This window comes from Rhipicephalus sanguineus, chromosome 2 (assembly GCF_013339695.2).
Source record: "Rhipicephalus sanguineus isolate Rsan-2018 chromosome 2, BIME_Rsan_1.4, whole genome shotgun sequence".
NCBI classification, from domain to species: Eukaryota; Metazoa; Arthropoda; class Arachnida; order Ixodida; family Ixodidae; genus Rhipicephalus; species Rhipicephalus sanguineus.
The window spans coordinates 116,609,771-116,681,859 of NC_051177.1; the positions used below are offsets into that span (position 1 = coordinate 116,609,771).

General features: G+C 46.9%; 3 protein-coding genes across 3 annotated transcripts; all 3 read left to right on the plus strand.

The window, feature by feature from the left end:
- The first annotated feature begins 14,177 nt into the window (after window positions 1–14,177).
- LOC125757364 (ubiquitin-activating enzyme E1 Y-like) lies at window positions 14,178–21,026 on the plus strand. Its single transcript, XM_049412904.1, has 4 exons — window positions 14,178–14,369; window positions 18,815–18,879; window positions 20,707–20,758; window positions 20,910–21,026. The coding sequence occupies exons 1-4, from the start codon at window positions 14,178–14,180 to the stop codon at window positions 21,024–21,026; spliced, it is 426 nt and encodes a 141-aa protein (XP_049268861.1).
- A 2,030-nt stretch (window positions 21,027–23,056) lies between these two features.
- LOC119381818 (ubiquitin-like modifier-activating enzyme 1) lies at window positions 23,057–24,532 on the plus strand. The gene is made up of 2 exons (XM_037649574.1): window positions 23,057–23,194; window positions 24,255–24,532. The coding sequence occupies exons 1-2, from the start codon at window positions 23,098–23,100 to the stop codon at window positions 24,530–24,532; spliced, it is 375 nt and encodes a 124-aa protein (XP_037505502.1). The 5' UTR covers window positions 23,057–23,097.
- Window positions 24,533–31,492: 6,960 nt separating this feature from the next.
- On the plus strand, window positions 31,493–50,606 carry LOC119381819 (catechol O-methyltransferase domain-containing protein 1). Its single transcript, XM_037649575.1, has 6 exons — window positions 31,493–31,612; window positions 33,823–33,928; window positions 34,728–34,846; window positions 40,100–40,154; window positions 45,546–45,679; window positions 50,437–50,606. The coding sequence occupies exons 1-6, from the start codon at window positions 31,493–31,495 to the stop codon at window positions 50,587–50,589; spliced, it is 687 nt and encodes a 228-aa protein (XP_037505503.1). The 3' UTR covers window positions 50,590–50,606.
- Window positions 50,607–72,089: the final 21,483 nt, after the last annotated feature.

The window sequence follows — 72,089 nt, forward strand, 5'->3', positions numbered from 1 at the left end:
TAGAAAGCGAGATATTTCAATAGCATAATACTCCGTTGGAGTACACGTTCACTGTTAACTACATCAAAGGAACAGAGAACGTTTGGAGCGGACTACATGAGTCGCATCTAGATATGAGCGATAGTTTCGTTTTATTGCACATTATGAGTTGTACTTAAAGACTGCAAGTGAGAAAAAAAATACTGACATGTGAATGTAGTTCTCGGTTCGGCTGTCACCTTGAACTGTACATTGGACGGTGAGACTTATCGTACACTTACTTAGCTGAAGTTTTGTTATAGGGCACAAAACTTTTAAAAGGGGGACTTGTGTGATGGGAGAAGTGCGTGAATATTGTAAGTGCGCGAATATTGTGTGTGGTGTGACGGAGCCGACTTGGACAGAGCGACACGGGAAGAAGCGCAGCGGCAAGACTTGCGCGAAGACGAAGATGACAATGGGTTGTGCCACGAGGCCACGAGTGAAAAAGAATTGGCGGGCTGAATGACGTTGCGGAAGGTGGGCACGAGAAGCGGGCGCGTGGGGTGCGAGGGAGCTGGAACGGCAGTGTTCGATCGAGCGGAAGGAACGTGGAGGCTGGTCGTCAGCGTCACGGTCGGGTGTAGTCCCGAGTGCCTGGCAGAGCTCAAGGGTCGGAGTGGCCTGCTTCACTCGGCCTCAACTTCGACGGCGAGTCCATGGAGCGAGCCGGGAGCTACCGCAGCCACCAGTAACACCGTCGGGTGTAGGCCCGAGTGTTTGGTTGCGGTCCCTTATCCACATGTTCGTGTAGAAGACTGCGTGACTTGGGCGTCCACGGTCTTCGTTCCACGCCATACCCGTCTAGGCATCCACGTGAGCGGTGCCCTGCTCTTCACCGAACTCCGACGACAACGGCAGTCCCGCGCTGACATATCTTCCACGTCGACGAATCCCGCGTTGGCGCATAGAACTCACCGGTGAGACTGTTTCGATCACGCTAGGACTAAACTTGTTCATATGTCTTCTTTGGTTTCATAGGTTGTAAAGTGTCGTCTTACTATTAGTGTTCGATGTTGTGTTTGTTATGTTCGTGAGTTCCTCCATAAAGCGGAAAAAAAACGGAAAACAGCCTCGCCTTTTTCTGGAGAACGTTACTGTCTTCGACGCAACGTACTCTTGTCTCTTGTTCATTCTCGAAAATCCCATCACAGAGAGAGAGAGATGTTTCTTTCTCTCGCATCGTCATTCTTTACTTGCTTGTCGTTGCAAGCACGGGCGTAGCCAGGGGTGGTGAGGGTATTGAAACCCCCCCCCCGTAGTTTTTCAATTTTGCATGTGCATATATACACGCACACATACAAACGCACGCACAAACCTGCAAAAAGGATGGTCGAACCCCCTCCCTCCCCGAAAAATTTTCTGGCTACGCTTCTGGTTCCAAGCGTTTTGCGTACTGTGTACTGCACTCCTAACGATGTTCAACGCAACCCATTGTGTGTGAGTGATGAGCTGCAGCGAAACATGCAAAGCTGGTGGCGCTCATTAAGTCCCATCCGCTTTGAAGTGAATCAAAGTTGGTGTAGTTTCTCCCGTACACTTTTCTCGCGATGCCTGTTTCTTCCTACTGAATCGAAAAATTCTGAGCTACGCAGTCATTAGGGCTACACATTCCTTTTTCGTTTAAACAAAATCTTCGTTCGACATCGGAAGTGTACTCATTATGACGCTGTTTAATAGTTGTACATATGTCGGAATTTTAGGCTAAAGTAGAGCCCGCCACAGCAATGCATAGTTAAATATGTGTGTGCATTGCATACGAGCAAGCACTCGGGTTCTGCAAGAAATATGAACGAGAAGAAAACACAAAGAACAAGTAAAACCGGGAGAAGCAATCAATATGCGCATTCGTTAAAGTTTATGTGACAGTCGAGTAACAGCACTACCATGCGTAAAACACATGAATGTAATTTTTCCAGTGGTACTTTCATCAAACGCATAATACACAGAAATTAGATAACATGTACTCATCAAATCGAGTTATTTAGATAACCGGTCAGTAAAAAAATCGGGTCAGGTTGCCAAGGTTCATCTGTGTTTAGCGCTGCACAACCATGGTTCAAGTATTCTTTTTTGAAGCGCACTAATCCGACAGCACAATCGAATACATCAATCTAATGACGCCGCACTACAGACCACTATCGACGCATCGACGCACTTTATGTAAATAACACTTTGTGAACACAGTACCTACGCATCATTGGTGTATAACATTATCAAGTGAAGGGGTATCTTTTCCTGGAAAGCTCACTTTTATTTTCGGATAGATCCAATTACAAAAGAACTTGGACACCGGCTTGCTCAAGTGAATTTTTCCTCCACTACCGGAGAGACATATGACGTAAACAGGCGATTTACGTTAGAAAAGCGGGTATTAGAAAGGTCTCAGTTCCGTTGTCCGCCAGCCTTGATAAACTTCCAGGAAATGTGCCGCCTGAAATGCTGTAGTTAGTGCGCATCAGCTGAAATACTATTCTGCGAGGAATGTGTTACCTTTGCATGCAGCTTCTGTATATACTTCATATACTAGTTCACCATGCTTTTTTTGTTAGCGTTTCGGATGTAATGGTCAATAGTGAAGCTTGGGAATTGCTCAGAACGACCCACTTCTCTTCCGTGCTGACAACTACAGTAAAATACCGTGCCTACAAAAGATCGAGAGAAAATTGAGGGGAAATATTGTCACCTGATTGTCATGGCGAAGGACGCAAAACTAAGGCCGGCAAAGATGAAATATTTTTACTGGGGCAAAACTTGTACTCAGGAAATATAATGTTAATTGTCGGGCTTTTAAGCCCCAAAACCACAATATCATTATGAGGGACGCCGTAGCGGAGGCCTCCGGAAATTTAGACCACCTGAGGTTCTATAACGTCCACCTAAGTCTGAGTACCTCCAGCATTCCGCCTCCATCGAAATACGGCCGTCGCGGCCGCGATTCCCTCCCACGACCTTCGGGTCAGCAATCGAGTTGCGCCTGCTGAAAAAGAAAGACTCAAAGTACAAGCAACGTTCGAAGCACAATGATAACGGCGAGCACGGACTTCGGTCGTCGAGAATCTGATCGTCGGCGGGACGCGCGGTCTCTTATACTTGAGTGGTGGAACCTTCTAGCGTTTTCGCTGATGCTCGTATTAGCTCCTGAATAAATTCGACTGCTCGGGTAATGCGCGCAATCTTCTCAAAATAGTCTATATAATCGAGAGTTTCGCCCAGCATTGCGGCGTGACCGACGCCGAGCGGCGGTAAGGCTTTTTTTATTTTTTTATATGTGGGTGAACCCGATCACATAAAAAAAAGCGAAATAAGCATGCATGGAGGTGAGCCTAACTTCTGTGTGCATCAAAGAAAAGGTGAAAAAGTTTATAGCAGCCAAAGAATGAACCTATTAAACTGCGGAAATAAATTGCATATAGGTAGTCTTATGATCACCTCCGCTTCGCATTCGCGTTGGAAGGAAGGAAAACGGGACAGAGGAAAGACAGGGATGTTAACCAGTTTGGCATAACCGGTATGCTACCCTGCAGAGGGGGAACGGATGGGGGAGATTGAAAGACGAGTAAAGAAAGAGAGAAAGAGAGGGGAACACACACGCACACACATAACTTCACAGCGCAGAGCGGCAGTCTTGTGCGGTATGTGGCATCATTAAGAGTCTACAGCCGCTCGTGTAAGTCTATCGGCAACACCACCTCAACGAGTTGTGGCGACTTCAACTACCATCTGGACTCCGCTGAAGAGAGGCCACTCTGCTATGCCGCTTATGGCTAAGAGTGGATTTCACGAAGTCATATTCGTTTCGAATAGGGATGGCCGACAACGCTCTTTGAGCCGCCTGCGGCACCGAGGAGACCTTGCAGCATATCTTCTGCGACTGTCCTCGCTACGATGCGCAGAGACGATCCCTCATATTCGCTCTCGCTCGTCTTCACAACAGAACGATGACACTAGAAACAATTTTCGAATGGCATCCTGAGAAGTCATCGAGAATTCAAGCAACCAAGGCATTGCTCAAATTCCTAAGGACAACAGACTTCGTGTTGGTCCACTCAATGATATTATACGGCTGCAGTGAAAGAAAGCTGGGCATCGTTATAAGTGGAGCTTGCTCATACAGTAGCTGCCTGTATGTGCGTTATGGTGTGATCAGACTAGGGTGCAATATTTCTCTTTATTTCTACGCCAATGCCGCCTGCTCGCGATTTGGAAAAGTAGTTCCAGCCACTGTCACTGATTGCGACATTAGGGAGTAGATGAGTACAGCGTGGTCGTTACGCGGCGGCAGAGCTGCATGCTGTGAAGACCAGCGTTGGGGAAGCGTCTCCCTATCAGACATGCTTCCGAACGACTGCCACCGTTTTTGTTTGTTTGCTTGTTTGTTTCTTTGTCGAATAACACTTTGGGCTATCGAAAAGCCATTTCGAATTAGAGCCTGCTATCCACATTCGCAGTTAAAGAACGGAAACTGCTCGTTTCCCGTGTAACGTGTCTCAGGCATGCAACAGATACGTTTACGAAGTAGAGGAAAAAAAACACAAATAATAAACCTAGCCTAAACAACTACATCTCCCTTCCTTTACGTAAAAAAGCTTCGTGTCCAAGAACAATAAGGACAACGGCGTATGAGCAACGCACGACCTCCACTGTTTTCAGTAATCTCAGCAGTCGTTGTCCGACTATTCGAGAAAAATTATGATCGCGTATTTTTTGCTTGTTTTTTTCAGAGTCATTACCAACGAAAGTAGACGTGACCAATGCTCCGTCTTGCAGGAGCATACCGCGCAACCAATTCTAACTCCATCGCAAGAAATTGCGAGTACTTACGAAGAGCTATTACATAGAAATGATTCACAACAGCGGACTCTGTTCTTTAGTAAGTTTTAGTAATACAGTAAAACCTCGGAGATACGAATCTCGTGGGGTCACCAAAAATATTCGCACCATCCGAAATCCGTATCACCATTAAACATGGAAGATTAGCATGCGACAAATGAAAATTGGCATATGTTTTGGTTTATTGTTGCTCAGGGCGGTAGCGACGTCACGAACAGTCACGAACAGCTCTGAATGATTGCCAGTAAAGTTTCTAGATGTCAGCAATCATACTTGTGCTCATAAATATATCGTGCGTGCGAGCCTGTGTAATTAATGAACCAGATGTTTTGTGACCCTGTGATCGCTAGTAACCCCTTCCTAATCTTAGTACGCTTTTTGACACGACTCCTAAGTACTTCAAAGAAAGTGACTTAAAAAGCGCTTTGAACGCGATAGATGAAGGTCAGAAAATTTTATAACCAATGTCCTTTGTTGCTCTTATTTTCTTATCGCAGTAGTGTTGGGGATGTTTTTCGGGAGATTTACGGACGTGCCCGCCCAATTGGGAGGTATGCTCAAAATTCGGGAGTCTCCCATGCAAATCGGAGTTGGCAGGTGTGCGCGTACGTAGCGAGGCCTAGCGCCTTCGCCAAGAATAAGACCGTCCACTTCGTCTCTTGGGTCCTCGTCACCCTTTCATAGGACCCCTGATTGCGAGGACATGGCTTGCGTCGACGAGGGAGGCCCGTGTTAACACAGTACAGCGACGCTGTTGCCTCGAGCACAGCAGCGCGCGTCGACGTGTTAGAAAGAAGAGAGTAGAGCACTGCACGGGCCGTAATTCTCGGCCCGGGCCCGGCCTGGGCCCGCAACTCGTTGAAATTTACCCGCCCGAACTCGGCCCGGTGACTCAAAATGAGACCCGGACCCGGCCCGAACCCGACAAAAAATTTCGCCTACCCGGCCCGGCCCGGCCCGACCACAGATCAGGCCCGACAGAGGCCCGACCCAGTAATCTAGGTGGTGTTGCCCGAACATGGAATCGACAGCAAGGTGTTTTAAGTGGCAAATATTTACGCTTTTCTGGCGCATATTTCGGTAACAATTATACTTTTACATACGGTAATTTCTTGTAAAAAGGGGTTCACGGTGCAAACAGTTGAGCGGACATAATGGATACAATGAATGTTTGTTCGGCAGTGGCATACTGTAGCCATTTTTTCTGCATATACATTGGGGATCATGAAGGGCGTTTTGTAGCAGACATTGTAGCAAGGAAAGTGACTTGCAGCACGAGTTCAGTTTCGATAGGGAGCGCAATAACAACAAAGGATGGATTGATAAACTTTATTATGGCCCATCGGAACGCGCTCTAGCGCGTTGCGGGCAGCTCCGACATCGGAACAGGAAGACCAAGTCTGTCTGCTGCGTCGCGGGCCCGTTGGACTGCCCATATAGCTGTTCTTCTAGCGCGGAGCTGGTAATAGCAGCCTCCCATTTGGACGGCAGTGATGACTTCGCCGCCACGTAACACGGAGCACCGCCAGAGCATGTGTTCTATATTGGCTTGGCAGAGAACAAAACGCTCACTTCACTTTGTTTTTATTGCACTCTATAGCCTATTGAAATTTATAGCATGCTCTAACCACAAAGTCAATCGTGCACTCTTCTCGATATGTAGCACCTGTCTTCACTATTCTAGCACCTTGCCACAGCAAGAGAAACAGAGGGAAAAAAAACAAATTATTGACCGTTGTTGTAAATACACTAATATAGGTAAAAGTATGGAACCGCGTGCACCACGTGTATGCCTATAAGCAGCCGAAAGGAAGAAAAAAACTATTTGTCATAGCATTATTTTCATATACCACACCACTGCTAGTATATATATATCTAAAGTTTCATATGACATAGTTTATAGTTTACTTCTTCGCATGTTGTTGTGCGAAAAATCAAAGTACGAAGAGATTCCTGCTTTAAGCACGCCATGCGCTGTTGCATCACATATCCTGCCGCGCTAAAGCTTCTTGCACTACTCGCGCTGGCCGCACGATCACACCACATGTTGTTTTCAACTTCCGCTACTGAAGCAAATGTAGGAGGCCTCTGTGGAGCTCTGTAGAATAAATATAGCTGTCCAGCTCATCCCTTCATTCCTCTCGTTCCCGAACGTCGTGCCACTCTTTAATGTCATCTATAAAACTCCTCTTTGAGGGCTTCTCCTTGCAGTTTTCAGAAGTGTATGTTATGCACGGTTTGCACCATGCTCGTTTTTTCTATATTATAATGGTTTATGCCTTCCCAGCAATGTTGTACAGGTAGAAGGTGGCCATTGGACTACGCGGTTAGGATTGGCAGGGGATGTGGACGAAGCGATTTCGATATGTTTTCGGGGTTCGTTCGAGTTTGGTAAAAGGCGCGACTAAGCTTCTCGAAGCTTACTCATCTGATGCATATGCATGGTACGATGTAAGGGGCATCACCCGGCACGGAATCTGTCATTGTCCTTTTTCAAGCCAGATATTTCGTCAAGCGAATATACTTCACCCCATGCCTTGTTTAATGGACCTATTCTATTTCTGAACATTCCAACGCTGTTGCGGCATTATCATCCTAGAAAATATTCTAGAGGGCGCTGCCCAAAACTAGGTGGTTACAAACCGGTCACAGAGGAAGGACCTCTCTCGCTTCATTTTACGGACCATAAAGCCGTCGTAATGAAGGGACCTCGCAATCCAGCTGCCATGACAACGAAGAAATTAAAAGAACAAAACGAAGAAACGAAACAACAAAACGAACAAGAACAAAATAAAAGTTGATTTGTATTATATACGCACAGTCTTACGTCTTTCTTAATGATGTAATGGGCTAACTTTCACGGGAGAGTTACGGTTTACCGATGATCTCCCCCTCTCGAGCTTCGCCCACTTATCATCATTCATTCCGTGGATATGGCTTGATTTTTTCTTTACAAGCATGTTCTTGAGATGCACAGGCATGACAGATCGAAAGCATATTTTTCGTGAGGCGCCTCCTGAGGTCACCGTGTGTTGATACACAACCGTGAAACAAAAGCTATATTTCAGAATCGGTGTCTAGATTTTAGTCTTTATGGGTGATACGAAATGACTGGTTCCCCAGATGTGAAAGAGAGACGTCCGTTTAATGGCAATACTAAAGGCAAACTGCTGTGCCGGCCACGTGCACGTGCCCTCGATGCCCCTCGGTTTCCTCTTCTTCGATAGAGTCTGGCGCGCTCCAAATTGCTCCGTTCCGCACTAGTTTGCAACAATTGGTATCGATATGTTTTTGGAATCCTGCCGCCAAATCCCCTTCAGAAATGATCTCGTATACGAGATATGGGAAACGTCTGCTGTGAATTGACGGCAGTTTTAAAACCTGTTCTCCCCTCCCGCGCTCCTACCTTCGTCATTGCCCTAGCCTAGCGGGAGTAAATTTTCGTGAATGCGGCCCGTTAGCTGAGGTGAGTTTGAGACCCCTGATATGGCGGAACAAGACGAAAGCTCAGACATTAACAATGTAGGCACACAAAGCAGGCTGTGCATGTCCATCTCGCGCCACATAACCACTGGGAGCCGTCACAGAGTCAGAGAAAAAGAATGTGCCTTTTATAGGGATTCTATAAAGACTCCATGCAGTCCTTACGTTTTAGAGGGGGGCTCTAACTTTCAAGAACGTTTTCCCGCTTTGGAGCTCTGTGATCGCTATTGCGATGACATCTCATAGGTATAATTTTAATATATTACATTTATTACTGCGATTACATAGTAACACTTGGGATATATTAGAATAACGAAAGCAAATAAAGCACGGAATAAGGAGATGTTACATATAAGCGCCTGGTCTATTTACTTTTACAGCGAAAGCTGTTATGAGATCATTTCACCGGCCGTTTTTGGTGCCGTAGTTGTCCGCCGCCGCCGCCGCCGGTGTCCGTAACCAGTATCGCTCGAAATAAGAAAAAAAACTAAATAAGAAAAATATTCCAGGATGGAACGAGGTTCGAACCTGGGCCCTCTGCGTGGGAGCCCAGTATTCAACCTCTGAGCCATGCCGGTGCTTCAAACTGCCTTGCAAAAAGGTCCTATACAGGTTTCATGTCGGGAAGGAACCACATTAGCATATGCAATATAGCGTGGTAAAAGAGTAGAATAAGCACCAAGCGTCGCACAACGCGAATTCTGTAACCAGGCGTCACACAATGCGAATTGCGCAACGAGTAGGTTGTTGAATGCTTCCAACCCATTACAAAGAGCTCTGCCATAATTCTTCATCGTCATCACGCACAGCATCAACAAAGTGCGCATAATGCCTTACATGCGTTTAGCAGGTACCACGGCTGTCTGTAGAATGACGAAAAATGGCACAGTGCCTATTGCCCTACTTCTAAAAAATTACAATGATTTATAGCGTAGTGGGTTCCTCGCAAGTGCACTTCTGTTGGTTGCCAAGGAAGCCCATAAGGCTCCCATGATCCATTTCCTCAGGGTCTCAATAAAGTAAATTCTCTCTCTCTCTCGCTCTACGTTTCTCCGGTTAAAGTGTGTTATAAAGCGTGGTGGGACAGTTAAATAACGACCGGGCGTCACACAATATGCGTTACGTAACTAGTGTGTCGTTTAAAGCTTCCGACCCATTACAAAGGGCGCAACCATAATTATTCATCGTCATCAACCGCCGCATCAACAAACTGCACATAATCGCTTACATATGGTACCTCGCTTCTCCGCAGAACATCGAATAATGTCGTGCTGGGTGCTTCCCAACTTCCCAAAAATTACGCTTTGTGGCGTAGTGGGTACGTTGCTAATGTACCTGTATTAGTAGCCACAGGAGAGTTTATAACGGGCTCTAGAAATGCCGCTCTTGCAGCTTTCGCTGTGACTGTGCTGCGCTTTCCGCGCAGGCCTGGCGTTTTAGCTCGCTCGCTTCAGATAAATCAAGTAGCTGATATGCAAAAAGCAACAAAAGTTCAGTACTCATCCCTCATAAAACTTCTCCGAATAGTGTACCCGACATAAAAATAGCGTTTTATTGCGATAGCATTTATATGGGCACTCTCGGCTGATTTTTGCCATCACCGTCTGTCGGCGCCGTCATGTCCCGGATATGTATATGTATATATATATATAAAAGGCACAAAGAAAAAGAAAACAGAAGAAAAAAAATACTGCATTACCAGACCGCGGATTCGAACCAGCAACACCTCGCTCCCCAGCACGCTGCGTTAGACAACTCAGCCACCCACCATGTATGTGCCGGCAAAATAACGGCGAGCTATTTATATACACCATGTACCGCTGGTGTTAAGCAGAGCTCGGAGGAGCGTGAGCGTGTTTTCTATCACGCAACGTCCTAATTTTCTTTCAATTTGAAAACTGCCCTTGAGTCGCGCAGGACAAAGTGTCCCTTTTCTGTACCCACTCGTGATGTGGAAGGAAAAAAAAAAGAAAGAACACCGGGAACACCTTGCATCAGACTCCCCCTTGTGGCTGGAGACGCAGGGGGTAACCCCATGCGCCACAGTTTAAAAGAAAAAGAAATATTTAAGAGCGTCTGATTCTCCATTGCCGACACTTGCAGACGCAGCGCTCCTAATTTTCTTTAATTTCGAATACTGCCCTTGAGACACGCATGACAAGGTGGCCATTTTCTGTACCCACTCGGGATGTGGAAGGAAACAAAAAAGACAAAGAACACCGGGCACACCTTGCATCAGACGCTCCCTGTGGTAGAAGACGCAGAGGGTCACTCCACGAGCCATAGTTTAAAAGAAGAAGAAATATCTAAGAGCGTCTAAATTCTAAATTTACCCACTTATATTAACCGCCGGTTTCATGGCCAATTCCCCAGAGTGGAGAAGAAGCAAGAATTAAGGGTCAAGCAAGCAAGCAAGCAAGCAAGCAAGCAAGCAAGCAAGCAAGCAAGCAAGCAAGCGTCTGATTATCCATTGTCGGCACTTGCAGCGGTGTTGCTCAAGCACATAGGCGTATCAACTGTGACAGTTTTTAGTTCACGCTTGCCCTGTGCATACCTGTGCGTTCATTTAGGGCGTCCTTCTTCGTGCTTCAGCGGCGCGCTGCAAGTATCGAGCTGTTTCTGGTTCTTCATGTGACATTTCGATTTCTTGCTATCGCATCCATTGCTTCGCCCTTGCGGCGAAACTGTTTTTTCGAGATGAAATGTGGGACATAACATATATGTATGCACAGCGTATGCGGAACAAGACACATTAAAGAGAAAAACAATTTTTCTATTATCATTAAATTACACTTCCACCATTTTAAAAGCACCGCGCTCGCCGCGACAAGACTCTTGGTAAGAGAGAAAGCTCGCAGGAAAATGCAGGTAACGACACCAACTTAAAATTCACGCAGGAAACGCCGTGGCGCCATAGATTCTGATGGCATCTACTGGAATCTACGTAGTTTATAGTGGGTAGAAATGAAGTACATTGACCTCTGAGGGGGTCATAGACTTAACGTACCAGGTTTCTGGAAATTTCGTTGAGCCAACGTCCCCAAAATACGATGAATACAGATTGAAATCCGTGACGTTAGGTACGGACATTTCAGCCGGAAATTTCAAAAGGGAACATTGACCTTGATTTTCTCCTTTATTAATAAACTTATTGATGGTGAAATTAATGACGTTCGGGCTCTCAGAGTACACTTTTTCGGTCTAAACCGATGATTGAGTGTGCTCACTTTAGTGACCCTTTAAGAACGGAGCAAAGTCCAAGCCCGGCCCGACCCGAACCCGCCACCTCAAACCCGGGCCCGGCCCTAAGCCTGCAGCTTCAGGCCCGAGCCCGGCACGGGCCCGCCGTGAAAACTACTTTACCCGGCCCGGCCCGGCCCACGGGCCCGGGCCGGGCCCATGTTTTCGGGTAGGCCCGAGCCCGTGCAGTGCTCTAGAAGAGAGAGAGCGAGAAAAAAAAAGAAGCGCCACGCGAGCGCCATCTGTAATCTAAACACGAAAGCGCATTAAAGTCTCCGAGATTTGCGCTCACAATCTCGGAGGCAACGACGCAACGCTGACGGTCGCGTCGCGCAGCCAGTATTTCCGCACCCGCAGGCAGCACCTGTTCCTACGCTGGCCTGTCACGCAGGCCAGCGTGGAGAGGGCATTGTCGGCGTTGGTTTGTGTTAGTAGGTAGGAATTCGTAGTACAGTTACTTCCACTCCTCTGAAGAACGTGGGATAAACATGTTTTACCCCTGTCCCGCTTTCTTAAGAAGATGGCAAGAAACTATATCACAAATCGAATGTTTATTTATGATTACCTTAACTTCGAATTTTTGCACAAAAAAAAATAATAAACGTTACGAACCGTTACGGAACATTCTTTTTTTTTTTCGTTCCGGAACAGAAACGGAACGGAACTCTTTGCGGTGGAACGAAACGAAAACCCAAATGAAACACTTTTCGTTCCGACACCCTGGATAAAGCGATAACTTGCAAGAGCCCGTTTCGCAGAAACTCCATGTGCGAAAAATCGCGACGGATGCAAAGGATGAAAATCGCGGTTGGAGCGGGAATCGAACTCAGCCATTCTGCGCGGCAGTTAAGTATTCTACCAGAGAGCCAGCTCTTGAATCTGCGTCGGAAAAATGCCCTATATGCAGTCGTCATGTCGGTCGAGAAGTTGGGTTAATACATGTAAAAACTTGGCTTGAGCTTCGCTTTGAAGAGTACAACGCGATAGCCTAATCGGACCGTGTTCGTATCGCCTTCCCAATCACTAGCCCAGCTCCGCTTCTCTGTGGAAACCTAAACCGTGCCCCAAGGAAAGCCAAAGTGTGGACGCCCTCTGGGTCCAATATCCATGCATGCGGCGCGATGAAACGCAGCCGCACGACGGGGCGACGCCGTTTAAAAGCGCAGCCGTGGGCCCTTTGCGCCATCCCGCGGGTGTTGCGTCAAGCCGCTGAAGAACCTCCGAGATGTGCGCACCACCAACGCTAAATGGTGTATATAAATACCGCTCGCCGTTAGTACGCTAGAGTATGTATGCGTGGTGGCCGAACGGCTAAGCACATCGCTCGTGCCGCGGAGCCGTGGGTCGCAGGTTCCAATCCCCAGTCACGCTCGAAGCGAAGATTTATTATTTCTTTATTTGCATCTACCTCAAATTTTCGCTCTCGGACAACGCTGAGTTTTCTCTCACAGCCAAAAACGCCGCCGCCGACAACGACACCGGAATTAGCGGAGCGAGCTCTTCACCGCTATGGCGTTAATACTTCGTGGCAGAAGTATGGGACCGCACTGGGTATCGCGCCATGTGAATCACGTAACGAGTAGTTGGTTTGAAGCCCATGCGTTACGGAGTGTTCAGCAATAGCTCATCATCATCGGCCACGGCACCGACAAAGTGCGCAGCAGCGTAGGTGCGCGTAGTGCCTTACAGACGTGTGGTGGTTACTTCACTAGCTCGTGCAACGAATTATAGTGCAGTGGGTACTTCGCACGTGTATTTTCAGGTAGCACCTTAAAGGGGTCATGAAGCACCCCTTGGGCTGATTGAAAAAACACATCCTGCGGAAAGCTGACACGGCTATGAACTGCTCTGCCAAATATTACAGTCGTGCGCGCCGCGTAATGGCCACAAGCGGAGCGCGAAGTTGCCGTTTCCCCAGGCACCCTCTTTTCAAACAGAGGCCGGTTCTCACTCTCGTCGGTGGGCGGGGCGTCTGTCCGCTGTACGTAGCAAGAGACATAGCATGCTTATTGGCCGACAGCCGACGTAAATTGAGAGCGGCGTTCGGATCAGATGCGCTTCTTGCCGCGGGGTGCCGGCGCCGCACTCCTCAGTACACGGTAGCCGCACTTGCGCAAGCGAATCACAGCGGGAGAGCGATCGCGTTTCATGACGCGCGCTGGCGTAACTTCTTTCCCCCATGCCATCCCTCCCTGTCTAGCTTCCAGTGCGCTCGCCGGCACGAGAAAAGAGAGAAAGCGTCGGGAGCGTGCGCCAAACCCCCGTAACTCCGCTGATTCTTGACGGATTCGAGAAATTTTTGCGGCAATCGATTCGGGTAGAAACTTTACAACGGCCAACGTCGCGCGCACCGACATTCCTTCCCTCACTGCGCTGTTAAGGTGTCCACAGGGAAGCGATGCATGACAACCTGGCAAGCGAATGAGGAGGCGATGCGAACGTGGTTCAGAAATGCTCTCGCGTGCCGCTCTCATTATTAGCGGAGTTTAAATACGATAATGCCTGCCCGTGGCGCACCTCGAATTATTTATCGTGCATAATAATTAGCGCTGTGTCGCAGCGAGTGCGTTCGAGCTTGGCTGATTGAAATACATCGCGCAGGCATGTACATGGATAAACGCTGCATGTGCTACCGGAAGCCCCTGCTCGAGTCTGGCACTATGGGAACCAAGGGCAACGTACAGGCCGTAAAGCCCGACCTGATCGAGTCGTACTCGTCATCCCACGACCCACCAGAAAAATCGATACCAGTCTGCACCATCAAGCATTTTCCCAACATCGAGCACACACTGCAGGTACATATTATTTTATTTGAGTAATCGAATGAACTTTTGACATCGAGAGCAGGTGAGGTCATCCGAGCGATCTCCTTCAATGCCAAATATTCCATGGGAACCTGTCCTCAAGCTACCGCCCGGTCCCGCAATGTCCTGCCAAATCATGTACTCATCTCGGGTTTTTTCGATCCACCTCTTAGAAAATCTTAAAATATGTAACGAAAGTAGTCACGTCTCTTTTGTCGATGCAGTCCAGCAATGCTCGTCCAAATGGCATTGATTCCTCTCTTTGTTGGTCGGTAAATGTTTTCGGAAACCACTTTGCATGTACAAATTTCGTTACAGACCACGAGATGTCAAGAGGCTGCACTAATGAAGCAACAAAAGAAAAAAATCAAAGCAGTGGGCTTCATTCATCACTTCATTCATCACAGCAGTGGGCGCCATTCGTCTCAATGCCCTCTTGTCAAACGGGTTCAATGCCAAGGCGCTGAACTTCAATAGAGATGGTTTAAAGAGGCTGGCACATCGTTACAAACGGTATGGTATGGAAAAACTTTATTTAGGTCCGTCGGGGCGTGAACTAGCACGTAGCGGGCCGCTCCCACGTCGGGACAGATAGGCCTAACCTGTCCGCCACGTCGTGGGCCCGTTGGACTGCCCATAGCTGCGTCCTGAAATCCGTACTGCGTAGCGCAGCATCCCACTTTGACGATGTAACGTTTTGAACCCGTAACGCAGGGCACCGCCAGAGCATATGATCTAAGCTGGCAAAGTCTGAGCAAAGCGCGCTTGTGTTTGACGTCTGAATTTCTGGGTAAATTTTGTGCAAGAGGGCGGGACTGGCATATGCCCCGACCTGCAGGAGTCTGAGCGTCAATGCCTGAGGCCTGTTCAGTTTACTGTGCGGTGGCGGATACTTTCGCCTCTTCAGATAAAAGTTCTTGCAAAGTTCATTGTACGTCGTTGGGGGATCTTTGTTGTCAACAACCTCATCGTCATGCCGTTCAGTAGCTACGCGGTCGACGACTCCTCGCGCAGCTCTGTGGGCCTTCTCGCTGAGGTTGGACGCAGCGCCCTCGATCTGTCCCATGTGAGCTGGGAACCATACGATTGTGTGTTGTTGTACCTCCTTATTTCGCAGGATCCGCAAGGCTGATTCCGAGATGGTGCCCCTACCGAATGCTCGGACTGCTGATCTCGAGTCACTGTATATTGATGTTCTCCCGTCGTCTAGCAGGGCCAAGGCTAGTACGACCTGTTCGGCAACCTCAGCCGTTGTGGTCCGGACCGACGAGGAGTTTGTAACAATGCCATCTTGATCAACAGCGACTGCAACGAATGCTTTTCCGTTCGGGTACCGTGCAGCGTCAACGAAACAGCAACTCCGGGCATGTGCATGGGCACTCTCAAGGAGGGCTTTAGCCCTAGCCCGTCGTCTGCCTACATTGTATGCAGGATGGACATTCCGAGGTATGGGTGCCACGGTAATACGCTCTCTTTGTTCTCGAGGAGCGAGTAGGTGGGGATACGAAAATAATGATAAAATATGAAAGCACGACATCTGGCCGATCTTGAAAGCTTTGCACAGACATAATTAGCTGATTCAGGAGTGAGCGTTACACTGAACTATACCAATCCCGGGTACATTAATGATCCAAGGGGAAGGTACGTAATGTTTGTGCTTTTAAACGCATAGAACACACAAAGTTGAAGAAGCATGACCTTTTGGATCTGTTTACGCTCATGATTTATCGTATCGGTTTCGTAAAGCCGCACGTGACGTCACGTATAGATAGAGGTTTTAGACGGAGCTGTCAACCCTTAAACATGATTTGTTGTTGTGTACTTGTACAGGCTTTATGACATCCTCTTGCTAATAAAGTTCAAATTCAGTTATGAGACTATTTGCTCCGAGCTCCGCCGGATGTCGCACTGCACCACATCTCATGTACTATCACCACCGACAGAAACGCATACCTGCGGTCTGAAAACCCCGGACCTGCCAAAGAGCTTCCCGTAATTCATGTTTCCATTTTCAATCCAAGTTTTTGTTGCGAACTGCACAGGTTTGATGTCTGCCTGGCAGCGCACAGAAATGGCTTTGGGGTGTGTCTAGATAAGATCGAACACGAGGTCCCGGTCACTATTCCCGATTGTGATGAAATTTACTGTAGGTTTAGGCATTACACCCAGAACAATGGTTTCGCAGTTAGTTTTGCGAAAAAAAAATTTGTTCGCCTGAAAAAAAATATACAACTTTTGGCCGCAAAAAACGCTTTTTCGCCAAATTCGCGATTTCTGAATTTTGAGCGCGACTGCTGTATGCAACGAGAACTCTGCCGGCGATTTCCCAGTGAGCGCCTCCAGTAGTGCGCTCATGTGTTGCTTTCTCTCTTCTGATGGCCTAAAGATAATTAGGTTCATTCTATGAGCAACATATGACACAAAAGCAAGCCATTGACATCTAAAGAAAGCTGTCATATTTGCTTCCGATGGTCGAGCAACTCAAACTGCAGTTGTTCATCTCGTGCCAGAACACTTGTGTCAGCCGGCTGTGAAAAGAAGTGTGTCCGAGTCCATTACGTCATTAAAGAACCGCTTTTACAACACTGTATTATTGTGCGTCCGCAGATAGAATATTCAACGCAAGTCGAGCGCTTATCACGATATTATGCGGCTTCGGGCATAACAGCAGGAAAAAAAAACATCCATGCTGTATTGAAGGCGCTCACTGGGAAATCACCGGCAGAGTTTTCGTTGCATACTATGACATTTGTTGGCACTTAACAGCCTTTAACTTTCACAGTGATGCATTCCTTCTCTCGTTTGTCCTCTGAGCGTAGTTTGGCGCTCAAGAGGAGCTCATCCGCAGTCGAAGCGGCACTCATGTAATGTCAGCGCCGGCAGCATCGAGCGGCCGCTGCTGCGGGTTTGTCAAGCTGCTCATCGCAAGACAAAGCTTGCTGAACCATGACACCGGGCTGTGCATTTGTTGGTGTGGAGCTGCTGATTTGTGATTATGTCACGTACAAGTATTTTTAGCATCTTATATCCGAGTTTCGGCCCATAACGAACGACGCCGCCGCTAGGCCGGCATGGTTACATTTGACGCACTATAACTTGTTAGCAACCAAAATAATGCAACGTTTTTTTCTGCACAATGGTAGATGACATCCTTTACTTCAATCAGAGGGATTTTAAAAAAATTAAAAATGACCTTTTTGAGAAAATCATTTTCAAAGTTCGGCGTTTTTAGTGAATCACTTAGGTTTTAGCCCAATTATCGAGTAAAACGGAGCGCGATAAAACCACGCAAATTATTTTAAAAGAGAGTTAAGGTATCAAAGTTAATATGTAGCGATTTTTATTATCCTCACTTTAACTTGCTTGCAGCAATAAATTCCTGAAGTAGAGGTATTTTCGTGCGATTTGCCAAGTTTGTGATTTTTTTCTTCAAATGTGCTTCGACAAGCGAGGGAAATAATAGACTCATAAGATTGTATTTCACTTGTTCTTTAAAAGAAATAAATATTGTGAAGAAGAAGTGCACCGTTTTTTACCTACGTGCGCTCAAAATTCAGAAATCGCGAAATTCACGGAAAAGCGTTTTTTGCGGCCAAAAGTTGCATATTTTTTTTGCAAGCGAACAAAATCTTTTTTTTCGCGAAACTAAGTGCGAAACCATTGTTCTGGGTGTAATGCCTAGACCTACAGTAAATTTCATCACGATTCGGGAATGGTGACCGGGACCTCGTGTTCGATCTTATCTGGACACACCCTTTGTGTTCAAACTTCGGAAATGGGATTTACGGCATTACATTTTTCAGCCGCTTCGTTAAGAGCAGGGCCCAAATTAACAAAGCTTTCTGTATGCACGTGTTATTGCCCTTGGCTGGCAGCGATTCGGTAACAATTTATTCAGCATTACGATTGGATAACATTTCCCTTTACGAACGGTACGAGCGCAATGAGCCTTTGCGAATACGGCTCCTGTGTTTGGGTTTTTCTCAATAGTGGCGTTGCCATTGCGACTTCTTTAAACTCAGTTTAACCGCTTGTCCTGTAGCCAGCCGGGGCCGTCAGGCTTGTATAATGGATCCTGATAACTTGGGTAACCGAGGACGGCATCGTAAGTCCTGCTAACTTGCCTGCCGTGAACTCAAATCAGGGTTATTGCATTGTTTGCGTAACCTGCACAGCACATTCAGCGAAAAGTGAGGCAGTAGTAAAGACTTCCATTTACATTAAGATCTTTCGTAAGGGCAAAAGCTATAACCAATGCTGATGCTTGACACTATGGTGAAGGTGAGCGGTCAATCCTAAATATACGTTCGAAAAGTTTTTGCGTATTGAGAGCAATTATGCATAACACACCGTCTTTGTCGCAGCACTGTTTAAACTCTGACTGTTTTTTGTGTTAAAAATACTTAATAAAAAGCAATCGAAATTGTTCTTTCCAGCGGGTCCGAGATGAGTTTGAGGGTCTCTTCAAGCAGGCGGCCGCGAACGCTGTCCAGTACCTGACGTGAGTGTAAAATGCAGAGCGAAAGCGAATATGGGCGACTAGTCACAGTATGACATCTACTGAAGACAACGTTTCCTTACGATATCAGGAAAATCTGAAGTTCACGGGAAACTGCAAGTAGTAAATCATGAGCTATTTTTCCTTAGCCGTTCTGAGAGCTCTCCTCACAAATGCCCCCCCCCCCCGCCCCACAAACCCCTATTATTGATTGAGCGTTTGTCCCGTGTATAACATCCTCTGGTGTTGTGTTTTTTCTTGCGCTCAATAAATTTGGCATTATACTCCTTTAAAATATTCACACTCATTTCGCAATTTCTTCATCTTTCTGGTTATTACCATGTCGCAAAGTAAAGCAAGCTGTTCGACAATGTGTGCACCTGACGATTCGACGCATCGTCGAACTTATTCGACGATGTGTGCAGCTGACGATCGTTTCACCTTTACGTAAAGTTGGGTGTTTTTCGGGGGCGGTATTATGCAGAAATCACGATTCTGTTAGGCTCGCATTGACGTTATTGATGCATTACTGCCCTAAGCGTCTCTCGAGATCAAGGAATGTCAACGTAGTGGTGCACATGAGCACCAATGCTTGCAATACTTGACACGTTCAAGAGGTTCATAAGCGACGGCGGCAAAACCCCGAAAAAAATGGGGAATGACGTCGCAATGAACTTTCTGGGTTGCTAACTAGACCTCACCTAAAATAGGAAACGGCATGCTCTATTGGAGAGAGGTAGGCTAGTCTCCTTCAGAGCTGTAAAATAACGCCGTAGCTCACAGATGTTGGAATTGTGGCGTTGTTAATTACACTTTTTTTCAAATTTGCTTGCATTGACGTTATTTTTAAGCCGAAGAGAGGCTTGATACAGCTGTTAATGCCTTTTAGATGTGACGCATCTTACAGCGGAGTTCAATCCGGTGGTGGCGGTGTGCGGCGTGACCACCCTTACTGCGCATGCGCAAACCCTCTCCACTTCCCCTCTCCACTTCCCCTACCCGCCCCATCCCTCCCCCTTTCCCTCCCCCTCTCCTTTCCCCCTCTACACTTCCCCTCTACACTGCTCCTCTCCTCTCCCCTCTCCTTTCCCCCTCTCCACTACCCCTCTTCCCTTTCCCCCTCACCACTCCACCTCTGAAACGCGGGCTCTACATGCCGAAACACTGCTTCGCATCCCCTCATGATCCCCTTTAGCGGGAGATGGTGTGATTTTTTTTAGCTTCAGCGTAAACAGTAGGCCGAAGACTTTTAGCAGCAGCAGTGTAGACTGAGTCTTCTAGGTGCACCGCAAAATGATCGCGAGCAAACGCGGTAGATTTTTTTGTGATAATGTTCCAATGTCTACAGACGATGTTGGAGCAGTAAAATCTTGGACATTGTGTTTCACTTCTCCCCGTGTATGACAATCCTCTTGAAGTACAAGCGCTGTAGTACGCTATGCTCCTTATGCTATTACTTTGAGCTGTAATCCCGTAATCAACTTTTTGCAGTATAGCAGTGTCACAAAAAATACCCAAACCTCCGGTGTCTCCTATGGTCTGCTACTAAATGGCATCGGTAGGTAAAGCTGATTACACTTAGCCGCAGACCTGAGAAGCACCGTTTTAGGGTCAGTATTCTCGGAATCATCGGCATACATTTAGCCCACTGTCTTGTTGTTGCGGTCGAGCTTGCTGGTCGCTGTGGCTTCGTTGCGTTCATGCCTTCATTTTCCTCTGACACGTCATACTCATTTTGGTTTCAGCTAAGCCTCCTAGTTGGTGTCGTGATCGCATCACAAAGAATGCAACAGGTGAACTGATGTTTCTGTTATTCGCTGACCATTACAGTGACCCTGAGTTTTTGCCCAACATGACTCAAAGGCTACAACCCAACCAGCAAGTAAGAAACTGTATTTCCCTTCATTTTTGCTGCAGTCTGCGAATGATTCGGAAGTTGTCCGGCATTAGCGCGCGCAAACAACACTTCGAAAACAAAACCGTCGTTTGGAGCAAAGCGAGTAAATACGTTTATCTTTTCATTTTCGACGCAGGTGGTGATGCTGGAGGAAATGAAGAAAATTCTCGTCGACGAGAGAGCGACCGTCTTCGCCCGACTGCGGTTTCAGGAACAGTACAACACCGAGATACGACAGCTGCTCCGCAAATAACCCGAGGATCACGTAAGGGCTCACATTTCGCGGGCAGTGCAAGCAGCGTTGACGGAGATGCGGGGCTACCATGTAACTTCTGAAGAGATGCCGAGAACGGTGACCTAGCCTACGTTGATACATACGACGCTCTTGTTAAATTCATGTACAGGTACCGGTCCTGTTAAGAGTGGTGGCTCTATAAGCGAAAGTGGAGAAAATGAAACGTGGTTAGGAATGCCAATCTAATGTTTTCGCATAAAGGAGCCGTTATTCTTGATATTTCACGTTCGGCGCTGCTTAACTGTACACACGAATATATATGTAGCAATACTTTAGTGCGTGTAAAGACATAAGTAGACTAAGTTGGGCGAACATTGCTGCGTCCATGAAGAGAGTGACGTTATCGGTGAAATGGTCACGTTGTGTTTTAGGGGAACATAGGACGTCGGAGGCTGCAAAACGTAGACCAGAACGTTTCGAACAGTTCACAATCACTGTCCCCTACGAGTTCGCGCGTTTGCCTGTCGACCGATATTGAAGATGGTTATGAATTAACCAGCGGGCTGTATACCTTTCGCAACTGCTCTTCCTCGCAGATCACGAGCTCCGGGGCTCCATTCTGGTCTGGCTTCAAACGGTGCCCTCGCCCCATCGAGTTTGATCCCAACAAAGTAAGAGTATAGCGTATAGAAGTTGTGCAATTGTTTCTGTGGTTCTCTGTGTGTATTTTCTGGGCACAACATTAATTAGAACTAACAAGAAAGCCAAGGAAAGAACAGGGGTTGTTATTTGTAGCAATTAGGATGTAAATGTGCAGAAAGTAAAATGGACGAAAATATAATTTGCCGCCAGCAGTGACCGAACCTGCGACCTTCGAATTACGCATCCGATGCTCTACCTACTGAGCTACAGCGGTGGTCACCCCTCCCTCCACTGTATGGGGTATATTTGTGCATTAAACTTCGGAGTGTTAGTCAGCGCCGCTAATAGTCGACGACGAGTGTGGAACACTCTTTTTCGGCTTCCTGGCGTCACGAAGCACGTTATCTTTTTACGAGCTGGCCGCTGACCAATAATCCCTCGCATACTACTATAAGGCATCCAGTCTGCCAGAACGAGACGCTCGCTACGAATGAAGGAACGATGACATTTAGGGCCCATAGAATGGACGGGAGGATAACCGCCGCCGTAGCTAAGTAGTAGAGCATCGGACGCATTATTCGAAGGTGGCAGGTCCCGTCCCTGCCAGTGGCAAGTTATCTTTTCGTCCACTTTACTTTCTTCACATTTACATCATAAAGGCTACAAATAACATCCTCTATACGTTCCTTGGCCTTCCTACCTGCTAGTTCTAATTAATGTTGTGTCTAGCAAAGAAATACGAGCCCTTAAAATGTCTTCTTTCGTTCTGTGTGTATTTGTGTTTTCAGATGTGTATGGCGCGTCTGCGCTGATATAGAAAACAGAGCTTGTTGGTGTCGGTTCATTATGTGGTTCGTGCAAATCTCGTGGAACGGAAGATCGATGGACGAAGGAGAAATAGGCTGATCCTCGATTAAATTTTATTTGGGAAAAGAATAAAGAGTCCGGGCCGCAATTAATAACATGTGTGAACCTCTAGAAGTGGCTAATTTTCGGGCAAAAAAATGCACTGCATATCATCCAAGCTCGCGGCACATGCTGATCAAGAATTGATATTCGTTCTCCCATAACCGGAATAACCGTGCACTGCGCTCCCCCTACTCACGTTCCCCTCTTTTTTTTTCTTGGGATGAGAAAGACCTCGATCACCTCTCGCTGCTGGGTGCTATACTCTGCTCCACCCTTGTGTTTCTTCCTCGTCCACACACCCAAGCGACACCATGAATGAGCCTGTATTTCTTGATTTTCTTGTGTCACAGGGCACTCTTGTTGCTTGTATTACAACATAACGCTCGTGGTGCTTGTACGACTAGCAACATTGCCTTCGCGTTGTGTCGCAGACCCTGCACATGGACTACATCGTGGCTTCAGTGAACCTGCGAGCTACCCCCCCCCCCCCCCGGTGTTTGGCATTCCGCACAATACCAACCGTGAGGCGATCGCCTAAATGCTCAAGGAAGTTGAAGTTCCAGCATTCGATCCCCAACCGAACCCAGTCCCGAACAACGCCGCCGACAACGCCAACATTGCAGTGCCACAGAACGGTACGTGTTCAAATTGCTACGTCATTTTGCCTTTGAATATTCGTAATTCAACAATATAGCGCATCCACTTGAAAGCGAGAGAGTGAAGCCAACGAAATCATAAAGAGCGTGAGGAGAGGTTTGAGTTTAATTGCTGAAACTTCATTGAGACAAGCGAACTGAAAATTCCTTGCGTACTGGCGGTCCTACTCAGGTAACAAGGCACCACAAGGTGATCAGATAACAAGGCGCCCCGCCACGGTGGTCTAGTGGTTATGGCGCTCGACTGCTGACCCGAAGGTCGCGGGATCGAATCCCGGCCGCGGCGGCTGCATTTTCGTTGGAGGCGAAAATGTTTGAGGCCCGTGTACTTAGCTTTAGGTGCACGTTAAAGAACCCCAGGTGGTCGAAATTTCCGGAGCCCTCCACTACGGCGTCTCTCATAATCATATCGTGGTTTTGGGACGTTAAACCCCAGATATTATTATTATTATTATAACAAGGCGCCACAGTGCATCGCATTGCTGTCACTAGGGTGTAGCATCAGACCCCGTAAACAAGCATGGCTAGGGCGCATTGATTATAGGAGCAATCAATCATCTGATGACTTGCATGCATAATGTTTATGAAATGGAAAAGTCGGTAATAGATTTATTCCCATTTAGAAGGTCGTTTAAGGGGAGGTATAAAAGCTAACGTATTATAGTGTAGCCTAAGTGGTAGCTTAACACTTGTTTCTTTTTCTACTGCGAGAGTGTGCCTTTGCTAACCACCTCGCCGTTATTGGAGAGCGCTGGCTGGTGTCCTTGTTTACCGTATTCACTCACACACTACCAGCATTGGCTATTTCTGGCTGCTTTCGTCTAATGTTGGATAACTGATTGCCCAATATTGGCTAGTGGTCGCTTCCGATTGGCGAATGTCGGCTGGTGTTACAACATACTGACTATCGTTGCCTAATATAAGCTGTCAGTTGCTATCATTCATTCGCTCTCAATCCAATGGTGTGTTGTGTTCGCATATATAGGTAGACAACAGCTCTAGTTAGATCCGCCTGAACTTTTCTATCTCTCACGTGCAGACTTAGAGCGCTTAGACGACCTACTGGACGAACTGCCGGAAAGGGATGAGCTCGAGGAAGTGCACCTTGAGACGCTGGATTTTGAGAAGGACGTTGATGCAAACTTCCACATGGACTTCATCGTGGCGGCCTCAAACCTGCGTGCCGCCAACTACGACATCGAGCCGGCCGACCGGCTCAAGATCAAGCTCATCGCGGGCAAGATCATACCGGCCATTGCCACCACCACATCGCTCGTCGCTGGTCTCGCCTGCCTCGAGTTGTACAAGGTGACGTAACCGCGCACATTGCGATGCCTACTTACGCGGAAACATGTTAACGCTAAAGGCTGACTGTATGCTACGCGTGTAACCCAGGACAATAAACATATGGTATGCGTTAACTGATTGAAGGACGATGCTATCTGTCATGATGGTGTAGCGGTTTTGGAGTTCTACTGCTAAGCTTGAGGTTGCGGACTCGATTCCCTGCCACGGCGGACGCAGTTAGATAGCAGGAGCTAAATGCAGAAACGATCGTGTGCTAGAATTTCGGTGCACATTAAAGGGACACTAAAGGCAAATAACAATTTATGTCAGAGTGAAAGCTCAATGTGTGACAACTTCTAAAACGACGATATTATCAACAGCAGTGCCCTACTTACCGAGAAATTAAGCTAAATGTATCACATGATGACCGCCACCAGTGCGAAATTTTCGAAGTGATCCCGATGACGTATGAGAGTCTGCCTACAATAAATCACTAGTAATCAAACTAGCAGTAATCTCTCTTTTTTTTAATTTATTTATACCTTCAAGGCCAGAGCGCATTACAGAGGTGAGCGGTAGTATTCAAAAGAACAATTCAAATGCTTGGTTGTAAAAGACTAGCTAATTATTCACAGCAAGTAATATTGTGCCTTATGAAGCTCTTAGTTATCCGTGTAAATGTGTGGTTATACAATTTTCGCCAGTGATTCAGGTAAAGCGAACACCTTGAACACAAGAGATTGACGCGAGTTTATACGGGAAAGGAATATCCGAACTTGAACGTAAATCGAGTTTAAGAAAGCTGCAGTGCAATTTTTTAAGTAGATGCGAAATGTGAAGTAGAGCAGCGTTTTACAACTCAAAAGCGGTAGCATTGGTTCTACCGCTACAGCTGCCTTTTATGGCTTTAACCGGATTTCACAATTGCCTCTCTCCTCCCATTCACATCGCCTCTAATTCGAAGTTTACTTGGGCCCCGAACTTTTACGTTTAAATTAGTGAACACTACAGCAATTACTTGCAAACAAATTGTTTGCTTTTGCGAATTTTTGCCTGCGTAAATACGCGCATATAATATTATCCCTTTTTAAATTTGCGGCGTTTTTTTTTAGCGCTGACGAAACAAAAGCGTGATATTTTTATAGCGTTATAGCAAACGTGATAAAACACCACTCCACAGGAATTGTCATCACAAGTATCCCCCCTCCCCACCACCTCCTCCACTATACTCGCAAACCTATAATGCCTAGAAGAAAATTCCGCTTTGCACTGAGCGTACAATTGCTCAGAGCTGCCCTTCATGGCCTTCGATGTTCGTGACAATATAAAAAAAAATCGGCCATTACATTCCGTTATGAGGTTATGGTGCTTGACTGCTGACCCGATGGTCGCGGGATCGAATCCCGGCCGCGGCGGCCGCATTTCGATGGATGCGAATTGCTAGAGGCCCGTGTGCTTAGAATTAGGTACATGTTGAAGGAGCCCAGGTGGTCGGAATTTCCAGAGCTCTCATAATCATGCATCGTGATTACGGGACGTAAAATCCCAACAAATATTACAAGATACGCACCGGGGAGCAGTTGTCCCTTATATGAGGTGTCTCTTGCAAGCAAGGTACCATGTTCTAATTTTCTGATCAACCCTTATTTTGATGTAGGCAGAGTAGCCTATTATATACAAAATTGTCTCCTACCTCACGGTGTCTTATAAAAGTGTTAAAAGTCTGTTACCTTCATGGCCATGTATGTGGCACGGTTCGACGCCGCTGCGGTCCGTGCGTCTTATCTCGTTATTGGATTTGGCGAAGCGAGTTCCAACGTGAGAACGAAATTACGAATCCTAGCCATTGACAGCGCGCTGTTAAATACACGGATAATTCAATTTCAGTGATCGTCACAGAAATTCCAGGGCACCTTGTTCGTAAAACGCGCTGGTAACGGTATACTGAGCATTAAGGTTGATGGCTGGTGTGTTAACGCACTAAAGATCCTGGGCAGCGGGAAAAAAAAAACATGCCTGTCACCTTAGCCGAGGGTTCAAGTTTCAGCTAAGTGCTGTAAAGCATTGTTTAGCTCGCCGTTTTTCAGTGTCACAACAGAAGTCTGAAATGATATCCGAGTTGATTATTCGAGGCCTTACGGTTCCATAGCACTAAACGAGCCACTTTACTACAACATTTAGACAATGTTAGACGTATTTGGGCAGGTTGTTAGATTTCGCATTGCAGCTCTTCGGAGCTTAATAATTGCTTTGTGAACGACTCGCAACACATTATGTCAAATTTACTGATGCGCACGCCAACTTAAAGTGCGTGCGTGAAGCGTGTCCCTTGTTAACCAAATGGTCAAAAGAGTAGGTATATGGGCGATTTGCCAACTTCAAGCTGACGTCACTCGCGGCAAAAGTTTGTATGCAAGTGGTGCAATTACATGCAAGCAATTTTATCTTGATGCTGGTCGTATACCATTAGTGAAGCTGCCCGGCCAGCAGCAAAGGTAATTGCTTTCTAAATTCGGCACTTAGGCTGCAATTTGCTATTTTCCTACATTTTCCGGATTTTTTTTTTTATTCTCGGAACACAATAAGCCATATAGTCTCTCTAAAAAGAATGTGTGCGGTGGTCTCGATGTCCCAGTTTAAAAGCAGCACAAGGTTATCGTATGACGGTAACAGCAGATGCTTGTAAAAGGTAAGGACACGTGAAAGACTAAAATTACGTCACATTGGTATAAACCAGGAGGTTGCCGATAGTGCAATGAAGGGTGACAGTACTGCAACCATGCAGCAACGCACCGTAAGCAAGCGTAGGACACTTTCGGTTAACAACCACATAAATATACGCAGTGATGTTAAAACAAAAAAAAAGCTTAAATGCATTAGCAACGGCCCAGAATGCCTCTATCTTCAACACAATTTTTGAATGCTTTTAAAGCACACTTCCGCAAATCTCTTGTTGGCCACAGGCCCAAAATGTTCCATAAACTGAGTTGTCTGCGGTCCGACCTGGGTGGAGCCACCGACCGGGTGAAGAGATGGAGCCTCTTGGCTTCCACCCCTGATCCCGATCCCTTTGGTCTTTTTCAATAAAGTTCCTCGCTCGCTCTTTGGTCTAATGCCATTAGCGCTGATGATATTGTCGTCTTGGTGTGGGAATCCTAGAAGCACATGATGCTCTGCCTACACCAAGCTTTTTAGAGGCGCAGCATCTCTTGCTCGGGGGTATGTCCCTCGGCGTCAGCCTGGTAGTCCGCACTCACTACGCATGCGCAACTCTCCTCCTTCCCTCTCTCCAACAGCTGCACGTTACTCTCTCCACTTCTCTACCAGCACCTGCTTGCGCTTCCCCTGCGTTCTCGCTTCTGTTCTCGCGGCGCATGCGCTACTCTTCTCCTCTAGTCTCCTCTTCTTCAAGTGGTAGAGCGCTGCGCGCGTTCAGTCCAGCGCTTGCTTCGGTTGACTCCTCTGAAATGCGGGCTCGACATGCCGAAATTCTCTCCTGCGCAGCGCCGCGATGAGCGCCAGCGCATGCGCGTCCCCTCCCCCACTCTCTCCTCTCCTACGCTGCCTCCCTCTCGCGCGGCTGTCGACCGCGTTCCCCACTCGCCCTGTGAGAATTAACGGCCGGGCTAGAGGGAAGACACGACGAGCGTAGTGTTCGTCTTCGCTTTCCACGACGCGAGGTTGGTAGCATGCCCGAGGTCAGTAGCATGCCCAACGAGCGCCAACGGAACGCGATCGTGCAAGTGCTCCGGCTTCGCATCGCCTCATGGTCCCCTTTAGCGGAAGATGTAGTTTTTTTTGCACGGAAGTGGCCGCACTGAAACTCCTGAATGTGATTGTAGATTTGTAGATGAAGACATACATCCTTTCTTCATTTTAGTGGACCAGTGGTGACACTGGTATTCGCCCAATTTCTGCGGCCCATACGTTTTTTGCCCACGGACGACTCCCTTTTTATTAGACCAATCGTGAGTAGTGGGGCCTGCCAAATTTCTTTGGCGCATGCTCACTAGGAGTTTGTGCGTGCATAGGACGGAGGAATTTTGGTTTCTCCTGGCCATGTACAGCGTCGTCGTAAAAATGATCCTGAATTCGCTCACTCTATGTAGAAAATCATTTTTATTTGTTCTACGCTTGAACCATCTGGCCTGCATGCATCAATGCGTTTGCAAGTTACGCTCAAGTCCGGGCAATAAAGCTGCTCTTCAGGCCATTTCCAGCTGCAAAGATACTTACATGCACACTGAGCTATAGTAGTTCAGGGTCGACAAGCCTCATTTATTCTGTTTGTGTTAAATTGTCAACTCGATACGAGTCGATGAACCATCGCTGCACGTACCCAATGTTGTAACTCGCTACCTCCCTAACTCATTGTCGTTTTAAAAATAAACCGCAGTAAATTTACCACTCTAAAAAATTATGGCAGCTTCGCACTATAGCGGTGCCATGCCTGAAGGAAGAGCGGAGCTGGCGGTGGCCGCCTTTCTTGTTTCTCCTTATTTTTATTTTTTTCTTCTTTTTTCGTTTCTTGTATCTCTTTTTTAAATCTGTCTCTTTCAATTGCTTTCTTTCTCACTCTATCTATCTATTTCTCTTTCTCGCTCTTTCTTTCTTCCGTTTCTTCCTTTCTTTTATTTTTCTTTCTTTCTTCCTTTGTTTCTTTCTGTCGGTCTTTCTCTTTTTCTCTCTGTTTCTCTCTCTGCCCATATTTTTCTGTCTTTTTATCTTTCTATGTCTTTATGCTCTTTATTTCAGTCTATTTTTCTCTTCCTATCTCATTCCATCGCTTTCTTTCTTTCTTTCTGTATCTGCCTAGGTTTTCCAGTCTTCTTACCTTTTTATGCCTTGATTTTCTTTACTTCTCTATACTTTTCTCTTTCTTTTTCTTTCTGCCGCCTTCTCTCTCTCTCTCTCTATTTATCTATTTCTTTCTCTCTATTTTCTATCTCTTTTTCTTTCTCTCTCTCTTTTTCACGTGTTCTTTTTCGTTTTTATTTTCTTCATTTCTCTCTACTTTTCTGTCTCTCTATTTTTCTACCGCTTTCTTTCTCCCTTTCTCCATTTCTCTCTTTCTTTCTCTCTATTTTCTACCTCTTTCTCTCTCTCTCTCTCTCTTTGACGTGTTCTTTTTTGTTTGACACTCGCACCATCTGTACACGGTAGCGAGGCCCGCCCAATTCCTGTGGCGCATACCCACCTGAGGAGTTCTTCACGACCGAGCACAAGTTACCGACAGCTTAAACAGCTTCACTGCAAAGGGAATGAAGAGGACTCGTACCGGTTCATGATGATGATAGTTCTTTATGAAGGAGCACAAGTTACCGACAGCTCAAGCGACTTCGCTTTAAAAAAAAAATCCTTGCAGTATTTTTCTTGTTTGTTAACCCATGATTTTGAGCAAGGGACAGAGAATGAACTTTATACCAGGGGTGACGCAGTGATCCAAGCAGGGATAGTGTCAATGGCGGTATCACAAAATACGATAATAAAGAGAACTGAGAACATGGCGCACTAATTGTAAACACCACCTCGAAGTAGGCCCTGTCTTTTTCCTAACCATTATATTTATCTGATTTGAAGGTACGACGACCGTAATTATACTTTCCTCCCTACCCGCCATCTGGCTCTCGGACCTCGCCTCCCCCCACCCCTTTTTTCTTTTGCCCTGCATACTCATTCCTTATCCAGATTAGCCGCTCGGCGGACCTCTAAAATTCTCGTTATTTCAGTAAAAAACTTGTTTTCTATCTCCCTGTTAATTTCTAAGAGATCCTCTCTTAAATCCTTTCCTCCTCTCTATTTCTCGTCTTTCTATTCCCCTTCCCCGACCCCCCCCCAGTGTAGGGTAGCCAACCGGAAGTGTTTCTGGTTAACCTCCCTGCCTTCTCCTTTTTCTGCTTCCTTCCTTCCTTCTACCTCTCTTATAGTAGAGGCACATACAGTGGCGTAAATCCACACAAATCACATGGGGCGACACATCTTGTAATGGCAGCCATATGTTTCTTTATAAATATTGGTTTTATTTGTAATCATATGAAAATTAAAATCGTACTTCGAACTAAAATAAAAATGAGCATTATTTTTAAGCACCATAATCGTAGTCGAGCTGTCGGATTTATACTTCATTGTTAATGGCTTCCGCCTCATCGTCGACCTAAATAAATAACGGTAGATGCTCGGGAATTCTTCATTGACATTGCAGCTTAAAGCCCAGCATAATAAAACATTTGCGGCGCGTCAACCCGTAGCATTTTTGAAAGCTCGCGCTCTACAATGGCCTTTGGAAGGAAAAGTAGCTTTCACTCTTCTACTACGTGTCTGCTCTATGGAAGGGCTTCAGGATTCACTTTGTTTTATGGAGAGTGTGTGTCATACTTAACTCTCAAGCAAATTAAATATGGCGTTAGAAAGGTAAATATCAGGAAGGGGGGGGGGGAGGGGGAGAGGTACTTGCAAGGGATGTCTCAACCAGCCTCAACACAAAAGAGTCAGTACCCCCTTGCCCCCCTCCATCCACATACATACGCCTTCGGGTATATTTGTGCACCCCCCCACCCCCTCCCACCCCAAGATGAATAGTTCAAGCGTCACCCCGTCCCATGGACGTTCCTATGGAATATGTCTTGCATACTGTGCACTATTCTATAGTTATTTGTCGGTGTAGTCACCCTGTAGCTGCACCGTGCCGTCGTCGTGACTCAATGTTCGTATCGTTACACGCTGCAACAAACTTGTTTTTATGAACGCATAAACCTTGCAGTAAGTTCCCGTGCGCATTCCGTGCTCTCCCACGCCGCCGTTCCACCTGTACTATGCGTTAGCGGCCGCTTCGCCGCAGCTGGTGGTCGAGGGTCTCCCGCCGCATGTATTTAGGTGGCCCTGCGTTCCCTGCTTCAGTGTCGACTCCATCGCTTGGTACTCGCTCCACCTCCGTCAACTCTTCCATTCGGGAGTTTGCTTGCACTTCGGCATACTTAATCCGTATTTCCGATGGCTGAAACCCGCGGTCACGGTCACTTCGTCAAGCCGTACCATCTTGAACCGCGCCTCGCCGAATATGTGGCCAATCACAGCGGCCCGCTGCACCCGGCTCTCGCAAAGCTCTGCCAAGTAAGTTAACTCTATGTCCTTTGTTCGCCTACCGCGAATGCGCACTGACTTCATCAGTTTCATCAGTGCGAAATGCTTATAATTTTCTTGGAAAGCAAGACAAGCATTTTACTTAAAGTAACAATTTTTTTAGCGCTATGTCAATAAGATCTGGAGTTTTACAGGCCAAAACTCCTATATGATTATGACGCATGATGTTGCTAAGAGTTCTGGAAATTTCGACCGTCTGGGGTTTTTTAACGTGCAATAACATGGTACAGTACACGGGCCTCCAGCATTTCGCCTCCATCGCAATGCGATTGCCGCGGCCGGGATCGAATCCGCGACCTTCGTGTCAGCAGCCGAGTCTCGTAACCACTGTACCACGGCGGCGGACGTGTGCTGACGTCAACCGGTGCACTATGGTAACCGCTATACAGTGGAGTTTATCAAGTGTATTCCTGTGGAATTGCATAAAACATTGTCTTTCTTTCCTTAGCAGGAAAAACTCGCGCTCCGCTTGTTTTAGCTCACTGTGTGACGCCACTCAGTGTGCTTTTGCGTTCTGTTATACAGACACACTCCGATTGTAAAGACACTGGAACTTTTAATTTTATGGCCGCTGTGTCACCCACAACTTGACACCCGCGCACAGTGATTGTAAGGAGCCTTCTTGCAGCAAAGGTATCCAGAAGTGGAAGAAAATGAGGGGAATCAAGATAGACCATCAGGAGCAAATTTAAGCATCTAAATCTGCATTTAATCCTCAAGTATTCCGTCGCAGCCCCTCAGGTAAACGAATTGCTAAGCTGCCATTTTCACACACTGAAACAGAATTGTCGACTCTCTGCCGTTTATGAAACGGCAGAGAGTCGTGGGTGGTTTACCGAAGAAATAAAAACATAAGAGACCAGGTCGGGTGCCGTTAAACTGTGAATGCTTCCTTTGAGGAGCAGATTTGCGCGTTTCATTGAACGCGCCGAATTCAACAAACGGATTCACGTGTGCTGAAAGCAACCTTTCTTGCGAGAAAGCAAACTTCACGGCTGCCTTTGAGCTGCAGCCCATCACGCCAGCTACTACCGCACTGCCATTTGGCAATCTTACTTTGTCGCGTCGGTTAGCAAGCGCAGTTTCGAAGAACTATTTTCTCTTGTTCAACCAGCAGTTTCACAATTACTATATTTTTTAAAGAGGCCGCTCAATTGTGGCAATGACATTGTAGCGCGTAGCAACATGAGAAGCCGAGGGCGCAGGCAATTGAGGCTGCCTACGCGTATGCCACTCAACAGTAGCGGGGGTTTCCCCATTTGGCCCACACTCTAAGAAAAAGAAAAGAGTCCTTTGACTCCTTTCGGAGAGTTCTGACTCTTCACGTATATGACTCTTTTTAAAGAGGCACGCCCACTCTCTTTCGAGACCATTGTACTCTCTTCAGAGAGTCGTGTGACCCACAAGGGAGTTAACGTACCTCTTTAAAGAGAGTCATATACGTGGCTAGTCAGGACTCTCCGACAGGAGTCACACATTGCATTAGTAAACCTTATTACTCGCGTATTGAGAGGGAGAAGCCAGATACACGAAATAAATGCGACATTGTCGCGATCAAAAGTTGGAAGCTTGGTTTTCTTGTGCAAGGTTCATTCTAGAACTGCACCGCATGTCTAGAACAAAACGGAGCAGCCAATTAAGACTCCTTAGGTATCCAGGTGGACGCTTAGGGTGGAGATCGCCCATTTCTATCCTGCTCCTCCGTAAGTGACATCTCCTCTAGTCAAGGTGAAATTCGTAGATTTATGTCCCTTTAAATTCCAGAAGGCACGTCGCCGTGTAGTTCTATTCTTATTGCACGTGCTACTTGCGACCTTCGGCTTATACCCTTGCCACAGGCATTTGCTTACGAAACGCCGCAGCTGGTAGAGTATTTCCATGGGGCGAAACGCAAGAACAATCCGTACTCTTATATCTGGGTGTACTCTAAAGAATCCCAGGTGGCCAAAATAATCCCGAGCCCTCCACTACGGCATGTCTCACGAGCGTATTGTGGTTTTAGCGATTCGTGGTGTGTCGTCTTCGTGTGCGAACATGACAGGAGCCAGACTGTCATATCATGTTTACAGAAATTCTGCATGGTCTAAAAAAAGACTGCCTGTATAATTAATGCTTCCCTTCGTTATTATTTTTCATTAATTGTTCTTACCTTCCACACGCATGTACCTCTGTCGTGAAAGGAAACCCAGAAGCACCCACATGCTTATAAGATGAGCGACACGACTCAGTTACAGCTCTTCCAGATCCTGCTCAAGGCTACAAAGGCACGACATTACTTGGACGTAGGTGAGCTTGTCGCGTGTCCACATAATATATATATATATATATATATATATATATATATATATATATTAGTCTTGACGTCGCTTTACGGATGGCTCTTTAACAGACACGTCTGACTACCGGCGAGCGAGAGCGTTTGTTTGTTTGTTCCTCAGTTACTTGGCGCAATATACGTCTATCAGTACCACATATCGTCGTCTTCCGCTATCCTCGCCTCCTGACAGCGGAGCGTTGGTCATTCGCATTTAGCACTAGTCATCGATAGATAGATAGATAGATAGATAGATAGATAGATAGATAGATAGATAGATAGATAGATAGATAGATAGATAGATAGATAGATAGATAGATAGATAGATAGATAGATAGATAGATAGATAGATAGATAGATCAGCGCTCGTCTTGCCCACTTCTTCACTTGCGAATGTGTGTTTATTGCTTCTGTTAATTTACAAGCGCTTTTCTACCCTACCGACGTACACGGTTCATTTAAGATATCTTATACCATTACTGCCGCTATCGTATTATCCGATAATTTCGGAAATGGACGAGACCTGTGCACTTACATTGCTCCTGTCCTATCTACGTACTCTAGAGTAATTTTTTATCCACGTCACAAGTAAAATGTGTTGCAAATCTCATTCAATGGTATTTAAAACCTCGTTTGAGCGAAATTCTTACAAGATAGCGCGAAGGACAGCGATCATTAGTCTGCACGTGCTTTTGTGTTTCGCCAGTGCTTACGACAGATGTGTTAGGCAATCGGAAGGTGTCTTCATGCATTTTCTTCTTCACTGTATAGGCGTATTTACGGGTGTAAGCGCAATGGCAGCTGCCCTCGCACTTCCACCAGATGGCAGAGTCGTTGGTCTTGAGATTGAGGAGGAGATCGTCAAAGTTGGTAGACCCTTCTGGAAAGAGGTGAAGTTTTTTTTCCTTCGTCTTTCTTTGTTTCATTTAGTTCATTCTATGTGTGGCCGAAAAGGCCAATAGTTTACGAGGGTAGATGTGAAACGTCTACCGGAGGTCTTGCAGGTATATCTTAAGTAGCGCAAGGCACACAGCCGGACTTCGAGCGCCCGTTGGGCGAAACGTTTTAACACAGCCGACAAAGAGCGATATGGCGAACACAATCAGGTTTAGGCATGATTTGAAGGTGTCTGGAAGACGTCTATTGTACGTCTTGACTCAAGGGATGATCGCCACGATGTTCTGCCGGCCTTGATCAAGATATATTTCAGATGGAAAATAAATGCAGGTGTCTTCAGTGGGTTAGATTCTTTAAAGCGAAAGCGTTAGATGCCTCATGAGACGCTGACCTTGCAACCGCGGCGCGCAGTACAAAAGATCACGTGATCTCGCGCACAATGAGATGTAAAAAGCAGAGTTAGAGTTCTGGCGTAAGCATGTGTGAGCTTTTTCGATTTATGCAGTTTTTGTGTGAATAAAATTTTCAGCGGTGAGTACAGCGCTCATGTTGCGTCGTTCTTCTTCTGGTGTACTTGTTTTTCTCTTCGCGCTGTGAGCGAAGATGCAGATGTGCCGACTGACCCAAATAGCTATCGTATTTAAGAACAATCTTCACACGCGAAACCACGATGCACCAGCCCTCTTTAACTCCGCGCTCCGAAAAAAAGTGCATACGGCTACACACCTACGACCTACTGACTATCGCATGTGCGCATTACCTGGACTTTACAGACAGGTGCAGGTGTAACGAAATACTTGTATCGAATACACTGGCGATTTCTATGAGCATAGACCACGACTTTACAGACGCGGGCAGCTGTAATGAAACACTTTTATCGAATACACTGGCGATTTCTATGAGCATAGACCACGACTTTACAGACGCGGGCAGCTGTAACGGAATACTTGTACACTCTAAGAAAAAGAAGAGTATGCGTGACTCTTTTCGGAGAGTTCTGACTTGCCACGTATAGGACTCTCTTTAAATAGTCACGGTGACTCTCTTGGTGGGTCAGGGTCGGCTCGCTCTAGGAGAGTCCCCTGACCCTCTAGGAAGAGTGGAAAGACTCTCATCCGGAGGATCACGTTACCACTTATAGGGTGTCAGACGACTCTTGCCGGTAACGCTCCTACGGGGGTCAAGGGAACCCACACCGAAGCATCAAGCGACTCCACAAGTATTTTTAAGCTACTCATTTAACCCTTGCTCTATTTTTGCGCGACTACTGTTGAAAATAGTGGAGTATTCATTTTAAGCAAGTCCAATAATACTTGCCGTTCTGCCCAGCGACTGTAAAAAAATAATAGTTCAGATTTAGCATTATTTTAATAAAACTCGTAGAAACAATACATATTTTCCAGCAAAGTTATATAGAAAGCGCGATAGGATGGTCTGTGATTTCCAATTAAGAAGTTTGGGTATTCCTCATCTACATGCTTCTATAAGTATAGCCAACTAAAATGTGTGACTGTGATATGCACAGTGTCATATGGTGCTAAATGAACAGCAGAAATCGCCATCATGTTTCCATATTTATTCCTTGTTATTAAGAATAAATCAAAAAGTGGTGACGGCTTCAGGCATCAGACTTGTGGCTTGCTAGGTTGTCGCTCCTGTCCAGCGTGAGCACCATGAAAAACGGTATCTGAAAAGCAGAACGTGATATTGTGATGAGAAAATGAAATTGCGGTAAAGGTTTGCAAAACCTACACAATAAGTGGTTCACACAGACATAATAAAGGCTAACAACAAAACAACAAAGCACATCCTCCGGCAGCCAGGGGCATGCCGTGAGCGGTTATTGACCGCATGTTTTGCAAACGTAACCCATCCTTAAATACTCAGATAAACAGATGCGAGTACTAGGGCCCGAACGACACCCAGCGCGTGCGTACGCCGTCTACGTCGAGATCAGACATGTCATATACTAGAATTAGCGCACATAACTCCCACAATCACGTACATTCACTCGATTCTGTTATAGCGCCCAACGTCATTGCAGTGTATGCAAACCACGAAAACAGCAAACAGAAACGAGGGAAAAGAGTGCACGCCCGCGGCCGCAACAACGCGCGCCGTCGAATGTCTAGAGCTTTTTCACTTTACCGGCGAGGCGTGTCCAACTTGAATGACTACCGCGTACGTTCTGGAAGCCACCGTACTATATCTGCACCTCAAACTACCGTCTTTAAGCCAACAAAAACCAATTTATATAGTGCGTCTGAGCGTTATGTACACAGGATTTTTTTTTTCACGTTCCCACGCGCGGAAGCACGCTGCACACTCAAGGTCGATGGAACTGTTATTATGAAGTAGACTAAAGTGCATCTCAAAACGACATCTTGCACCTTCAGTAGTGCCGACACAACGTGCGATCAGCAAGAAATGACCCTCGATAATTGTTTGCATCGCTCACTTTATGGGAGCTTGTACAGCAACGCGCATAACGGTGGTAACTCGTTAACTGACAGCTTTAGTTGGGCATCCGCAACAGCCCCGCGGACGCAGGCTGCTGTTGGAAAGGGCTGGCGGATAACTTCAGCAAGGCTGCTGCGGACGCCCAGCTAAACCTGTATAATTAGTACCTACGAAAGCAGTACACTCACCGTTAACTGGCGCCCGTTGTCGGTGTCCGCAGCTCCATGAATTTTCCGCCCTCCAAGCGTCACTTCGTGCACGGAGCCGGCGTCAACACCACCGAAGACGCGCAACCAACACAACCACGCAACGCATTCCAATAGACCAGGAGACTGAGACGAGAGGAAAGCGGCGCGCCACCCCGGCGCCAACCCCGTATGCGTCGCCGAGCAAGGCGCCACAACGGCGCCAAAGGGCAAGCGCGCGATATGTATGGCGTATACGGCGGCTCTTCCGATACCGAAGCCAATCGAAACGCGCTTCAGGAGGGTCCAGTGACTCCTTCCCAAATGCGAACTCTTTTTCTCTGCCCGTACCTTCCAAAAGGGGTCAGGTGGACACCCGAAGAGAGTCACGGTTCCATGACGCTCTTTTGACTCTCTTTTTTCTTAGAGTGTATCGAATACACTGGCGATTTCTATGAGCATAGACCACGACTTTACAGACGCGTGCAGCTGTAACGGAATACTTGTATCGAATACACTGGCGATTTCTATGAGCATAGACCACGACTTTACCGACGCGTGCAGCTGTAACGGAATACTTGTATCGAATACACTGGCGATTTCTATGAGCATAGACCACGACTTTACAGACGCGGGCAGCTGTAATGAAACACTTGTATCGAATACACTGGCGATTTCTATGAGCATAGACCACGACTTTACAGACGCGTGCAACTGTAACGGAATACTTGTATCGAATACACTGGCGATTTCTGTGAGCATAGACCACGACTTTACAGACGCGGGCAGCTGTAATGAAACACTTTTATCGAATACACTGGCGATTTCTATGAGTATAGACCACGACTTTACACACGCGTGCAGCTGTAACGGAATATTTGTATCGAATACACTGGCGATTTCTATGAGCATAGACCACGACTTTACAGACGCGTGCAGCTGTAACGGAATACCTGTATCGAATACACTGGCGATTTCTATGAGCATAGACCACGACTTTACAGACGCGGGCAGCTGTAATGAAACACTTGTATCGAATACACTGGCGATTTCTATGAGCATAGACCACGACTTTACAGACGCGTGCAACTGTAACGGAATACTTGTATCGAATACACTGGCGATTTCTATGAGCATAGACCACGACTTTACAGACGCGTGCAGCTGTAACGGAATACTTGTATCGAATACACTGGCGATTTCTATGAGCATAGACCACGACTTTACAGACGCGTGCAGCTGTAACGGAATACTTGTATCGAATACACTGGCGATTTCTATGAGCATAGACCACGACTTTACAGACGCGGGCAGCTGTAATGAAACACTTGTATCGAATACACTGGCGATTTCTATCAGCATAGACCACGACCTTACAGACGCGGGCAGCTGTAATGAAACACTTGTATCGAATACACTGGCGATTTCTATGAGTATAGACCACGACTTCACAGACGCGTGCAGCTGTAACGGAATACTTGTATGGAATACACTGGCGATTTCTATGAGCATAGACCACGACTTTACAGACGCGTGCAGCTGTAACGGAATACTTGTATCGAATACACTGGCGATTTCTATGAGCATAGACCACAACTTTACAGACGCGGGCAGCTGTAATGAAACACTTGTATCGAATACACTGGCGATTTCTATGAGCATAGACCACGACTTTACAGGCGCGGGCAGCTGTAATGAAACACTTGTATCGAATACACTGGCGATTTCTACGAGCATAGACCACGACTTTACAGACGCGGGCAGCTGTAACGGAATACTTGTATCGAATACACTGGCGATTTCTACGAGCATAGACCACGACTTTACAGACGCGGGCAGCTGTAACGGAATACTTGTATCGAATACACTGGCGATTTCTATGAGCATAGACCGCGACTTTACAGACGCGTGCAGCTGTAACGGAATACATGTATCGAATACACTGGCGATTTCTATGAGCATAGACCACGACTTTACCGACGCGTGCAGCTGTAACGGAATACTTGTATCGAATACACTGGCGATTTCTATGAGCATAGACCACGACTTTACAGACGCGGGCAGCTGTAATGAAACACTTGTATCGAATACACTGGCGATTTCTATGAGCATAGACCACGACTTTGCAGCAGCGTGCAGCTGTAACGGAATACTTGTATCGAATACACTGGCGATTTCTATGAGCATAGACCACGACTTTACAGACGCGTGCAGCTGTAACGAAACAATTGTATCGAATATACTAGCGATTTCTATGAGCATAAGAACTATCATGCTAGTTTCACAAATGCTTGATTAAGTGACACTTGCCATTGGCCTTCCACCTTCAATAATATAACGTCTTCAATAGGATAAATGGTCGGCATTTGCTTTTACAAAAAAGTCTAGCGCAGATATTCTTTGCGAATACTATAGCCCTAGGATTTTGCCCACAATACTCATGCGCTGAAGGTGCTCGTAAGAATAGACAAGGAAAAAAAATGTAGTCTACGACCCACTGGGGCGCTGAGAAGGCACCTTCTAAATATTCGAGGTAGTCTGCCAGTAACTTAGTTCCGTCGTTAGTGACAAGCTAAAATAATTCCCTTGCATTCCTTGCAGGCGGGCGTCGAGGAGAAAATTGACGTTATTATTGGCGACGCCAATAAGTCTCTAGGCAAGTTGAATTCTGCATTTTCTCAACTCTTGTTGTTCACCTATTGTGACGCATGCCTTTACAGTAGTGCGAAACATTAGTACAACGGCAGCTGCATAGTAGCCTCGTTTTCAAGGCTGTACCTCAGAATACCTGAAAAAAATTCACAGCATATCCACGTGGTGAATGATGATGAGTGGGGCGAAGCTCCGGAGGGAATCATCGGTAAACCGTGAATCATCGGTAAACCGTCGTCAAAGAGCATAGTATGAGTCATGCTGTTGAGTGCAATCACTGCCGGCATCGGATCTTACAGGTCGGTAACCTCCGGCGCCGGCTCGATCTCGTCGTTATCCACGTCACCGTCATCGTCCATGTGCACGATGCGATTCCAATCCATTTTGATATTGAGGTACTTGTATAGCTGATACTGCTCCAGGTGTTTGAGCCACACGTGCACGTGACGTTTCTTCACGAGTACCTTCTTATACGATCGTTTACAAACGAGCCGGCGCTTGAGATGAACGTCGATGGCCACATCGTCCGGAACGTTCCACGGTAGGCACTGAACCGTGTTGGGGACGTTTATCGGAACATTCACCACTTGCCCGTTGATGCCGTATTGACCGCTGCCGTGCGTCAAACGCCTGATGCTCGTAAACGGTAACCCAGGAGCAATGAGGCATTCTTCGACCGGGTTGAGCGGGGGCAAGTTCTCGGGTTTTGCCGGGTATCTGTAGCCATACGTGACGCTCATCGGAGGCACCTTCCCCGCCACCAACGAATCCTTGCAGTTGGAGCAGATCTTGTACTCACTGTGATCTCTGATGGCGGGGAACTCGCGTTGCAGCACGGCGATGGCATTGGCGCAAGCCTGGTCCTTCTTGATGGAAGATATATGGGGCTGGATTGTTTGAGAACCACAATCTGTCGCACACACCGCAACTATGGCCGAAACTGTTGTCAAGGAAATCCCGCTGGAAGCGCGCGTCGGCGCCTTCGGGCAGAGCCCGCCTGATGCGTTTTGCAGCCACTTCACATGCTCGCACAGCCTCGGGCTCTGCCTGCCGGTACGCGCGCTTTCTCGCCGCTTCACGGTCTTTCACATTTTAAAGATCCGATTCGCGCCGCAGCCGTGCAGCTTCGGTCTCGCGCGCTCGAACGCCGGGGTCTTCGCGGCGCAGCCGTGCAGCTTGTCGAGCAGCTTCTGCCTCGCGGGCTCGAACGGCGGGGTCTTCGCGCCGCAGCCGTTCAGCTTGTCGAGCAGCGTCGGCCTCGCGGGCTCGAACAACGGGGTCTTCTCGCCGCAGCCGTGCTGTTTGTCGAGCAGCTTCGGCCTCGCGGGCTCGAACGGCGGGATCTGCTTCGCGGCGTCGACGTGCAGCTTCGGCCTCGCGGGCTCTCACCTCAGGATTCTGTCTACAAGCGCGCGCTGCCGCCGCCTTCCGTGCCCTCCGTTCCGCAGCCTTGTCTTCCATACGGCGACTCCGAGCGAAAGAGAAAGCGCGCCAAGAGGGAGCCTCATGGCGCGTTACTTCTGAAATGTTGTCTTCGGGCGTCGTTGAAAACACGAGACGTAGTAAAGAAGAAAGAACGCCACACAGGCGAACACGCACGAGAGCCTCACTCGTCAACGTCGTCTTCTTCTTCTATGCATACCAGAACGCGCGCTTCTCACGAACTAGAGGTGGCTACTACAAACAAACAAACGGAGTGTGGACAGACCCACGGCATAAGGAGCTTCGCCCCTAAAATGAAATCGGATAAATTATCTCAATAAGAGGAGCACCTTCCGCGACTGACATGTGATTAGCAAAAAACGTATTCACAGACTTCGTCAACGTCGTCTTCTTCTTCTACTGCATACCAGAACGCGCGCTTCTCACGAACTACAGGTGGCTACTACAAACAAACAAACGGAGTATGGACAGACCCACGGCATATGAAGCTTCGCCCCTAAAAAGAAATCGGAGAAATTATCTGAATAAGAGAAGCACCTTCCGCGACTGACATATGATTAGCAAAAAACTTATTCACAGACTTCTCGTGTGATCACCGAAGACGCATGTAATGTGATAGTAGGTCGGGTGATAGCAGATCGATCGCGTTATGAGCGATAGATGGTCTCGTGTTAGACATTCGCTATGTATGAGACTAAAATTTTCAGCCGAGCACACCGGTTAGCGTTTGCTGCGAGTATCTCTCGAAGTTTTCACTCGAATTATTTTTCGGTGAGTTAGAGTACAATTTCTATTTGAGTTCCACTTACACTCATCAAACCCACGGTCAAGCACGCCCGACAGAACTATTTGGTGGGCTGTTTAGTTCACAGGTCTCACAGGAGCCGAGACAAACGTTACCATCTGTCATTGTTGAATTGTTGTTTCCTCAATAGAATTTCTGCTGGAATATAAATGAATGCAATGCTTTATTATTACAAGGGAATGCTTCGAAAAATTTTTGTTCAAAACAGACGAAGACGAGGAATAAGAGACAGGGAGAAACGCAAAAATTAGACTAACAGTATTCTAGTTTATGTCGTCAGGTTTTTATACCATCGTACTCACTATTTTATAAAAAAGCACTAAAATTTGCACCGAATGCTTTAAAAGGGGTTCACATGCAGGTGGAAGTTATATGTGATCAACTCCGGAGCAAAACAACGAATTTTTTTGACGCTGCGGTAAAACTCTTTGCTCGGCAACAGCGTTAATCACTCCTAACCATATGATTACATCTCTGCGTCATGCCACGCATCCTGTCACTGCATCCTGCCTCGTCATTAAAATAAAACAACAAAAGTAACGCATCACGCAAACCTGCGTTCTATTTATTTTATTTATTTATTTGAGGTGTACGAAACGCGTTCGTTATTTCAGTTTAGGTAGTACATCCTCATTTTCTTTTTTTCTTTTTTTTTTCGGGACAGCTACCCCTTGCCTTTATTGTCGTGATTCACGGAGGGCAGCTGCGTACGATTCAGGCTGCAAACGTCAAAAGCTTAGAAGCTTTTTTTTTTTTTTTTTTTTTTAGTGGGGCTATAAAATGAAGCATGCCTCAGACAATCACTTCGACTGAAAAACTGAAATGCGTCTGGCCAGTGAGAGAGGTTCTCGCTTTCTTTTTGTTTTAGTCGATACAAAACCCGATGCGCACCGTATTAAAAATGTTTTCCGTCGCCGGAAAGCCTGCTTGTTACCACTACTCACAACGAAACGGGGCCGAACGCATGCAATCTGTACCCAGCAGGAAATATGAGATTTAGAGCACTGCCGCGAAATGCCCTTTTAGTTGTGTATTTTTTTTTCCTTTAACGTTAGCAGAAAAGTTCGTAAATGACGCTGCTGCGGCAGGGGCTCACGTGACTTTTTTTTTTTTCGAATAAGCTCAACTGCGCGCGAACGTACCGCTGTTGTTCTCTACAAAGACATTTTAAATGTCGTAGTACGCAGAGGACTTGACTAGGATTCAAAATTAACTATCAGAAGAAATAACCATTGGTTACCCGAGCAGCCTTGGCATACACGCGTAAACAGTCGACTTTCGATGTCTTTGAAATGATCAATTTGCAGCGCGACCTTTAACACACCACTTGGCGGTTAGAAAGTGCGCACTATATTTTGACTAGCTGCCCGTAAGCGGTGCGGTGTTCTCTCATACCACGCACAGACGCATGCACCCACGCACGCATGCGTACACTCATACGCAGTAAAGCACATTACACCATTAAGGAGGTTTTAACATCTCTATAACTAACACCTTGACATCCTAGAAACACGGCATTTTCACGAGTCAAAACACGCATACCACGTGGGCTTCCAATCGTCCAAATACCCTTACCACAGGAAGTGAAAAGATCAATAAATCGGTACTAACAGGGATCAACCGATTACATCATCATCGAAGGCTAGAATATTGCACATACACAACCATACCTACAAACGCAGCAACTTAAAACACCTCATAGATAGACCACTCGCACTGCAGTCATGCACCGACCAACAGGTATATATAGACTGATCTTCACCTGCCATTCAGTGCTCGTGGGAATATTCCTGTTATGCATCATTAAACAATAAACATTCACGGAGGACGCGTAAATTTATGGCGGGCTTGGAGGTAGCCCTATAACATATATATTAATCGAAGGTCATCTAATATTCGACGCTTTTAAATGAGCTAATTCCAATTATCAACTGGTACTCTGTCGTATAGGCCATGGGTGTTTCCACAACTCATAAGACCCTTAACTCCTAAAGGGTGTCTTAGGTAAAAACATTAAGCTTACGCAAACCGAAAGGCTACTCGTGGAAGCAAAACAGCTTTACACCTCATTTTTGCAAATTATTGTTTGTCAAAAGAGCGTTTTGGGCGGTCGAAACTACCTTTAAAGGAACCACTTTTACTAATAATAATCGAATCACCTCAATATCGGAATGCATTGCCTCGCGAATCGATCGCCGCAAAAGAAAAGTCGAATTTGTCAAGCACGAGCGGAGAGACGGGGATTTGAAATGGAACAAAAAACTGCGTTTTGGAGCAGACGAAGCGAAGACAATAGATGCGGCGTGTCTGCCGTCTTCACTTCGTCCTCTCCAAAGCGCTGTTTTATTCTATTTCACAATGCACCAACCAGCCCAGTGAAGCACACTGTTACAGGAATTTGCCGCGCGCTTTGAACGCATTCTCGATTCCTTCGTCCCGACGTGCGCACTGGAAGCTACAAAGGGGGAGATGAGAAAGGGGCAAGACTCCACGTCAGCGCAGGTCACAAACTCGAGCACGTTTCATGAAACGCGATTGGTTTCTCCCGGTGTGGTTCCGGTGCGCGCTAGTGTTGCTACTGTTTATTTCAGCACGTTGTAGACCGCGGCGCCGGCACGTGGCGGCAACCTGTGGTATGAAGCGCGTCGGATCCGAACGCCGCTCTTGGTTTATGTCAGCTATCGGCCAATGGTAACAACCTGCTCTCTGACGAAATAGAGCTGGCACCGGCCTTCCGAACAGAGTGAGGACGGGCCTCTCTATGAAGAGATGGCGCTTGAGCAAGTGACACTTCACGCTCCCCTTGTGAACTCTCCTTGCCGCTCACAATTGCAGGATTTGGCTGAGCCGTTCACAGCAGAGAGAAAGAAAGCTTTTATTTGTGGAGGCCTCAAGGATCATCCTCGTTGGGTGGAGCCCTTAGTGCAGGGCCCCATTGGCTAGCGCCACGGCAGCGTCCGATTTGCAGTGTATGTGCTTTTTCACCAAGCACGAGGGCTGGTTCAGGACACCTTTAAGGGTGCAAAGTAGTTTGCAGTGAACACACTACGTGTATGTTAAGTCGTTATTATGAAAACATTCTGATCATGTTAGTGCACGTTCTCGAGGGACCTTTTACGCAGCAACTGTGGTCTCTACGTCTCGCAGATGATCTGATCGCTCAAGGCAAATCAAACCACTTTGACTTCGTATTCATCGACGCCGACAAAAGCCCCATAGAAGAGTACTACGAGAAAGGCCTCCAGCTCGTCAGGCGGCACGGCATCATTGCCGTCGACAATGTGAGTCATATAGACATATAGAGTAAATGTGCGACACATTCTGCATATTAACAATGTACTTTGTATCATATACAAGACATTTTCAAAGTTGAGCTAGCGGTCAATTCGTGCCGAGACGTGCTAATAAAATACATCTCCAGAATATCAGCGTATTGTCGGATGTGACGATTATAGTAGTAGTAGTAGTAGTAGTAGTAGTAGTAGTAGTAGTAGTAGTAGTAGTAGTAGTAGTAGTAGTAGTAGTAGAACACTTTTATTCAGCCAAATTCATAGGCCGAGCATTTCGACCGCCAGCGCGATCAGTTGACGCTGTTCTTCCTCTTCGGCGCCGATCCAGTCGAGTCAGATGGTGATGGAAAGGAAAGGGGGAGGATAAGAGCTCGATTGCTGAGCAGTTGGGCAGTAGAAAAGGCAGTGTGACAGGTCTGCATATGTAGATGGTCAATTGGGACAGTAGGGGTCCGATCTATATTTATAAACAAAAAGGCGAGAGGGGGTGATCAGACAATTCATTTGGATGTGCCGTAGAGTTCGAGCCTATAGCAGAGTGAGTGATGAATGAGGAGGAGGGTAAAGACGCTTGTCGAGTCGGAGCTGTAGGTATACCTCCTTGATAGTATGGCGCAGGGAGATATTCCCATCATTCTTGACGGAGCTCCCACTGTCTTCCGAAGGTGTGGGCCAGGGAATGAACGGTGCCCGGTGCTATATATCACGGGTCAGCCTATGAGCCAGCTCATTGTCATCAATCCCCGAGTGTCCAGGAACCCAGCGTAGGAAAACAGGGGAAGGTTGCAGTGCATAGACAGCTTGCTCAACCTCTTGTTGGAGGGATGGGGGTAATGTGCGGTTCTGTATGTTACGGATGGTGGCGTAAGAGTCAGAGTATATCGTGTACTCGGGGAGTGAAGGGAGGGAAGAAAGTCACTGTAAGGCACGGACAATGGAAAGGACCTCGAGCGAAAGTACATCAGGCGGGTGCAGGTATGGCCCGCTGATGTGGGTTTCAGGTGTCGAGAGGTGTGGATGGTAGATAGCGTAGCCGCATGAACCCCAAGGAGCCACGAACGAGGCATCCTTATAAGCGACTCCCTGTGTAGAAAAAGGAGGGGAATGATGCTGAGCTGCCGCGTGACGACGGCCGGCGTGCAGAACGGGGGACATGTTGGACGGGAGAGGAAGGATACGAAGGTTGGGAGCAGAGGTGCATGCGGGCGAAGGCAAGGTGGCAACGGGAACTGGAATGTGAGGGATACCCGCTTGGGCCAATAGCCATTGACCCTGACGGGTAAGAGAAAGACGCGCAATCTGAGTGTCGTGGTGGAGAGAAAGAAGAGAACGTAGTGGATAGAAGAGGCCAGTGACAAAGAGCTTAATGGTAGAGGTAGTGATAGGGAGGTTGAGAGCTGCCTTGTAGAGGCCTAATAGAGCTCTTTCGAGGGTGTTAAGTTGGGTTTGGGTAAATTGAAAGTAAGGTGTAAAGTACAGAAACTCGTTGAGGGCGAGCGCGTGGGCAACACGGCACGCATGAGCCTCTTGGAGACCCGACTGCCGAGTGACAACGCGTCGCAGGAGGTGAGTTACTGAGTGGCAGGTCTTGACAGCGTGATGGTTGGCCTGCGCGTTCTTGGCCGCATGCAAAGGGAAGCCAAGATCTTCGCATTGTTGAACGGTAGGAATGGGAGAGCCAGAAAGATGCAGGGAGATGAGGTCATTGTGGGAGAGCTGGTAAGCGGAGCGATTGAGCAAAAGAAGCTCAGATTTCTCTGGAGCAGGAGACAGGCCAGCAGTGGAAAGAAAGGAAGCGATAAGATGTAGGCCACGCTGTAAATTATCCTGTACTTGTCCGGGAGATCCAGACGTACACCAGAACGTGATGTAGTCGGCATAAAAAAATGATGGAGCTCAGGAATTACGGAAAGTTGGGAGGCAAGAGGGACCATAGCCATACTGAATAGAGTAGTTGATAGTACGGCACCTTGAGGAGTGCCGCGGGTGAGGGAATGCGGGTTGGACAGATGAGTATCGACTCCAAAGCGAGCTACTCGATTAGAAAGGAAGGACCGGATGTAAGAATACACGCGGGAACCACATGAAAGGGAGGAGAGCTGAGCCAATATGTGGTCATGGCAAACGCCATCGAATGCCTTACGGACAGCAACGGTTACAAGAACATGAATCTGATTGCGAGAAGGCGAGAGAAATGTGTGCTGGAGGACGAGGAACATGTCCTGCGCACAGACGCGACGTCGGAAGCCGATGAGAGAATGGGGGAAGAACTCTCTCGCCTCAATAAAATCAGACAGGCGAGTCAGGGCCATTCGCTCAAAGGTCTTGCCTACGCACGACGTCAAAGAGGTAGGGCGAAGGTTAGAAAGGGATGGGGGCTTTCCCGGCTTCGGAATCATGCGAATGAGAGAGGATGTCCAAGAGCTCGGGAGAAAGCCGCTGTCCCATGCTTCGTTGAATGTTTTTAAGAGGAACTCTTTAGCGTTGTCGGGAAGATTGCGGAGTGTAGTATATGTTATCTCATCCTCGCCGGGAGCCGAGCTATTAGAATGAGTTGCCAGGGCAGCTTCAAGCTCCCTGAGAGTGAATGGGCGGTCTAGGTCTGGGTTAGTATCGCCACAGTAATCTGGGTAGGGAGGTGTTAAAGGAGGCGGGAGATACAGAGAGGTTAAATTGTCAAAGACATCAGACGGAGTGCCGTGAGTAAGCGCTTTAGCTAGGGTGGTACCCTACTTTGCGGCACTTCACACACACAAGATGGCGCAGTTATACATTAAGGCTTTAAGTGTCTCGTTGAGCGTGCCCTTGAACAAAATACGGTGGCCGAATGGAGTGGTGCAAAAACCCTACGTGACCTGCGTAACCGATGACGTCTGGTTGTGACGTCATAATGACGCTAACGATCGCATATATGGCGTCATGACGTCATCGTGCTGTCGCGTGACGACGTCATCACACGGCATCGTCGCAAAGGTGCGCCGATCCCGAAGGCACTGCATTATACAGGATTCGCAGAAGGCTTCAGGCTTCCTACAACTCAGCGATTGAGAAACTGTAGGCAATTTAATGCGTGTCCCTCACACTGCAGCTCGTTATGCCTTGGAAGAAGCCTGGTCCCCGACTGTGCAGCTTAATGCATTCCCAAGTGTGCAACAGGCACTGTACTTCCAATCACGAATGCCCTATGCGTTATTAATATGTATTCCCATGGTGTAGTACGTGCTCTGGAGGAGCGTTCTACTATTTTGAACGGTACGTATCATGCAACCAACCTCAACATTTCTACTAAATAATCACTGCAGCCCCGTGTGCCTAGAGCTGACTGTGGGTAAACGCTTGTTTTTGCTCGAAGACGGCACATGCATGTTTTCGGGATTTCCTTCGACAGCTCCGAGTTTATATTTTGTGAGAAACGGAGGCTTATATTTAAAAAAAGGCTAAGGGTGGCATGCACGTGCGATGACTCAGACTTTGGGGTTCATTAGAAGTGAAATTCTTTCATAACTTTATAAACCTATGTATTTAGTATACCATATAGTTTAGTGCCGAATGCGGCCCTTTCCTGATATCAAAAGTCACGCAAACTCAGCTATTATTTACCGCTCGCCGACAATGACGCCGAACCTGGTACGTTCAGAACCAATTATGTGCTTAAGCATGACCTCCGAATTATCGTGGCATCCGCAGAGTGATCAAAGTAATGCGCCGAGATTTCCGTCATATCCGCTAATGACTTGCAGGTACCGGAGTTGTCTGATTGGATGCTATTTAAAGGCTGCCAATTACATAGAGGAATAATGATGACAACAACAATTGACGGTTGCCGGCTCAGAGGCCTCGCGAATTGTTTAAATTTGCGTCCGCTGTTCGTTTATAACAGATTTAATCAACGTGAAAGTTCGCGGCAGTGGCCCTTTAAAGGCGCTCTCTCTCTGTGGACTGAAAGTTGGGCGACATTGTGTGCAGCAGGACAATAAACGTGTTGACCGCCATGCGATTATTTTAAACTGGCATATATACTTACATATATTTATTTCTTGTTTGAAATTTGCGTACATACTTCAAAATGGTATGGGGAGGCGGGCACGTCAAGCGGCTCTCCATTAGCCCGCTGAACCCCGTTTCTGCGACTTTTTACCATTGTGAGATAAGATATATTGAGGTAGTTCATGGGTAATGGTTGACAGCATCCTATCTCGTAGATTTTAACTTTTTCAGTGTTGTAACGGGATGTCGCTTGACATGTGGCCACCTTGAAGTATGCGTGTTTATTTCAAACAAAATATTTTGCAAATAAAAACTCCAGCTGTTCGCGATTTCCGTCATATTGAACTGTATATTCGGTGAAACGTGGCCGCACGCACGTCCGAAAATGAGTAGTCGGGTACAACTCTATCAGGCAGCGACATTTTCGCCTGAAAGGAGGATGTACACCTGCCTGCACCAATGAAAGCAAGCTCATACTGACGGAAAACTTCACAGTGGGAATTGGTTACGCAACTCAAGTTCGCAACGCAAGAAACGTTGATCTATGCTGACGTCGTAATCCGTAAGGTCGGTGACCCCTCCGTCGGAGGGTATCGCCAAGTGCTGTACGTGAGAGGGACTGGCTTTAGTCGCGGGGGAAATTGGCTTCCACGCTTCGGTCATCTGGGTAGGGCCTTTTATGCCTTCTTAAGTTGCGTCCTACTAAACTCCGATCTAGCGAGCTCATTCTGTAGCCATCACGTGGATCGCCTTTTCCGCAGGTGTTTTGGCAAGGGAGAGCGTTCAACGCGGAGTACGACGATTCCGTCACGGAGTCCGTGCGACGTCTCAGCCGCAAGATGGCATCCGACGACCGCGTCGAGATCAGCATGCTTACAGTGAGCGACGGAGTCACTTTAGCCTTGAAAAAGTGAACGCCATCGCCCTGACTTCCTCGGCGACTGTCACTGATGATTTTTGCCAAGACACATAAGTGTAAACTGTATACAATAAAGTGTCCGATCGAAAAATTCCCAAAAGATTTTCAGAATGGCATCACCTTTACGAGTGATGTAGCGTAGGTTTATTAATTAACGATGGACATTGAATCCTGTGCGTTTTCTGCAAGCATCTTTTGTTGTCTACACTCGGTAAACAACGGAACGCCTTCTTGTCTCATATCTGTTTTGCCTTCTGGTGCTCTCGTTCTCGCATACTCGTTCAGTTTACTCTATATTACTCCCTTGACAAACGCCACAGCACCCGAATGCGTCGCACTAAATGCGTTGGTCGCCACAAGTGCTTATCACAAAGTATAGCTGCAATATATCTACACAAATGGTCAAACAAAAACGCTGGGGAAAACGGGTATAGAAAGCGACGCATTCCTCGCCAAGCAATACGGCTGCATGAAGAGGCGCCACGTAGTCCCTGCAAGGGGACACGCTCACTCATTGAACGTGATAAGTGGTTAATCAGCGACAAATTAGCGAGAAAAAAACAACGATCGTGCGTTATTTGAATGGTAATCACTGAATCCAGCACGTATGCAGGAGGTGTGTTTATTAGCCCCGAGAACGAACACTGACGGCGCGGCAGTCGCGCCGCCAGTGTTCGTTCTCGGGGCTAATAAACATACCTCCTGCATATGTGCTAGATTCAGTGATTAGATGTGACGTCACGGCAAGGACTCGCTTGCTCCGCGGCCGAGGATCGCCGAGGATAGTTACAATTAACTTACTCTATAAGTTCGTTCTAGTTGAGCGCCGCCGCCGTTGTGCTGATCAGGATCCGACAGCGGTAGCGCATGCGACTAGCTTAATTGACGTCAGTGTTTGTGAACTAATATGACATGGAGCCTACGTCAACTGCGTTTCGTACATCGCCCTCGCTGCGTTCTTGATTGTTTCATTCCTCTTTCTGCATTCATACTTCAGGAGCAGAGAACCGCCAGCATCGCATTCTACGCATTTAGTTCAGTAACAAAATTGGGAAGCATTGGAAATAGCTTACCGAAGCAGCCCAGCGTACGCAAGATCCCGAACTCCCATTCGATTGCGTCCCATTACACAACCTAGGTCCTCCGTTAGTAAATCTCCCCTATATTAAACGCTGCAGCATAAAAATAGTGCCCTATCTCCTTTAGCTATATAAAGGATGCAAATGAACGATATCTATCTAAATTATACCTACAACTACATTGAATGACGAGGCAAAAAAATGGCCGCGTATCTGCGTGCTTCGCTGCAAATGTCGCCGAAAGACGACAGTCTTCTGCCGGCCGTACTACACGAGTCCTCCTCCTCAATATTGAATCGCCGCATCTGGCTCATAGCGTCGCATTTGCAGCGCAGCCCAAAAAAACACTAGCATTTTCAGCGCAGCCTAAGAAACACTAGGACCTTTAGAATTACGTATCTATGTATTTTCTAGTAAAGGAACAGACCACCTAATACTTACGTATTGATACTGCGCCTAAGATATGTATAACATTTGCTTTTTGATCGACAATGTTCACAAATATGAACGGCGCTACCAGTTCAAGATTGCTAGGCGTTCAGCAAGTGATTAAACTTTGGCCGGATGGCTCAATCGGGTGACAGACAGACAAACAGACAGACAGAGGAAAATTTCTGCTTTTAAGTTCCCCAAGAAAGACTTTCGTCTTTAAAAGCTACAATAGAACAGAACAGGCAAGAGCAGCGAACAAAACAAGCAAGAAAACAAATCGCCGGCTTAGTGTACCGCACGAGCAATGAACGTCTCTGTTGCGGTTTCTACGCTGAGAAAAAAAAGCAAATTCTAATCCCTCTATTATTGCTGTTGCAGAGAAATTTATTTTTACATTTTTACACGCTGAAACCACAACATGATTATGAGTGTTTTTGCATTTGGTCGTTTGAAAAATGCGGCCGGCATGACCGGCAATCGAGTGCATGACCTTGTGCATCGCAGCGCAGCGGCACAGCAGTTAAGCCACAACGGCTGGCTGCTGTAGTTGCAATGGAGAACACATATGTTTCAGCCACTGCGTCGCAGCGGTGTTTGTGCACACAGCTGACCTTCGAATGCGCGAGAAATAGTTGGAAGAGGCCCTTGTGCGCCGCATACGGTCGATCTCGGGCTGGTTGCTTATACAAATAAACGGGTTCGAATCGGCATCATTTGCTTCGGGCGTTCACTTCTTCAGCACGAAGGTGACACCGTCGGCCACGGTGACCGCGCTGATCTGGACTCGCTCGTCGGTAGCCAGCTTTTGGTTTAGCCGCCGGATGGCCTCTGTGTCAAGGCCGTTGGCGGTCGGGTTGAACGTCCTCGCGTGCCATAGGCGGTATTCCGTATTACGCAAAATCTTTTTCGTATAGCGGAATACCGGGTGTGAACTGCGCATGCGCAGGCCCAGGAAAAAGATGGCCGCACCGCCGAAAGCGGTTGCCGTCCACCTCGAATGTATCAAGTGGCCGTCGTGCGCTCTGTAGCTCGTTAGCTCTCAGCTGATGCTTTTATTTGCTTTTGATTCTTGTCCTTAAGCTTCGACAGTAAATTATACGTGTCGATTCGGCACCGTTTTCGAGAGCCATACTCAAATAATCGATGCTGTAGTCTTAGCGAGTGGATGGGTGCTTCCGGAAACTCTCAGGGCATATATTACGAGTTTTTTAGTTGTCTTTTTATCCTTCATAGATGGCGCCACTTGACGTGGCGGCAGCTATGGCACACGCTATCCGGTACTACGCAACGCCTTTGGGATAGCGGAATACCGGACGGACTAAAAAACGCTAGTCCTCCGCCGCCTGGCGGCAAGTACGCTGGTGGTCCCAGCGGCACCGCGATCCGCGAGTTTTAAAGTTGCTGTATATGTTACCCTTGGGGAATATATACAGTATAGCATATTGTCACGTGGTCGTGACGTCGATGAAGACAGCAGCCGGCGTGTTCAAGATGGAACTGTTTATTTGGCCGAACATGTGGCCGGTAAACTGAAAGTTAATTTACAGCAATACACACGGTATGCACTGATAGCGGCGGACAGAGCGTCGACCGTCGAAAAACTGACAAGCGGTCAAGCGCGCCGGCTTTTATACAGGCGCTATTGAACTTTCCAGCGATATGGCTGGTTATCTCTCGACAAAGCTGGAACATTCGCGTGCGGCGCGCAATCTTAACAAAACGATCTACTACAATAGCGAAGCTTCTCGAACACTGCTTCGCGGACAGCGTCAAGCTTGGATAACCGTCCTTGCTGGTGAAACCGGAATACATCAAAATAAACAAGATGTGGGCGTGGCATTGCCCCCCCCCCCCTCTGAAAAAGCATCGTCCCGATGCTTGTGAAAGAACATAGAAGAGAAAGAAAAACAATTGCATACATAAATAAATTACAATAACAAAGGAAAAAGTACAGTTCCCAGGTTCACTACCGCGCAAAAAACGGCTTAAGGCGCACGACGTGGACGACTTCAGGTCGCGCGCCGCGTCGCTGGGACTTCGTAATGCCGTCCGGGATGACCTCGTAGTCAAGAGCGCCGAGACGTCGCAGAACCTTGTATGGCCCGAAGTATCGCCGAAGGAGTTTTTCGCTAAGTCCACGTCGGCGTATCGGCATCCAGACCCAAACACGGTCGCCGGGCTGGTATTCCACGAAGCATCGTCGAAGATTGTAGCGACGGCTGTCGGTGTACTGCTGGGTCTTGATGCGCAGGCGGGCGAGCTGTCGAGCTTCTTCGGCACGTTGTAAGTAAGCGGCGGCGTCGAGGTTTTCTTCGTCGGTGCCGTTCGGTAGCATGGCGTCGAGCGTCGTCGCCGGGCTCCTTCCGTAGACCAACTTGTACGGTGTCATCTGCGTTGTTTCTTGGACGGCCGTGTTGTAAGCGAAGGTCACGTACGGAAGGACGGCGTCCCATGTCTTGTGCTCAACGTCGACGTACATGGCCAGCATGTCGGCGATAGCCTTATTTAGACGTTCAGTGAGGCCATTGGTCTGCGGGTGGTAGGCGGTGGTGCGGCGGTGGCTCGTTTCGCTGTATTTCAAGATCGCCTGAGTTAGGTCCGCAGTAAAGGCGGTACCTCTATCTGTGATGAGGACCTCTGGAGCACCATGACGCAAGACGATGTTCTCCTCAAAGAACTTGGCTACCTCGGCGGCCCTGCTTTTGGGCAAGGCCTTTGTCTCGTCGTAGCGAGTGAGGTAGTCAGTTGCTACGACGATCCACTTATTGCCGGAAGTCGACGTCGGGAACGGCCCCAGTAGGTCCATCCCGACTTTCTGGATCGGCCGGTGAGGTGGTTAGATTGGCTGCAGAAGTCCCGCTGGACTAGTCGGCGGTGTCTTCCGTCGCTGGCAATCTCGGCAAGTCTTAACGTAGTGGGCGACGTCGGCAGCAAGGCGTGGCTAGTAGTATTTTTCCTGTATTCTGGCGAGCGTGTGGGAAACACCGAGGTGTCCAGCCGTCGGGTCGTCGTGTAGGGCCTGGAGGACTTCTGGTCGTAATGATGAGGGCACGACGACAAGGTAGTCGGTTCGAAGTGGAGAGAACTTCGTCAGGGGAACGCCGTTCCGAAAGAAGAACGACGGCAGTCCTAGCTTGAGTACCTTAGGAACAACGGTTTATTTTGATGTATTCCGGTTTGACCAGCAAAGACGGTTATCCAAGCTTGACGCTGTACGCGAAGCTTCTCGAACACTGCTTCGCGGACAGCGTAAAGCTTGGATAACCGTCCTTGCTGGTCAAACTGGAATACATCAAAATAAACAAGAAGTGGGCGTGGCAATATACAGTAACTCTATACATGCTTAGGCAGCAGCGCCCCCGCTTTTGGTCCGTACTTCATTTTATCTCGCCTTCGGGGTCGTTGTGTAACCCACTGCCTCTCCTTTCGCTCGCTCTCCCAGATTAAGGCTCGAGCGTCTTTTCTGTCACACTCGGCGGAACTGTTTTCACATTGTCAATAAACGGCACTCCATAGACTCCCCCCCCCCCCTAGCTTTGAAGAAGCACATTTCTAGGCCTCCGCTAAATCAAACTCTCCACAAGCGAAATATTCGGTTGTCACGTTTTGACGTTATACGTTGCACCATGTTCTCTACTGCGCGGTTTCCGCCTCAACTGAAACCGGGATATAAGTTCGAACGTGCTTACAATCCACGGAGGAAGGAAAACAAACTAGGTGGGAGCGTCACGTCACATTCTTTAAACCTAGTCATGAGAAGTTTAATCAGAAATATATACCATGGTCAGGTGACAGGCAATGGCTGCTATTGGTCGTGTCGGTTTTGTCGTGTCTGCTGCGGGCTCTGCGAGGCCATAATCTTACCCAGGAGGCACCACGCACTTGTCGGGAGGGGCGGCGTCAGAGAAGGTTGGCTTGCCGAGGCTAGGGGAATCACGTGACACTCCCTCCTAGTTTTTTTTTTTCCCTCTTCATCCGTGTTAAAATCATTTTTCGGGACGGATCGACCGTTTCCCTGGAGGAGGAATGTAGCCTCGAACCAGTGCGCCGCGCCGCCGCCCTCCTTGCACTTCGTACATTATGTGGAAGGCCGTGTGTGGCGCGCCATCTTTGTGCGGTTGTGACAACTATGTCTATTAGAGCAATCCCAGCGTATTTGAAGTTCATCACCAACAACACGTACGCCGAGCAGCTCCGCGCACCGGCACATACCAGCTGATTCCATACCAGCGTAATACCAGAGTAAAATCGATACCAGCGTAAGAGCTGATTCGGTACTGTAGTGGGGCCAACTGAAGACAACGTTACCAACGTATCAAACTATCAAAACACAATCCGAAAAAACATTAATAAGGTGGCTAAACTTGACTGCAGGAGATGAGAACCCAGCCCATTAACCTGCGCCGAATAGCGCTACGTTTATAAAAGTGACGCACAGGGGCACATCAAGGGGAAACTAATATTTAAATAAAATTACGAGGTTTAATATCCTGAAACTCAACCGCGGGTTGTCAGGCTGTACAGACAAGAGCATCGGATAAATTTGAAGTTTTGACAAAGTGGAGCACTATAATGCGCAACGAATTTGCATGGCACACGAGCGTTAATGCATACGGTCCTTGTTGGGATGCAGCCGCCGCGGCAACGATCCCATCTGCAGTTTCTTTCTCAGCCTTGCAGCGTACGCCATAGCCACTTGACTCGGTGGATAAAAAAAGACTATGGACTTAATACACGGCTTGCATTTCATAATAAACTCGTGGCCACGTCTTCGTCGTGCGCTGAAAACAATGCCGTTTTATACCCGGCTGCTCTAAAGGCCTTAGAGCTACGGACATCTACCAGAAATTCGTTCGCACGAGCTGGCGCACAGCAAAAAAGTATCTACTTTCCCGTAAGGTTCCCTCGCACAATAAAATAGCAACCTCGTGATCAACTCCTCAACAATAGAAAAGCTGTTTCAAACTCTGCGTATTCCTGGTAACAGTTTTGTTGCTTCCAAAAATGCTCCTTTCAGGTAGTGTAGACGTGCAGTTTATCTCGCAGTGAAATACTGCAACCATACAAAAGGTAGTAAAAACGACCCCGCCCTTGGTATTGTTACCTTCGAGATTTACGAATTATCGCATACTCATTCGGCAGCTTCTTGGCTTTGTCATCCCGTGTTTACAGTTTCGAAAGCGCTGCGTGCGTGCTCTTTGCCATGTAACGTGCAGTCCTAATCAAATATGTCCCCAGTACCGTGCGCCCATAAGCTTATGTGCTTTACTCTTTTTTTTTTGTTTTGTATTGACTCGATGCATAACTACTGGGCGTATTGTCAGTTTGAGTTTACACAAACAGCGCGTTCCGTTTTGCTGCGGCGCTTACTAAATACGTGCCAAGGACACAACGAGACTTCTGTTCCTAAGGGTTCATTTTACGCATTGCGCGGAGGTTTACTTCAAAACGAACTCAGTCAGTGTGTCAAATGCATTATTCAAAGTGCGCGGAAATTACTGACACGTTTTTATTCGAGTCAACTATACCCTCAGTGCACGTGAAGGCGACAAGCAACTCACGTTGTCGACAGCGATGATGCCGTTGCGTTTGACCAGCTGCAGACTCCTCTCGTAGTAATCGTCGATGGACTTCTTGTCGGCGTCGATGAAAATAAAGTCGAGGGAGTTTGATTTGCCTCGGGCGATCAGATCATCTGCGAAATGGAAAGAACACGCGAGTGAAAGTCGCTGTGAGCGGCTGTCCAAAAGCTCCCTTTAGCCTGGTTGCAACGTAACACCGGCGTAACCCGAACTCAAATAGTAAAAAAAAAAAACTTATGCGTGGGTGACGTCACACTGAAAGCAGAATCGTTCACTCATCCGTAATTCCTACTGCAAGCCAAAGAACCGCTATCTTACATTTAAAAACACTGGAAAGAGAATATGAGAATATATTACCTTCCCAAAGACGTCTTCGCGTCGCCAATAATAACGTTAATCTTGTCATCGACGCCAGCCTGCAAGTAAAAAAAAAGAAAAGTTTCCAGAACCCCTTTCTGCATCATGTATAGACAACGCGTGCGTCCGTAGGAACTGTGCATTTAAAAACTAAATGCACCTCATAATCGCCATTGCCACGACACCATTTCCTTAGATTCAGGAAAACTTAATGAAAGGGACAACATACTTGCTATCAGAATGCATAAGGATGGATATACGGAAACACAGGATGCACTGCAGTTAATGGGAGCATCGCTGCAGAAATTCAGATTTAGGCCGATGCTTTTAAAGAAAACCTTTTCTTCTCATCTTCCGCACACTTTGCCTGCGATAACTGCCGTCTACAGCCGAGTAAAATAGCCTGCTCCACAATTTGTTTTTGATAAGTCGCGTTAACTGAGAACCTTCGCTGCGCGAGGCCTTTCCTTCGACACTTTTTTGACTTATTTTGTTTTTTATTTGTAGCGTTTCGCGATTTCAGTAGATTATATCTTTACATTCTGTTTAAAAGTTGCAATAAAAAAGGTATGTCGTGGGGCCTAGCGGAAGAGCCTGGATGCTGCACACTACTATATTTTTGTTCGGGTTTCTTATGTACTTCGAAGCTGGGAACCCATGATGTCAAACACACAACGTAGCTTTTAGCCATGTAAACCGTCTCAAGACTGTTTGGTAAAAACAAAAATCAATTATATTTAGCATTAAGTGAACTGAAGGTCAAGTGATGTGCATCTACTAATACTTATATCCAACGCTTCCCACGCAAAAATTTTGCCCAGAGTTACTCGTTGCAAAACATACGCGACGACGTGATACACGACGCAGTAACTTTTAGCACGACTTCCAGCTTCCGATAGTTGGAATTAACAGAGAAATGTCCTCAGTGTTCATTTTGCCATTACTGAGAATATTGGACGTTTCAGCACAAGTGTTACTGACTCATTCAGGACAGTTTGTAGTTGGGCTAGTTCGTACAAATATTTAGAACAGAAACAGCGCAAAAAAAGAGGACAAAAAAGGGATGCAGGCACTTCCTTGTATTGTTCGCGCTTTTTTTTTATTTTTGTTCTACCTAAATGCTCGTGGCGTTATTCAAACAATGAAGGAGCCGAACCAAGAACAAAATTTCCTTGTATTGCGCTACGCGGAATGATTGCAATGTCTGACCGCACAGCGAGCGGTCAGCACTGCTTCTTTGGATGAGATCTCGACACGACGATATCACGTCCTCAGAACGCCCTTCTCTCTCTCTCTCTCTCTGTGGAGAGAGAGAGAGGAATAACACCACGACGCGAAACTGCAAGAAAGGAATCGTGTGCATCAAATGACCAAGTCTGTAGAAGACAGACTCGCCTACCTCTTTCCAGAACGGCCTCCTGACGTTAACAGTTTCTGCGTTCACCTCCGGTCCAGTGACCCGACCGTCTGGTGGAAGCGCCAGGGCGGCTGCCAGTGCGCTCAGGCCAGTGAAAACGCCTGTATAAAAAAAGAAGCCGCCAATGAAACACTTCATTGCTGAATAGTAATCTCAAGCATGAGAAAGACACTGATTCCTGTCAATTACATCGAGGCTTTCTCTTTTTCCAAGAGTGTACGTGTTTTTTGGAGTGTCCACAAGCTTATATGAGCTGCCTGGGCAGTACTGCATTGACCGGACCTCGGATGCAAAGCACTCTGACCATCCAGTGCATACAGGTGCACTGCATTCTATTGATTAGCATTGATGGCAACTCCAATCGGCCACCGTCAAATGCAGTCATATTTGTACGAAGCGCACTCGTATAAGCCAAGGGCATCAAGAAAGTGCTAAGACGTTGCGCCTCCTGTCTTCCTGTAATCTCTTGATGTACCTTGTTTTGTAACTGCGTTTAGCACCAGCATGACTTAAAGGGACCGACAACTGGCCAGAACGTGTGATTAGATCTTGGTGGAAATAAGAAGACCGTGAATTATAGTGACAGATTCAAGCATGCTTTTCGTTTCGCGATTTCAGTAGATTATATCTTTACATTCTGTTTAAAAGTTGCAATAAAAAAGGTATGTCGTGGGGCCTAGCGGAAGAGCCTGGATGCTGCACACTACTATATTTTTGTTCGGGTTTCTTATGTACTTCGAAGCTGGGAACCCATGATGTCAAACACACAACGTAGCTTTTAGCCATGTAAACCGTCTCAAGACTGTTTGGTAAAAACAAAAATCAATTATATTTAGCATTAAGTGAACTGAAGGTCAAGTGATGTGCATCTACTAATATATATGCTAGTAGCCTAAACTTCACTGACCAGGGAATAATGTGTTCTACATGGAATAACTAACAGCGCAACAGAGTTAGAAAACGGATAGTGGATGAAAAGCACACATTTTCTTCTGCCACCCGTTTTATAACTCTTTGAACACGTGGTCTAGAATTAAACAACATTAAACCACGTCTTCTTTTCTTTTTTAAGTTGGAGATCTCGAATTACTTAATACAAATTCTTTGCGGTGAAAAAGAATCCATGCGATAATTACGAGAACGGTGAAAGAGGGGTGAAGGTGCTTACTCCTTTTTTTCGCATCATAGCACACCGCGACGCCGAGGAAGTGCTGTTTTTATTTGTGTCCGTGTGTACGTGCGTGCTGCCAGGGGTCTTTCGCAGTTGGATCGAGCTTGACACAAGCACTGCAAGCTCAAATTTGCTCGTGTAACTTATAAACGAGTCCTCGCAGGTATGTCAAGGTCTGGCGCGGTTTCTATAGAAAGAAACTATCTTAACTACAATTCTTGGCGTTTCACGTGCCAAAGCCGCCATATGATTACGAGGCGTGCGTTGCGGAGGCTTGCGGATTATTCCTACCGACTGCGGTTCTTTAACGTACGCTGTCATCGCACAGCGCGCAGGCCTCTAGCATTTCGCCTGCATAGAAATGCCACCGCCACTACCGGGATCGAACCCGCGTCTTTCGGGCCGGCAACCGACCACCGTAACCACCGTGGCGGCCCCTGAAAGACCATAATCTCATGGGAGCATAATTTACCATTTTGCTGCACAGACAACTCGTATGAGTCATAATATCCATATTGTCGCCATATTTGCATTTCCTGCGTGCTTTCCCTTTTTTAAGTTTGCCACAAACGAGCGCGTCGTAAGGCGCGCGCGCGGCCGCTTTCAGACGACAGCGGGAAAGCAAGGCGTCAGCCGTTCACTCAACAAGCGCACGCAACGAAAAAATTGGCCGCGTATCTGCGTGCTTCGCTGCAAATGTCGTCTAAAGACGACAAAAGAGGCGCTGCGTGAGATATGGACGCCATCTGACAATACGTCGGGAAACATGAGTGCTGTGTTGCGGGCTGGCAGTCCCGGCGCCGCAGCAGGCGAAGACCAGCGGTGACCAACGCGACCGGCGGGGACGCCAGCCAGCCCGAACACGCGGTTTGGCGCGAAGCGCCGAAGCAGAAGAAACGTCCGCACTCAACGAGTACTCTCCACACACTCTTTTATTTACACGTCGCCTGGGTAAAACAGGAATGCCAGACCGGCGCCCCATGGCATTCGTATATTGCAATACTGAACCGAAACCGAAACACAACAATGAGCTCGTGCAGAGGGCACGGAGGAAGGCGAGTTTCAGCGCAGTCGCAGGGTCTTTAGAATTACGTATCTATCGGAAAACCCAGTGACACTGTCCCAGTGCCATACCTGATTATTGGACCAGTGTGGCGCTGGGTACTGGGACGCTGGCACGCTGCACGAGGCACGCTGGCGCACTGCACACTGGGCCACCCGTTACGGGCCGAAATCGGGCTTTTAAATTGTTTTTAAAAACTGTGGTCATACCCAGACCGTAATTAGGGCTGATACGCGCACACTGCGACAAAGAAAAAAAAAACTCAAGAAAGAAAGAACAAAAGCAAGTGGCCCACCACCTCGACGCGCCATGTATCCTGAATCTGACACGTTACCGCTGCACCACACCTAGAAGATAAGAGACGGTCTCTTTTTACTTCACGTTTTAACTATGTCCGGTAGCCAGTATTTTCATCTTTCTCGTTTAGAAACGCAGATTTCAGTCTCTTCGTGCTCGCGAGAACCTAAGCGAAGGTACTTAATTTGTTTTTTATGTGCTGCCTAGAATTAGAACGTCTATCTGGCATGTTTTGCCGCAAAAAATATTAGCGTAACCGCAGATGTGTTGCGGCAATCGCACTGACTCGCTAAGCAGTTAGTCATACCTATGTAAAAAACAATGTGCAACTGATTTGCACACTGAACACTTCAGTTTTCTTCATCCGTTTGAACATATTTTCTGTCCTTTTTGTTTACGTTCCGCGTACTATACAGCCGCAGTACTTCATCCTAGCCGAACCGACCGTTAGGCTTAGAGCTGTACTCCGTGCGCCGCGATCGCTGTGAACAACGTGGATATTCAATTACGAAGAATGTAATAACCGTTCAAATGTAATTTCAATCATACCTGACTCATGCGAGGCCATATTTACACCTTCGACTACATGAATCAGAAGCTAAAAACGCCGAGATTCAGCGTTACATTGGCTCACTATTGCCGGTGACGTGCCGCTTTCAGCGGTACGAGCCCATATGAAAGGACTGACCGCTAGAGTAGGTTTATGGTATTATCAGACTGATACTAATGTCATGTTGGGTTGCGAATGATAAGTTCGTTCGATGCAGTTATATGAACTACATTTACGACAATCGATCACACACTTCTGAGAAAGCGCGCGCGCGCGCGCTCGACAGATGATTGCTTTAGCGTATACGTACGTCCGTCGCTTAACTAAAACTAAAGCTGGAGATGTGTAGGACACAGAATAGAATAATATTTTCAAGATATTCGATAAGCTTTTCTTTCGACTTCTCGCGACCCAATACCACATCTTATATGAATTCCACCCAGCGCGCCCAGTTTTTTCCAAAGTGCTGCCAGTGTTCCCAGTGCGCGGGCAGACACTGTACAGCGTTGCCCGTGCCTCCCAATGCGCTGTAAGACACTGGGCCACACTGTACAGTATTCCCAGCGTCTTCCGGCGCACTGGGCGGCACTGGCCACGCTGTCAGTTTGTCCCGGTGCCTCCCAGCGCGCTGTAGTACACTGGGCCACACTGTACAGCGTTTCCAGTGTCACCCAGTGCGCTGAAAGGCACTGGGAACGCTGTTTTTTCCAATAGATATGTATTTTCTATTAAAGGAACACACCACCTAATACTTACCTAGTGATGTTGCGCCTCAGATATGCGTAATGTTTGCTTTTTGATCAACAATGTACACGTATGGACCTAGTCAGCCGTTCAAGATGGCTGGCCCTTGAGCAAGTGGTTCAACTTTGGCCGGGTGGCTGAATCGAGTGACCGGCCGACAAACAGAAAGACGGAAAGACAGACCAAAATTTCTTCGTTTAAGTATCCCAGGAAAGACTACCGTCTTTAAAATATCCTGGTCGTAACTTACGATTGCATTGGTGCGGAACTGCGCCGGCGGCATTCACACCAGAAAGGCTGGTTTCAAGGAGAAAGCCTTAGGTGACTCATAAAACGCGACGTGACCATCGGCGGCAACACGAGTGAAGAAAAAAATTTGGGGATGGGCGAAGCATGTAATGAAGGGTTTTTTAGCTCAACTAACGTGAAACCTGTGGAGGGGGGAAGCATGCAGTATGCGCCGGTGTTTCCCACAGCAAATTCGCTGTTAATAGGCAATGAGATACAGAAGAAAGATTAGAGACAGAGACCCGCAGTCGCCTTCTAGCTAACGTGCACGTTGCGAATCTTTATTGTTCAACTACGCTGAAGAGAAATCTCCCAGCGGCACTACATTGCAGGTCAAGATCCAGTGCCTATATATGAGGGGTGGCCGGTGAACTAGGGCGCCTCGATGGCTGCGTTCCTTCTTTCCTTGTTGGCATTGACGTGCCCTACGGTGAACGGTTGTGCAGCGCGAGCAGTCACTTTTAGGGGCGAAGCTCCTTATAGCATCACCTGGTCGGTCGTCGCTCCATGCGGCGTGCCCCCACCGTCGCGTCTCCCATATCATTCAATAGATGGCGCTGTCCCATAGAGATCCATGCAAACTGCAGTTGGGTGACGATATACTAGATGGCGCTGTCCCATAGAGATGTGTGCAATATGTGTGCAAAAAAAGAAAAAAAGAAAAAGAGAAAGAAAGCAGCGGCACCCTGCACGCTAAATGGCGTGCAGTAAATAAAGCGGCGTATCGCTTTGATTACTGCTGCGCGAAACCACTGAAAAATTCACAGTGCAACCATGACTGCTTCAGGAGCTTCGCCCAAGCTCTTGATCATACACCCGTGGATATGTTGTAAATTTTTTTAAGAAACTCGCTAGGAGCCGCAGCCTGCGTGGGCGTTGTCTGTCGCAGGCGAGAGCGCGTTCTCGTTGCTCGCGGGCTGGTAGTTCACCGTCCATCGCAGAAAGAGTGTTTCCATATTCAACGTGCGCCGTTCGCTCTCCCTCGCCACACGGCGAGCGCTGAGGCGGTGACGCCCTCTCTTGCACTCAAGCAAATGGACTGGACGCGACGATGCAAGCGAGCAAATGGGCCGCTACGATGCATGCGGCGACAGCACATGACGATGCACCGCCGACAAGCCGAGACCATAGGGTGCTTCGCCCCTAAACGAACGTGACACGATTTGACGAAAAAGCACTCAAGCTATAGCACAGGTTAAGGATTAGTTTCCTTCATCGTCGGCAATCGTATATTTGATTCAGGCATGCACGCACGCTCTATTTCATCGGCCTTTTGGGTTGCAGTTATACTCAACTAGAATGAGCCTGTCTAAACTGTACCGTTACTCTACGAACTGTACCGTTCCCGTAATCCTGATTACATGATTCGCGTTGTGTGACGCTTGGTCGTTATTTTACTCTTCTACCACGCTACATTACATATGTTATTGTGGTTTATTTTCGACATGAAGCCTGTATAGGGTCTTTTTGCAAAGCAGTTTCAAGCACCGGCATGGCTCTGAAGTAGAACACTGGGCTCCCACGCAGAGGGCCCAGATTACGGACACCGGCGGCGGCGGCGGACAACTACGGCGCCAAAAACGACCCTTGTTGTGATCTCATAACAGCTCTCACTGTAAAACATGCGTCCACCTCGTAGCGCTTGGTCCCTCAGTCGCAGCGTCCCCCACGAAACTGCGCCCGGCGTATGTGCTATAGCCGAACACTATCTGGACGCGCTCTCCGTCGCGGCGGGCGGAGAGTGTCGACACCTTAATTTTATTACACCGTACTCACAATTTTCTCTCCTTATTTTGCAGCGAACGCTGTTATGACCTCACAACAAGGGCCGTTTTTGGCGCCGTTGTTGTCCGCCGCCGCCGCCGCCGGTGTCCGTAACCACTATCGCTCGAGATAAGAAAAAAACGAAATAAGAAAAAGATTTCAGGATAGAATGGGGTTCGAACCTGAGCCCTCTGCGTGGGAGCCCAGTGTTCTACCTCAGAGCCATGCCGGTGCTTGAAACTGCTTTGTAAAAATACCTTATACAGTCTTCATGTCGAAAAGGAACCATATTAACATATGTAAAGCAGCGTGGTAGAAGAGTAAAATAACAACCAAGCGTCACACAACGCGAATTCTGTAACCAGGCGTCACACAATGCGAATTGAGCAACGAGTGGTTGGTTGAACTCTTCCAACCCATTACAAAGGGCTCTTCCATATTTCTTCATTGTCATCAGCCACAGCATCAACAAAGTGCACATAATGTCTTACACATGTTTAGCAGGTACCACGGTTCTCCGCAGAATGACGAAAAATTGCATAGTGGCTGCTTCCCTACTTCACAAAAATTATGATGATTAATAGCATAGTGGGTTCCTCGCAAGTGCACTTCTGTTGGTTGCCAAGGAAGCCCATAAGGCTCCCATGATGCATTTCCTCAGGGTCTCAATGAAGTTAATTCCCTCTGTCTATTTCTTTCTCACTTAGCGTATGTTATAAAGCGTGGTGGGAGAGTGAAATAACGACCGGGCGTCACACAATGCGAATTACGTAACTAGTGGGTCCTTTAAAGCTTCCAACCTATTACAAAAGACTCAGTCATACTACATCGTACTCAGCCGTCGCATCAAGAAACTGCACATTTGGTACCTCGCTTCTCCGCAGAATGACGAATAATTTCGTGGTGGCTGCTTCCCAACTTCACAAAAATTATGATTTGTGTCGTAGTGGGTCCATTGCTAGTGTACTTGTATTAGTAGCCACAAGAGAGTTTATAACGAGCTCTAGAAGTGCCGCTCTTAGAGCTTTCGCTGTGACTGTGCTGCGCTTTCCGTGCAGGCCTGGCGCTTTTAAATGCGAAGCATTTTTTAGCGAACCTTTAGCACTTTGAGCGTTTCTAACTACGTATCTATCTATCTATATATCTATCTATCTATCTATCTAGCTGCCTACGTCTGGATGCTCTCATGATCGCCTCATTAACTTGGTGTATACCGAAATTGGCATGATAGGGTAAGAGGATTTGACGAATATGACTGTTGAGCCATGACACGAGTAACGTGAAAATCCTGTCGCGTACGTCGTCAAACCCCTTCCGCCAGACACGTGTGGCACATACCCGTTTACCACGGGCCGCGGTGTACGGGTATGCGCCACAGGTGATTGACAGTATCTACCCAGGAATGGCGAGAGCAGGCATTGGTAACTTAAATGCGAGAGCGTTAAAAAAACCTACATCGGCAGCGTTGACCCGACGAATGGAAATAATGAAAATTAGGATCCCAGCAGGAATCGAACCCAAGCATTCTGCGCGGGAATCAGGTATTCTACCACAGAGCCACGCCAGGTCTATAAACTGGTTTGAAAAAGCAGCCTATGCAGGCGTAATACCGGTGCACCATCAGTTGTGGTGGGGGTGCTTCCTATCTAATTTTACAAGAAAGCAATAATCACTACATGATACTCCTACGATGTGTACTCCTACGATACAGGCGTCATATCAGATTAGCGTCTGTGGTTCCAGTGCTGGCTCCGCTTTTATAGCAGTCTCATAAATATTACATTTGTATTTTTATGATTCATCAAGCTATATCGAAGCATTGCTCGACCCCGGAAGAATACATTAGGTAAAGTTAAGTATGATATTCACCTCACCGCACCGTAGAGTGCACTTATCCCCCAAGAACGACGCAGTGGCCTCTTCATTTCTTACGAGGCTGGGCAATGGCCTCATGTTGATCGAGGATGATGCCAGATTGATTGACAACCGCTTTGAAGACTAGGCTACGTAGGCCACATACGCCCAGGTACTCTACTAATACGACAACTGCCATCCACTGATGTTGGTCTACGTAGCACTATGCAGGCCTATCAGCCACAAAGGCCTATACACCTCACCAACGCGCAGGGTGACTTCAGGTTCCGGCATGCCGCCGGCTCTATCGACAGACAATTTGTCGACGAAATGACCGAGACATCCACGAAATCCAACAGCTGTACAATACCTCATACATCACCACACATGGACACCTCGTCACCGCGATCACGACCGGATCCGCTAACGTCATGACCAGCTGCTAGTGCTGACTTATCACGGTGATGATGATCTTCTTCAAGAACTGTCAAGAACTTCTTTCACACATGCACACGGGTTCTTGAAACATGCGTGCGTTCTGCATCATAAGGGACAAGTATGATAATAATAATAATAATATTAATAATATCTGGGGTTAAACGTCCTAAAAACACGACATGATTATGAGAGACGTCATAGTGGAGGGCTCCGGAAATATCCACCACCGGGGGTTCTTTGACGAGCACCTAAATCTAAGTACATGGGCCTCATACATTTTCACCTTAATCGAAAATGCAACCACCGCAGCCGGGATTCGATCCCGCGACCATCGTGTCAGCAGTCGAGCTCCATAACCACTAGACCACCGCGGCGGGGCAAGGGACAAGTATAAGCTCTATATACCAGCTTGTCGCTACTGGTGTTCGTAATACTCACCTTGCCGTTGGCAGCGTTACCCAACTGTTAACAACTGGTTATACAACACATATGTGGCCCATCAACATATACGTGTGCGCACAAAATTTATACAAATCTCCAGCGTCATATTGCGAACGTTTCGCTCAGTAAAAAAAAAATTACGCCACAGTCATCTTCCCGCCGCATGCTTCGCATAACATCGACTCCCACGGAACGTGGGATCTGCCGAGCAATTTTTTTTTTCTTTTCTGATTGAATGGATATAGGTAACAAAGCATAAACTGTAGCACCTGCAAAACTGAATTCACGCAGGAACAACCTAAAAAGTATTATATGTAAAATGAATTTCATACAGCATTCCACTTTTTTCATCCTCTTTCTGTGACCTATCGTTTTTGACTATGCAGTAAAGTGAAAGTTTGTTTATTTGCTTACCGTCTCATGATTATTCCAGACGATGTGCCCTATATTCATTATCGTTTTCCCTTTGTACCACATTTGAATCATTTTATACATACCAATGACACATATTGCATTTGGATGTATATAGTACTGATACTATATCGGCTTGTGGCCAAATCGTGACCCATGTCCAAGATGGAGGAGGTGAGAGCCTTGTCAAGCTGCCTAAAAGGAGCTTTTTCTCTGACTCCTCGTGACCTTCATATTGTTCATTAAATAAACGTTTATTCTATTCTAAGTTGTGTGGCTCTAAAATTTGTCCGCAATTCTTGAAACTTCCATTTTTTTAAACATTAACGCCACAGTTGTTAACATCAAGCTTTGGAGATGGCCGCATATATTATCTTCCGGTGCGCATTTTGTCCACAACCTGCGATTTATCTCCGACTTCCTTGTGGATCGCGTGCAAGAACTTCCGTGCCTAGTTTTCGCTTCCACCAAAGCTTTTCACTCTGGCGTCCCCCGCGCACAATTACAATTTCCAAGACTATTCATGGACGAAATAAGAAACTAAGTTTGTCGGTAGAGATTTATTATCTACATGGCTGCAAGACTAACAGATGTGAACCCACACGAGGAAAGCAGCACTTTTAAACGAATCGTTAGTTCTCTCGCTTTCTTACCCAGGCAATGTCGTTGATTTTGTTCGGACGTACCTAAAACTAATGACCGCAGTTTCCTGAATAGCTTCCCCACAAACTAACTCATTCACTGCTTAAAGAAAGAATGGCAATACATGCGGTGAAATCAAGCGCATTTCGGACTTACAGCAGTTTTCGCAAACGTAGCGCAGGCACTGAAATGGGGCTGCATTCGTCCTTCAGGCTCAGCAGCGTTGCTTGTGCAGCAAAACTTTCACTATGAAGTACTGCAGACGGGGGAGGAAGGACACAAAAAAGGGCGAACCTAGGAATTTTGTACCGGCTGTGAAATAAACAAAATGTTCACGGGAAGAAAGTGCGACAAATGAGCGATGGAATTCGATTAAACACGGGCGGTTCTGCGCGTACAGAGAGAATCGCTTGATGCACCGAACCGCGACGTGAGTTCATAGTAATGCGATCTCCACACGCGCGTACCTAAAGATACAAGCGAAGGCTGCACTAAAACGTTTTTGTTGCTTTTCACTCTCATTGTACAGAACATTCGCATTCAGATTCGTGTAATACATGAGATTGGCTGAGATGGCGCTGGACAGACAGGTTGAACGTCAAACCGGAATCGCGTTTCTACGAACCAGTTCATTCAAATTCGTTTAGTTCATTAAAAATAACAAAATATTTTAAACTTACGGCACACTCGCAACCGGTGATCGGGACACAAGTGGCCACAAACCCTGACAAAAATGGTCGGGTCGATGGTGAAGTGTTCCTATATATAGTAATATTTTCTAGCTTTTGCTATACGCCCTCTGTTAATAGCAAACCTGATATGACTAAGATAGATTTACCAGCGCAAAAAAAGACAGGACATTTAGGAATGACACACACACATAGCTCTTTTTTTTTTTGCGCTGGTAAATCTACCTTAATCATGAACCAACTCGCCCAAGCAGCCGTTTTACCTAATATGACACCCGGCATTTTCACGAGCAGCACCACTGCGGTCGATCGAGCACCATGGCGAGCAGAAGACTCAAACATAAACTCATAAACTTAAACATTCATACCTGCCGCCACGGAAGTGACTTGCTTTCAGATAGAGGCAAAAATGCTCTAATACTAGCGCCAATCAAGCCCGACAAAAAAAATACAACAAACTTTAAGTCTATAACCACAATTTCTCTTTTTTTCCCCACAAACTGAATGACGCTGCTTTTTTTAAGCGCAACGTAAGCAACAATGACCTACGGTATACTGAAACTTCAGAGTTGCTTAAATATGAAATTTACATTGAAAAATAAAACCTGCCGGCGTATCGTTTGTGTGTGGCCTGCATCGCCTATAGTCCAAAAGTTTATCGCGCTTTACCTAATATCATGAAAATAAGATGCATGAGGCTCACATCCTTTTGCTTTATTTATTTATTTATTTATTGGTACTGCAATCCCCTGGAGGGATTTTAGCAGGTGGGTACAAAAGACGTAAATATCGGCATATAACACCAGGCAAACAGATGGAACAGCTTATCATATTTCACATAGTAGGCAGCCATATAACACAAAGGAAACAAATAACCATCACTTGCATTTTACAACGTAAACAAACGTAACAAAATATTACCGATGGCACATCACTCTCATTTGAAGAAAAGAAAAACAAAACTATCACACAAGTAAAATTATTTTCTCTGTTTTTCCAGACTAGCGGCAAAGGATGTGAAAGATTGTGTTGTGACTTGAAGATTATTTAAACTATTCCAATCCTGCACAGTTCTGGGGAAAAAAGAATATTTAAAGCAGTTATTGCGGGTACGGAAGGGAGTTATTGTACGATCATGGCTTTGTCTAGTGGCGTAACCTGAAGAAAATGAAATAATTTTTTCAATGTCTATCTTGCATGCCCAATAATTATTTGATATAAATATTTTAATCGGGATATGCGGTTTCTTTCTGAAAGTGGAGGTAAGTTAGCTCTGACTAACAGTTCATTTACCGAGGTTCGTCCGTAACTGTTATATATGAAGCGAACGGCTCTTCTTTGTATTTTTTCGACTTTATGAATGTTGATTTGAGTAAATGGATCCCAGATCATCGCAGCATAATCAAGTATGGGGAGGACTATCGATTTGTAAGCAAGAACCCGGACAGATGGAGGGGAGAGTTTCAAAGCCCTTCTTAAAAAGAACAGTTTCTGATTAGCCTTGGAAGTTACTTTGTCAATGTGCTTTGTCCAGTTAAGATCGTTTGTTATCCATAACCCTAGATACTTGTAGGATTGAACCTCTGAAAGAATGGCATTGTTTGCAAAGTATTGAAAATTTAATTTGTGTTTCTTATGAGAAATGGACATGTACACTGTTTTTTCAAAATTGATTGACATTTGCCAAGCCTCGCACCACGAAACAACCTTGTTAAACGACTCGTTTAACAAAACTTGGTCCTTTGAGGATTCTATTTCAGAATAAATAACGCAATCGTCCGCGTAGAGCCTAATATTTACAGGGATACCATTTACTATGTCGTTAATATATAAAATAAATAGAAGGGGACCCAAAACTGACCCTTGGGGGACGCCAGAGTCAACGGAAACCCTGTGAGAGGAATGATTGTTAAAAACTACAAATTGTTCTCTGTTTTTTAAGTAGGCCGATATCCATTTAATAAGTTGATCATTCCCGAGAATTTTTTTCTAATTTGTATACTAATTTATTGTGCGAAACCTTGTCAAAAGCTTTGGCAAAATCCATAAAAATTGCATCTCTTTGTTTTCCATTATTAATTGAAGTAGCGAAGTCGTGTATTGTTGATACCAATTGTGTCGTTGTTGAAAATCAGCAACGAATGTCAGCAACTGGGAAACCTTGAAGAAGCTGCGGTCATGGAACGCGATATCAACCACAACGCCGAAGCGTATATCTGAAGGACCTGGAGAGCTACCGCGATACAGCGCGTGTATAAGCTAGCCAAAGTTAGATT

Coding starts and splice junctions, on each gene's coding strand:
- LOC119381819 (XM_037649575.1), top strand. CDS start 31,493: ATGGCTGAAACCCGCGGTCACGGTCACTTCGTCAAGCCGTACCATCTT. Junction 34,847..40,099: donor GTAGACCCTTCTGGAAAGAG/GTGAAGTTTTTT, acceptor CATTCCTTGCAG/GCGGGCGTCGAGGAGAAAAT. Junction 40,155..45,545: donor CGACGCCAATAAGTCTCTAG/GCAAGTTGAATT, acceptor TACGTCTCGCAG/ATGATCTGATCGCTCAAGGC.
- LOC119381818 (XM_037649574.1), top strand. CDS start 23,098: ATGCTCAAGGAAGTTGAAGTTCCAGCATTCGATCCCCAACCGAACCCA. Junction 23,195..24,254: donor CATTGCAGTGCCACAGAACG/GTACGTGTTCAA, acceptor TCTCACGTGCAG/ACTTAGAGCGCTTAGACGAC.
- LOC125757364 (XM_049412904.1), top strand. CDS start 14,178: ATGTACATGGATAAACGCTGCATGTGCTACCGGAAGCCCCTGCTCGAG. Junction 14,370..18,814: donor ACATCGAGCACACACTGCAG/GTACATATTATT, acceptor TGTTCTTTCCAG/CGGGTCCGAGATGAGTTTGA. Junction 18,880..20,706: donor AACGCTGTCCAGTACCTGAC/GTGAGTGTAAAA, acceptor TGACCATTACAG/TGACCCTGAGTTTTTGCCCA.